Source organism: Cotesia typhae, unplaced genomic scaffold (assembly GCF_013202065.1).
Source record: "Cotesia typhae breed Kobodo isofemale line unplaced genomic scaffold, CoteBio_Ctyphae scaffold_152, whole genome shotgun sequence".
Classification (NCBI taxonomy): Eukaryota; Metazoa; Arthropoda; class Insecta; order Hymenoptera; family Braconidae; genus Cotesia; species Cotesia typhae.
In genome coordinates, this window is record NW_027423776.1 from 1,923,522 (window position 1) to 1,995,610 (window position 72,089).

The window sequence follows — 72,089 nt, forward strand, 5'->3', positions numbered from 1 at the left end:
ATATTCAGATTTATTTGCTAGAACATTCGCTAGCTAAGTTTTACTTGACCTTGGGTATTGGAATTTACTGCGACACAAAAATGTATTGATGCTCGACCAAAATTCCACGAACAAAAGTTTGTCAATTATTTTCAAGTAACAAAAATTAATCAATTTTACTCAGTTAATTATTATAAAAATTATAACAATAAATTTAACGAATTCTTCGGATGTTAATTAATTAATTGATAATTTTTTAGTTGTTAAAATTTTCCCGCAAGGTCGATTGAGTGATTCTCGGGTATAAGCCCCCATGAAAATCACTAAATCCAAACTAGCAAATGTTCAACTATTAATGATTAATAAAATAATCGTCGATTAAACGATCCAATTGATAATTAATTAGAAGTAACTGGGTATTGGGTAAACCGCGGTCCACTTCTTTCCCACAGAGTAATAATTCATACCTTGATGATCTAACTCTCGTATTGAGGATGAAGTCCTAGTTGTAGTTGGCTTCCTTCGTCTCGTCACTACTCCGGGGATCGGTCCTTCTCGATTTCCGTGGCACTCAGTCTGGCGGTCACACTACTTCTCCCTTTTCCACTGCACGGCTGACCTATTTTAACCCAAAACTACCCCCTCCTATTCTCCCCTTAGGCCCGAAGATCGAGACGCGCCAGTGCTATGTCGAATAATTATCGATATCCGGTGACTTATCGATTTAGGGTAATTTTACCTTGTCACAAATTAAAAATAAATAAATTAATATTAATTTTTAAAAGCAGATTTAATTGGGCACTTCCGGCCAAATTTTGAGTTTTTACCGGAAATGTCCAAACTAAGCTTCTGCTAAAAAATTCTATGAAAATAGAATAAATCCTCTCCCCTCAAAATATCGCAGAAAATGCCCAAACACAGCCTCTGTTAAAAGCGGAACTCAAAATTCCAATTTTAAAAGGTCATCCACGGAAGTTACATTTTGGCACACCCTATATATATATATATATATATATATATATATATATATATATATATATATATATATATATATATATATATATATATATATATATATATCATATGAAACATATATCAAAATGCATGTGAGTACTCAAATAAAAGCTTTTGATGAGTGTAACATCAGGATGAGCTTATATCTTTAAGAATGTCAATCATTAAGAAATGACCTTGTATTTTGAGAACTATTGTCATTTTTAAAGATATAAGCTCATCCCGATGTTACACACATCGAGACCTTTCATTTGAGTACCCACCTTAAGTTTTCATATATTTCATATACACTAGTCACAAAAATTAAGGGATATAAAAAAAATTCCAAATTTTTTGGTGATTTTCAGCGAGCTGTAACTCCGAGGAAAATGATCGCACAGAAAAAAAAAAAAAGCAAATTGTAGCTCCAAGTGTCTAGTTTTTAGATATGACCATGAAAATTTTTTGTCATCGTCAGGTCTGGAGAAATCCTAAGTAAACTACTGAAAAAAAATTTTTCGAAATTTTTTTTCGTCTTAAAAAAGGTCTACGGGCTTCAAAAAAATTCTTTCGATTGTTTTGTTTAAAAGCTCTTTTAGTAAATTTAATATCCTTTAATTTGACGTAATCAAAAAGCCTGTACGATAATTTGCCGCGGAGTTATCGTCAATCAAAGCAAAAAAGGTTTTTTTGACTTTGGAAATCAATAACTCTGGAAATAATGACCGTATAGGAAATCGAAGGAGGGTTTTGAAAACTACACAATATTCTCTATAAGAGAACGTAAACCGCTTTTGAAGAAAAAATTTTTTTGAATTGAAAACTCGGACTGAAAAAAGACAAAAATTCGCATAATTAAGGATATTTGGATAACTTGGTATAACTTTGGATAAAATGGATGAACGAAGGATATCGTTGGTAATTTTTTAACTTCAAAGTGTCCCCTAAAATCCCTAAGAAATTCAAAGCGCTGCGATTTTTTGTTCATAGTGCCCAGAAGCTTCAAATTCTGTGTTTTCGCAAAAATCACCATTATGAGCAATTTTGTGATTTTTATTCATTTTTCCATTGAAAAAAATTTTTTTTTCAAAATTCTTTATTTTTTCGATCAAAGAGATTGATTTTTCAAGAAATTTGAAAAAAAAAAAAAAAAATTTTCAATTTTTTCGAAAATTTTTTTCGAAATTTTTTTATCAAATTTTTTTTTTTATCGTCTTCAGAATGCTTCACTATTGTCAAAAAAATTAACTCAATTTTTTCTGTCCGCTACAACTGCCTTAGTTTTAAATCTCATTTTAAAAATTCAATAAAAACAAATTGATATACCCCCGCGGAGTTCGGCTTTTCCTCACACAAAACTTGAATTTTACGTTTTCTTTTTAGCCTAAATTCCTTACGTGAATTTTATGTAAGCTTTTCTTTGATAAGCACCTTTTGATATGCCTCGTCGACATTTAGCTGCCACAGATGTGGCTCGCATTGTTACCCTCCTTCAAGAGGGCTACAGTCAGGTGGAAGTAGCAGCTTCTATGGGAGTGAGCCAGTCCGTTATCAGTCGGGCCTATGCCCGATTTAACGCGACTCAAAGTTACGATCGTCGTCCGGGTCAAGGTAGACTACGAATCACTACCGAGCGTGATGATCGAGCTATCATTCGAGAAGCTCGTCGAAACCCTACTGCGCATGCCCACACGATCGCTCATCAATTTCGCAATCGTCGACAACGTCCTCCCCAACAACACATATCGACATCGACGGTTCGAAATCGCTTTCGAGAGCAAGGACTACGCGCTAGACGCGCAAATCGCGTGCCTATGCTCACTCCACGACATCGCCGAGCCCGATTGGCCTATGCTCATGATCATCACCATTGGGGTCGTAGACAGTGAACCAGTGTATTATGGACTGACGAATCTCGATTTTGTCTTCATGGCAGCGATAGACGATCTCTCGTTTGGCGCCGTCGTGGAGAACGAGATCGGGATGGTTTTACGAGACCAGTTACAGCTTTCAATGGTGGATCAGTCATGGTGTGGGCAGGCGTGTCCTTCAATACCAGAACCCCGTTGGTCATCTTTCGTGGGACGTTGACTGCCGATAGGTACGTCGACGAAATTCTGGAGCCACACGTCCTGCCTATGCGCACACGCATGAGGGCAAGACGGTTCATTTTGATGCAGGATAATGCTCGTCCTCACACTGCAGTTCGTACGCGATCTTTTCTCCGCGCCAACAACGTAACAACGCTTAATCATCCAGCGATGAATCCTGATTTGAACCCAATTGAGCATGTTTGGGACATGCTTGGGCGTCGATTGCGGCGAGACTATCCGCAACTGCACAATCTTCATCAGTTGACTCAAGCGTTGTTACGTTGTTGGCAAGGAATTTCGCAACGTGATATTCGACGATGCATCAACATGCAAGAGCGTTTACGAGCTGTGATTCGGAACAGAGGTGGCAATACACGGTACTGAGCAGTTACTGCCGTGCGTACAGAGGTCATTCGGCAGCTGCAAACAGACAAACACGCAGACAAAGACACACACACACACACACACACACACACACACACACACACACACACACACACACACACACACACACACACACACACACACACACACACACACACGTGTGTGTGTGTGTGTGAGAAGCGTAAATCCGACCGAGCAACCTCCACGTGGTACGCTTTGGGTAACGCTAATGCCGGCGGTAAAACAACAGTCGAAAAAAATTGAGAAAATTTCGAAAAAAATTTTCGAAAAAAATTGAAATTTTTTTTTTTTCAAATTTCTTGAAAAATCAATCTCTTTGATCGAAAAAATGAAGAATTTTGAAAAAAAAAATTTTTTTCAATGGAAAAATGAATAAAAATCACAAAATTGCTCATAATGGTGATTTTTGCGAAAACACAGAATTTGAAACTTCTGGGCACTATGAACAAAAAATCGCAGCGCTTTGAATTTCTTAGGGATTTTAGGGGACACTGAAGTTAAAAAATTACCAACGATATCCTTCGTTCATCCATTTTATCCAAAGTTATACCAAGTTATCCAAATATCCTTAATTATGCGAATTTTTGTCTTTTTTTCAGTCCGAGTTTTCAATTCAAAAAAAATTTTTTCTTCAAAAGCGGTTTACGTTTTCTTATAGAGAATATTGTGTAGTTTTCAAACCCCTCCTTCGATTTCCTATACGGTCATTATTTCCAGAGTTATTGATTTCCAAAGTCAAAAAAAACCTTTTTGCTTTGATTGACGATAACTCCGCGGCAAATTATCGTACAGGCTTTTTGATTACGTCAAATTAAAGGGTATTAAATTTACTAAAAGAGCTTTTAAACGAAACAATCGAAAAAATTTTTTTGAAGCCCGTAGACCTTTTTTAAGACGAAAAAAAATTTCGAAAAATTTTTTTTCAGTAGTTTTCTTAGGATTTCTCCAGACCTGACGATGACAAAAAAATTTTCATGGTCATATCTAAAAACTAGACACTTGGAGCTACAATTTGCTTTTTTTTTTTTTTTTTTCTGTGCGATCATTTTCCTCGGAGTTACAGCTCGCTGAAAATCACCAAAAAATTTGGAATTTTTTTTATATCCCTTAATTTTTGTGACTAGTGTATTTATTATCTATTATTCCTATAAATATAGGAACCACTCCATTAATTCGTATCGGAACTATTTCCATAGTTATTGGAAACGATCTTATAAATTCTAGGAGCACTTTCTAATATTATGGGCGTCATTCCCATAATTATAGTAATCATTTCTACAATCAGTATAGGAAATAATCCCATAAATTTATAGGAATAATACCTATATTGTTCTCTCAGTGTATATTTACGTCTTTGACCGAAGTTTTTAAATGCTGATGTTTAAATTCTACTTACTACCTTTGATAGTAGCTGCTATAATTTCTGATGGTAACTGTTACCATCAGAAATTATAAATCTAACGATTTAGTATGATAATAGTAATTAACTTTAGTTAGCATACAGGATTGTAACAGTTATTATAAATATGGTGAATGCTACCATCTAGATGATTTTTACAATCAATTTTTACTATCATCTAGATAGTATTTACTACTATCGGGTTGATAGTAAAAATTTTTACCATAACTAGATAGTAACTGCAATCATTTAATTTTTTCCGTGTACTGAAAAATTCCCACTGAATAAGATCTCTCTTTTTCCTTTATCCATTACTTCCCCAGTTCCTAAATTTGTTTTTAATGACAAATGTAGCCATGAATTATGGTTCATATTCTTTTCCCGTTTAACCTGTTCTATTTTCATGAATATCTTCTTTTCAATTGCAGCCAATAATTAAAGATGCTGCATTAAGTTGTATTGAAGACAGCATGAAAGTGTAAATATTAATATTAATGTAACTATTTAATTTAATTATGAAAATTATTTTTAAAATTTATGATAAATTTTTGTTAATTGGGTATAAAAATTGTTCTCGTTAATTTAACAGCAATTATCTATATTTTATTTTACTTACAAATATCGGTTAAGATTATTTTTAGGCTTTATAATGTTTGTTGGAAGTTTATATTTATTTTCTCGTAAAAAAACTAATGAAAATTATGATAAACAATCTGGACTAATGATCTGAATTAATCTCGTACAATCAATTTTGTATTCAAAATCCAACGATTTTTCTCAAAATTCAAAAAAGAAAGTTGGGAATAATTTTATTATGAAAACTGTAACTCCAGTTTATGAGTAAAATCTGATACAATTGTTCCAACGATATCCGTATTAGATCTGATAGACATGGTTTTTTATGTTATGTCCACCCGCAATTTTTTTGTTCTTTTAATTTAAATCACTCGCGCAGATGGAAAACTTCTCCATGTGCGAAAGCCACAATAAAATAAATGCTACGTGACTGCTGGTAGACTAGCGGGGACTTCTGCAAACTCAGCACCACGAGCTTTTAAAAAAGCGATCATCAGTCATTCCTTGTCTTTGTTAGTTAATTCGACTTTCACGTTTAACTTGACGGGCCCGTGTCTTGTAAAAGTCCCTTGTCTTAATTTGCTCTGCGCTTAAGACGAGTTCAGACACGGTTTAACCGGCAGGCCACGTTTTAGTTATTAGTTATTAATCATAATCATAGGGAACCGGTATCTCACAGTTCTAATTTGCTCTGTACTTAGGCGAGAATTCGGTCAATAAGTAAATTAAAATCTCTTAAAAGCTAATTTTGCGCACTTTGCCCTACGGGAGACTAGATGACGTTAACTCAAATAAATAAAATTCATCAATATAAATTATGTTAAATAAAATTTGTGAAAGTGTAAAGTTTTGGTTTATATAAAAATAAATCTTAAAAAAAGAGAAATATTGTTCGAGTTAGTTCATTTAATAAATTAAGAAGCCCTTAAAATAAGCAGCCCAAATCCATCCAATTCCATCCGCTGCAAGGACCAACCAAAAGGCCCATTGAAGGAAATAGCGCTACGATTAGCCCCGGAATCACGGATCCGATAATAATTAATAATCCTGCAAGAAGTAAGTACATCTACTCTCATTAAAGATCCGTGCTCAGTCTCAAACGAAGGCGTTGTAATTTCGTCCATCGCAAACGTCCCACATAAATAATTACAACGACGGAATTAAAAACTCCGTTGCGTATTCTTTAAACCGTTAGTCCAAACCTCTACCGTTTACGCTACTACTTAAACGCCCTTGGACATAACATTTATAAATATTTATATCTGCCTAACTTTAATTATAACTATTTCAATACTCTGATAAATTTTATGAGAATTTTGAGAGCAAAATTTTTTTGACGAATTCGTTTTCAAAAAATAATTTTATCAGTTATTACAAGGTTTTTCGAGGACAAATGCAGACCATTATCTGATAGATCTTTTTTTTATAAGAATTTATCAGATCTATTCCCCAGGAACGTCCATAGAAAAACAGAATCTCTTGAATAAAAGTTGTTTGGTTCAAATTAAATTATTGTATTATAATAATAGATGGTCAATATTAGTTAAAACTACTTCAAGCATTCGGAATAAGTCGAAAATTTTAATATTATTGACATAATTTAACTAAAATGACTTAATTAAAAGCATAAGAAGTCTTATTTTTATCACTACATTCATTAAGTAATTTCAAAAAGAGTCTTACACAGCAGAATAGTGTGATATATCTGATGGAATACCACAACACAACAAAAGCATCAATAGTACAAGGAGTTGATGTATTTAAAATTTTAACTACTAATCTGAATATTTCTAGTCTAAACGGGTAGGGTGAGAAAAGTAGATGGTATCTTCAACTGGTCGAGTGTTAATATTATTGATATCAACAAAAATCTCAAACTTACTCTATAAAAATCTAAAGGGAGAAGTCCTGATGGTCTGGACCTAAAACTGCTTAAAGACCATTTACCACAGATATCAATCTTTCTGATGAATATCCTAAATCGCTCACTAGATGCTGGGATTTTTCCTGATGCCTGGAAATCAGTTTTCACAATATTTCTAAACAAAATAAATTTTCTAAAATCCATTTTAGACACCATACCCATTGCCAATATATCCCATCTTGCCAAGGTATTTGAGCGTATTGTTGCAAATCAAATTATGGACTATCTTGAAACAAATAGCATTCTGGATGCTGATCAGGCTGGCTTCAGGAAACATAACAGTACCCACGCGGATGTGCTCTTACTAACTGATGATATTCGTAAAGCAATTGATCGTGATAAGATCACTTATCTGATATTATTTGATTTCTCAAAAGCTTTTGATCTTGTAAATCCTACAGTTTTATATAACACAATGTACGAAATAAGCTTATCGATTGAAGTAATCGTTTAGTTTCATCCATATCTTACTGGCAAATCACAGGCAGTGCTTGACCCAGAGTACTCTCCATCTAACTTCTTCAACGATACATCTGGTGTTCGACAGGGTTTCATCCTTGACCCTATTTTCTTTCTAATTGTTGTAAACGAAGTTGCTAAACGGTTCAAGTATGCTAAATATAGTCTTTATGCTGATGATATCTATGTACATTATCATTTTAAATCATCTCACATAAGCGAGGCAGCAAATAGAATAACTATGAAGGTTGAAGTGGTGGTGGATTGGGCGAAAGAGGTTGGCTTAGTAATAAATTTTGAAAAAACGAAGGTAATGATACTGGGAAACAGCAGGGAATTGAAGGTCTTTGAACACAGTGGATTACAACAAATAGTAATTGATGGTTATATAATTCCATATGTCACCTCAACTAAACATCTAGGTGTTCAGTTATCGAACAATCTCACCTGGGATGTTTATGTTGCTCACATTACTAGAAAGGTCTATGCCACCTTAAATAACCTGAAACACAGGAAAAGTTTACTACCTTCCTCAACAAGAAAAATTCTTGTCACTGCTACTATCATTCCTATTATCGAATACTGCTCTCTAATCATGATTGATTCATCTAAAAGATTGGGTTATAAATTACAACGTCTAATGAACAATGTAGATTCATTTTCAACTTAAAACGTGATAAGCATAGTACACCTTATAGACGCTCGCTAAATTGGTTGACAATCAAATCCAAAAGGTCTTATTGGCTTGCATGTTTCTTTTATAAACTCATAAATTCTGGTGAACTAAAGTTCTTAAGAGATCTTTTTATTAATGAATCTCCTGACATCAGACGATCTGATAGACTGGCTGCAAAGTACAATAATATAAACTTTAAAATCCCGAATTCCTCAACAATCTCATTTGAGAGTTCATTCATCATAACTGCGATTCGTCTTTGGCGCGATCTACCAGCTGACATCATAAATGCATTGAGTCTTGAGACTTTCAAAATTAAAGCTTTTGAATTCTTCCAAAATCTGGAGTCAAAAAATTCAACGTTTTAGGCAGCTATTGATTCATTAAAATTAATCAACTGTCATAAAGATTAGTTTCATAACCTAACTGATTAGAAAGTACTTGTAATTAAATTGATTCATTAATTGCTACTATGTAAGACCATTAATATTGCTTAGTTTTCATAACTTTTTTCTTTTTGTTTTTTTGTATTTTCTTATATTTATATCATTTTTGTACTATTATGTATACACTGTTAAAAATTTCTATTGTAATTTTACAAAAAATGTATTGGAAGCTAATAGGCAAAACATTCATTTAAAATTACAATCGGGTATAGTAATATTACAAAACATATGTACCTCTGTGAGGTTACTAATTTTACAAAACGGTGTTGTAATTTCACAAATATTTTGAAAATTAGCAAAGTTTGCAAAATTACAATACTTTCCTTGAATTTTACTTGAATTGAAATAATAAAAAAGAAAATTTTGACTAAATATTTGTTGTGGTTGATTTTTATGAAGCGCTGACTAGATTTTGTACCTCACGTAGACCTAATTTTTACAACTCAGATGATGTAATGTGAAAATAATATTTACCCTAACTAAGAATCGAACGCGAACCGCGCGCTTGCCAGACCAATACCTAAAGCCAGTTCCATGTCAGACTTGAACGTGTGCGCATCGTGAATTTCTGTGCTGTGTAAAACCTGTGGATTATTAGTCCCAAAACTGCAAATATTAATCTGTCACGGGGCTCCTTCATTACCCGTTGAAGGTCCTCACCCTAGCCGCGGTTAGTTATCAACGGATCACGAGGCGCTGTGGTCTAAGATGCTCGCGCAGTAGAAATGAAATTTACATAAGTTCCGGGGCCTAGGAAATAAGCGTTCCGCGGGTGGGGATAATCCCACACGAGGGACAAGTGAAGTTGCCACATGGAAAAACGTTATTGTGAAGCCGGAACCCGAGCAATCAGCACGAGATTTTGGAAATACCAGGTAAATATTAATATTCCTCGGAGATTCCTGTGGAACCTTCAGAGCAATTATTTGAATATATAAACTTGATAATTACTGCTAGGCATTTAGCCAGTCTAATTATCTAATAACAACCATTCTAACTATCCTGAAATTCCAGATAAATTATTGCTAAATATCCCGAGCTGCGACGCAAGTGAACCCAAGTACCGAGGAAGTCGTGAGATTTGGCTGACAAAGTTGCCTCTATTAGAAGTCCACGAGAACGACAAGAGACCCGAATAGAGAAAAGAAGTCGTCAAAAAATTCTCAGGTACAAAAGTTTAACCTCGGTCAATTATTGCGTCGTCCCCGGAAACTCTAGGCACAAGCCAGGTTCCATCTTCCAATCGCCCTACTTGATTAATTAATTAATTATTCGAATTTAAATAAAATATCTAAAATTATAAGTCGAAGTTAAAATTAGTTAAAATAAAAATTGAACAAATAGAAATTTAATAAGGTGAAAAATTTCAAATTTAAGAATAAAAGAGGTTAAAGTAAGAATTGATATTTCTATAAAATTGGTCAATTAATTTTAAATTAAAATTTACAAATTAAAAAATTCGATGTCGACAAATTTAAGTCAAACTGCATCATTTACCTAAGCAAAATTCTGCCGATTAAATTTATCATAAATTAGAAATTAAAATAAAACTAAAGGAAATAGAAATTAGAAAATTGTCCGAGTTAGATTAAAATTGACCAATAAAATCAACAAGCAAAAATAAATTAAAATTTAAAATTAAAATTAATAATTAAAATTTACTTTTGGGAAAATATCGAAAATTTTAAAATAAAATTACAATAGACACAATTTCCTTAAATTAGAATATTAAAATTGTTAAGTAGTAAATTGATTTATAAAACAAAATTTATAAGAGTAAAATTATCAATAAAACAAAATTTGTTCAATAAACTTCGATAAATAAATTTGTCAAATTCCAGTACGATGATTTCAAAATAACTGACATAAAATTTAGCCTTGGGTAATTTTTACCAAGTTGAAGACTAAGTCTCAAATCTTGACTGAAATTCAAAAGAGACATAAGCCGATTATTCAGGCAGTTTGGATTCGAGTAAATTTTAATTAATTAAAAATTTTGGTTGAATAAACGCTACTGTGGTATTAATTTGTTATGTCCAAAATATGGACTTTAGATTAATTTATTTGTTTCGGCCCAAGTCACTTAAGACCTATAGACCGGGGACGTAAATGAGGATTTCGACTAGGGTTTTTATTCTAGAAATAATTACTCAAATGAACTTTTTAAATATACATTAACAATGAATCAAACTTACTCTAATAGTTATACAAATTTAGTCGCTTAAAATTTATTACACAATTGGATGAATTAAAATTTGTTTAGTTACAAAAAAATAAGGATCTCAAACCAAAATTATGTATGATCACTAAGTACAATTGGATGTGATATAACTTTTACAGAATATAGTCTTAAAAATACCTGAATCGCTGTGATAGTTTCTCAAACTGTAAAATGGTTCACGATCTGGGATTCCGTGTTGAAATGGGTACACCAACACTATAAACTGGCCAACTGTGGAGATATTTGGAGCTGAATATTCGGCGCGAATATATCACGAGGGTGATACGAGTTCGGCACGATTTTGATCCTTAGGAAAACTACTAGGCGCGAATATATCACGAGGGTGATACGAGTTCGGCACTATTAAACTGAGCAAAACTGAATAACAACTGTACAACAACTGCCCAACAACTGCAATGCCTTCGTGGGTGATACGTTTCTTTTTTTATAGTTTCGGTGAGTCCCTTTTCGTGAACGCGGAAGGGAAAAGGTCCGTCCAATCAAGAACGCTTTTCCGGGTCCTGTTCCCTCCCCATAGGAAAAGCGGCCCAGGTTACGCCCTATGCAAGCCTGTGTGTATGCGCACTTACACACACGCATGCAAACTTTCCAATTTTCTTTCTTATTTGCAACTATTTTTAGTTAATGTTATTGTTTATAATTTTTATGTTCTAGACCTATCTAAGAATAATCAGCGATGTTTAATATTAGTACTGGAACTTTGTTTGAAGTTCTAGTTACATTTCAACGCTTCGTAGTCTTATTTCCATCCAATATTATTTATCTTATTTAAATTTCTATGTAAAAATTAGTTTATTAATTTAAATTTAACATTTATTTAGGTATTATTAACTTAATTCAATCGTTTTAGTTGAGACCACGAATTTTGTTCGATTCTAAAATTTATTTAATTTTAGAGAATGTAAAATTTGTTTCTTAAAGAATTCACTTAGTTTCTAATATTAATTTAACAACTTACTTTAAGTAAGGTTTTAGTTGTTTAATTTGTAGAGTAATTGGTTTTTTAATATTATTTAATATTTCTAACAACTTAAATATTATTATCAAGCCTCTGCATTTCGTTAATAGTTTAAAAAGAGAAAAAGATGATACCATCTAATTGCAATGTCGTTAAAATTTTTTTTTAAATATTGTTACCAAATGTCTGTTGAAAATTACTGAAAATGTAACCTTGGTAGATTTGAAGCTTAAGTGAATTGAGTTGTTTGTGAGAGGACAGATTTTATCGTTGTAAATTTTTACTGAAATTATTCCTATATTTTACTGCCTATTGCAACTAAATTACTCTAGCCTAAACAAACATCCCGCATAGATATTTTTCCTTTTATCACTACTTACCTTAGCCCTAAAGTTATATACTGAATTTTATTGCCCTCTTATCCTCGGGTCCGTTCGATTTTAGGCTTAGGATTTTCATTTTAGTTTCGAGGAAAGATATCCACGGACTCGGTCTGACGTTGCGTTTATGACCCTGGTGTCATTAGTGCAACCTTTTTTTACTACGGTCTTGGTTTTATCGTAGTCGTACGTATATAAAAAATTAATTATTTGAAATTTACATTTAATGTTCGGTTATAATACCGGCACCTTCTCTCAAACTTGGGTAGGTTTCTTACAACTGCAATTATTTGGTGGTCTTGAAAAAGACCGATTGGTTTTGGACTACGTAGTAGTTCTGAGATGACTTGTTAGTCACACGCTCTTAAATAAGAGCCTTGAGTAGTCTTGAGAAGACTTAGTTGGTTAGTTCTGAAAAGAACTGTTTAAGTTTTAGGTCTAAAAAGAACTAATTTAACAATACCAGTCAGCGTTTGGTGTAGTTGAGATGATCCGAGTTGGTCCGATTATTGAGTAGTGGATATACAAGCTTTGCTCGCTTGATATCCAAAGATACTGCACTGTATTGTAAGCCTTGCTCGCTTACTGTAGATTCTTGATTGGCTTCTTCTTCTTGTTCTTCTTCTTCGCTCAGTGGATGGAAGTGGACTTTTTGGCAGCTCTCCTCGCTGCCTCTTTTAAACAGTCTTGTGATTTGGGAGGGGATTTGGTTGGGTTAATTCATTGGCTCGCTAGCTCCGATGGACTGCGTGGGGGTTTCGGGGGTAGCGGCCCAATAATGGCTCAGAATAATTTCCCACTATGATTGGGATTATTTTCTACTAGCTCTCTCGTTATGGTCCGTGCTTTTGTTAGTACCTGATAAAGTTCTTAGCTACGATTGGCTTTTTTGTCATAATCAGTACGATTGTTAGTACTTAATGAGAACCTTGACTATGGCTAGCTCCTTAGTCATGGTTGTTGCGATTGTTAATGATTCATGAAGATCTTAACCATGACTGGCTCTCTAGTCATGGTCCGCACGATTGTCGGTACCATGACTAGCTGTCTAGGCATGGTCCGTGCGATCGTTGATGCCAATTGATGAATTTCAGGGTTTTTTCAACATTTAATTTTTATACTATTTCAGCGAACGAGATTTATGATCCCCTCGACTTATTTAATTATTTTAATTTTTATTAATCAAATTGTCTGGACATAACAAATTATTAAGCAACCAGAATTTAAATAAAATTATTTATCGAAGTCAAGTTAGGGACCGGGAGATTTGATTCCCAGGAAGTTATGTTGTAAAGAGTATTAGAGAATTTTAAAATAATTGTAAATTGGAGTCAAGTATGTGGTTGGAGGAATTGTTTTATTGAGAATTGAGAACCGTGTGTGTGTGTGTGTGTGTGGGGGGGGGGGATATAATTTACAGTATATACTCCTCGTTCACGGGCTGTCGAGGAGGTTAGTATTAGCAGGTTGTCGACTAGTGTCATGGTATCCTCCTCTGTCCTAGTCGACTTCAGGTTCCTTAGTCCCGTAGTGAGGGTCCTGTGGACAGCGAAAGGGCTAAGGACAGTATGAACCTTGGGCAGGGGTTCGGGCGACCACCCAGGGTCATATCTAGAGTCATAGAGCGTGAGGGTCCCGTGGACAGCGCGATTTAGTTAGAAACTGCGGTATAGACGCTCCTTATGAGGGTACCGTCAGGAATAGGCAACTATGATAGAAACTGCGATATAGACGCTCCATATGAGGATATCGTAGGAATAAGTAACTTTTATAAGTATGAGTGTGTGTGTGAGTATTGGATTAAGATTTAATTATTGTCAAATTGTTAAAATAAATTGATAATTGATGCAAAATTGAATTGTTCTTATTTATGTCAAATTTTATAATTTCTCTCGACCCTGTGATATCTCTCTTGCTTGGACCGGTTCTGGAAACCGTGATAAAAATTCCAGTGGCGCCCTTAATTATTATATTCAAATAAAGGGGTGACCAAGGGACGGTTCAAACCCGTTACAAATCTTAACTCAATATTTATTGAGTGAGCCTTTTTTCTAATGTAAAATTAATAACATAATTTATATTCTCGGGACATTGTTTATAACTTTTAATTAGCGTGGACTGGGATAAATCCCATAACCACTACTAACCACAAAAACCATGAGTGACTTAACTAACAATAAAAGACGCTATGAAAGTAGATCCACTGAAGATCTGCCTCAATTACTTAATAATAAAAAATTGAAAGAGTTAGAAAGACTGACTAATACTAATAATTTTGAAAAATTTTTCGAAAAAAGTGTGAAAAATAAAAAAGTAACACCTAACCTAAATGCTTCGAGGTCACGCTCAAACTCTAGAGACAGACCTTTAGATGTCGACACTGGTGATCAGACCAAGACGACAGAAACTGATGACGGATTCAAAACCCCAAGAAGATTTATAAAGCGACGAAGTACAATGAAGGCATCACAAGATGGAGCTACTGCTAGTACTTCCAATGATTTTGATGCACTGTCAGACAACATGAGCATTGAAGATGGCGAGACTAACATAAATCAACGACCTCTACACCTGAAAAATAATTCTTCAAATTCAAAACAAACACAACCAAATAATAGTAATACAAATCATGAAGCGAGAGACCCCCACTCAATGCTAAATCTAAACCTCCTCCAATACATGTTTACTCCAAAAGTATTAAGGAGCTTATAAAAGTGTTCACTACAGGAAAAATCCCTGAAGGTGAATTCTGGGTCAAAGATTCCGACAAAGATTATATTACAGTCAGAGCGCTAAGTATTGAAATTTATAGACTGATCAAAGAAATACTAGATTCAAATAAAATTCAGTATTACACATATACTCCAAAGAAGGAAAAGAAAATTACTTTAATTCTGAAAGGCTTCAAATCTGAGTATGATGAAAATGATGTAAAAGAATATATCACCAACAGAATTCTGCCAAATATTAAAGTGGAAAAGATATCAAAACTCAAATTTCGTAAAGGAGATGAAGATAAATTTTTCTCAATAGTTCAATTGGCAAACGACAGTAAGGCAGCTGAACTTACAAGAATCAAACACATGCTTCATCAGCCCATACGATGGGAAAAGCTGAGGAAAAAAATGGTGTTCCAGTGTAGAAGATGCCAATGAGTGGGACATTCTAGTAATAACTGCCATCTTGAATAGCGCAGTGTTAAGTGTGGCAAGAATCATGGGCCCATCAAGGACGGAGGTAAATGTGAAATTGACACCTTGACTGACAAGAAAAATTTAAAATGCATCAACTGCGGGGAAAACGGACATACAGTGTCATACCTAGGCTGTAAATACTTAACACTAGCTCAAGGTATCAAGAAACAGACCTTGGAAATTAAAAAATACCAAAAAATTAATAAATTGAACAGGATTACTAGAGAGGTAAATGCTGGACAATCCTTTGCTAATATAGCAAAAGACAACAAAACATTCCCACCATTCCCAGGGAGAAACAACTACAGTGAGCGTATAGATGAACCTTCATGGCCATATCAACAACCAGAAATGAATAATGCACAATATTACCAGCCCAATCAGCAAAATAACGGCAACTTTGCTCCAATTGAGGAAATGTTTAGACAATTCAAATGCAACATACTCGATATGCTGAAACAACAATTCTCTGAGATCAATAAAAAAATTACAGATAATTCAAGAAACATTGAGTTTTTAATGTCACAATTCGATTATGAATAATTCACCAAATACATCATATCGAACACACAATAACCGACAGGAAGAACATAATCCTTCAAATAATGTAATCAACTTCTGTGTAATAAATGTAAACTCAATAGGCTCAAACAAAAAGAGACACGATCTAGAAATATTTGTCAAAAATCACCAAATCGACGTTGCGCTGATCTCAGAAACTAAGCTCAACAACAAGCACAAGTTAGCGTTCCAAGATTATTCTTTGATAAAAACTGACCGACTCAACTCTGAATTGGGTGGGGGAACTGCGATATTAATTTCCAAAAGGATCAATTTTACCGTAATTTCTTACCCAAATTCCGAAACAAACAAAATAATTGAGTATACGGCCATCAAAATACACGGCAATTCCAACAATTCACTAACTATCTTCAGTATCTATGCCACATGCAGCAGAAGAGAGACCTTTCTGAATGAGTTGAATAAAATATATCATGATTTCAAACTTTACGCTGATAACAACTATTTCATCTTAGCGGGTGACCTAAACGCTAGAAACACCCTCTGGGGAGACAGTACAATTAATGAAAGAGGAGCCTTACTCAACAGCTGGATCTTGGATAAGAACATATAAAACAAAACCACACACTACACAGCTGACAAATCAACCTTCCCAAGCGCAGGATCATACCTTCCCCTTAAAACAACGAAAAGCTGGTTACTCTCCCATACGACAGTGACCATAATGCCATCAGCTTCTTCATTGACTGCCAGGATATACTTCTCGGATTAACAGATCCTATAACACCAATGATTAGATACAATTATAAGAAAACAAACTGGACCAAATTTGCAGAACATCTCGACAACACGGTCACAGAATATCTTCCATATGACAGAAATCTAACAATTAAAGAAATTGATGACAACATATTAAAATTAGAAGAGCAAATATTAGAAGCCATCGAATCCACAGTCCCAAGAATTAAGAAAGACACTAAAAGAGGTTGCCAAAAATACGTAAATTCTAAAATCAAAAAACTACATAAACATAAATCTATCCTAGTTGTTGAACTTTTTAAGTGCAATAATAATACAGAACACATCAAGACTCTCATAAAAAACATCAATAAAAAATTATCTTCCGAATTTAAAAAGTCTGAAACTGCTTATTGGGAAGCCTTGGCTAAAAATATCAATTATAAAGATTCATCAAAGTTCTTTCCTAATATTAATAGACATTTCCGTTACAAAGAACCACCTAGAATCGATACACTGAAAGTTTGTAAAAAAGATAACATACTCATCAACTCTGAGATTTTAAACAATACTTCTCCAGCAGGAAACACTGACACAATATTTATAACTGAACCTACAGTGAAATTAAATGTAGTCGGGAAATACTTTGAGTTAATTAATTCACCTAGGCACACGAACCAGGGAACTCATATAAAACAACTAGCAGATAATGCAGCTGATAATATAAAATCAAGATTGCAGAGCTACCGAACATACAACTTCTCACATACAAACTTCGCCAAAAACAATCCAGCATACTATCCTACTCAAAAGCAGGATACTCCAAAATACCTCTACTCTTACATTCAAGTAGCTGTATTATTGAAAAAGGCAAAAAACAAAACATCATCTGGACTGGATAACATCCCAATGATTGTCTTAAAACATCTACCTACTGCGCTCATGAAAGACTACACAGTAATTATCAATAACTCGTTCAATCTCTCCTATTATCCAACCAGATGGAAAAGAACAAAAGTTATACCGATAAAAAAGAAGAACAAAGATCATTCAGTGCCAGCTAGCAACAGACCCATCAGCCTAACAAACAACTTAAGTAAAATTTATGAAAAACTCATCAAAGATCAACTCATGTCACATGCTGATGAAAACAAAATCATACCGGACACCAATTTGGTTTTAGAGCGCGACACTCCACCGTCCACACTATCAATAAATTTTCTTCCTACATCAACAGGCATCTGTTAAATGGGAAGCTAGTTGGAACTGTTTTAATCGATCTCGAAAAGGCCTTCGATTCGGTCTGGTTGAACGGACTTATCTACGTTCTAATTACACTGAATTTTCCATTCAAGCTGATCTTACTTATTTATGATATGGTCCACGGAAAATCTTTTATAACCTGGGGTGGAATCAACTTTTCAACTTTGGTATTTAACATACTAGAAGGGTTTCAGCAAGGGACGGTAACTTCCCCTGCATTATTTATCATATTCAACAGTACCATCCTGAATAAATTCGGACTGAACTCTGGGAATAACACTTATTCTGGAGCTTACGCAGATGACGAGACCGAGTATGTAGCTGATAGCAAAATTCAAATCATTCAAGAGAAACTAACAACAATCGTAAATGAAAAATACCATTGTTTTAAACAATGGAATTTAAAAATGAATCCAGACAAAAGCGAAGCTATATTGTTCAGAAAAACAGTGAATGAAATTACACCACCCACCGTCAAATTAATTAAAACATTTCAAATTACTGTAACCGACAGAGATACCGGCGAAGAATTTCTAATTCCAAATAAGAATGTAGTGAAATACCTTGGAGTCTACTTCGATTATCTATTACGATTGAATAAACACCACGCAATTCGGCTTCAAAAAGCCAAAAAAAGCCTTTAGAGCCAACTCAAGAATTTTCTACAATAGAAATATTGATCCTAAGGCAAAACTGATTTGTTACCAACTCCTGATGAGACCAATCATCTCGTACGCAGCACCCATTTGGTGGAACGTAGGCCCTTCTGTCATGGAAAAGTACAGAAAATTCGAACGCTCATGTCTAAAAGCCTGTCTGGGTAGATATCGCTCAGCCCACTCAAACTACCTTAAACTCATAAGCAATAGTGAAATTTACAATCTAGCTAATATCCTAAGATTCGATACCTTCTGTTTAACACTAACCCGTAACTACTTCAGCTCTTTGTATGACATTAATAACGACATGATAAAAAACCTCAAAGTCGACAATAATAATTCGGTGAAAAGAATAGCGAAGAGTAACTACTCACCACCTGAAATATTCACAAATTTGGACAGAATGCGCTGCATCCAAGACGAGAACAACGTGCCGATCATTTATCATCTGCGAAGACATTGCGCGAGAAAAAACATATATATTGATTTAGAAAACATCCCTGCCAGTTCAGTAGTATATTCAACTACACTACCTGAACGGGACCAAAACAGTGTAGAACGATTGAACGAAAAGTACTGGTGGCATCAAGGAGACGCCAGATACTTGGACGAGCTAAGAAAAATAGCAAGATATAAACAACAGCTCCAGCACCTACAACAACGATCAAGTCGCCCAAGACCAAAAAGAGTCCAAAGACCTCGACAATAGTACATGCTGCTTCAAGAAAAGTATCTGTGATTTTTGTACATATGTAAATAGTCAACAGTACCCATCACTTCCTTATCCTTTGTCCTTCCCATCCTCTCCCCAGTCTCATAAGGCACGTTAAAGTATGCATTTGATTTTTTCTATTTATTTTTTTAATTTTTCCAAAGCAATTTGATAATATTTAATAATAGTTCAAGACAAAATATTAATTATGTTAAATGATATTTAATAATATAAAAAACTATAATATAGTTAATTAAATATTTTTGATTAGAGCATCATGTGATGACAGTTCAAAATAAAGCATATTAGTGATTAAGTTGTTTATAAGGATATTGTCACTTATATATGTATAATGAAAATGTCAAAAATAAAATACTTTTTCAAAACCAAAAAAAAAACCGATACCTAAAGCCCTACGCCGCACGACCGATAGGTGGTTTAACATCTTATTATTCTTATAAGCTAATCCTATGTGGTGATTAAAGATTACGGCTTAGTATTTATTATTTACATTATTTGTTTTATTTAATGCTGTTTATTGATGGAAAATAATTAACTTTTACATTATTTATAATTCATTGAACATTATAAAAATTAAAGTCTAACATATACTCATTCAAATATATAGATTTCGAAATTATCGTTTTAGCGTAATATTAAAATTTATAAAATATAAATGATGCCTCGAATTTATTATTAAAAATAAACAACCATAGACTAAAAATTAGTAAAAATAAATATGAAGGACAGTGTTGTTTTTTGATACATCAGTCTCATTTTTGTAAAACTGAAAATTATTGTTTTTAAAATTGGAAAAGAGTGAAGTAGAATTACAATTCGTGTAATATAATTAAAATAGTCTGGTAACATTACAATGCACTGTGTAATTTTAAAATGAAAATTGGAAAAATAAAAAAAAGCTTTTAAAATTTTTTATGAGATTATTGCAATATAAATTACAATAATTTTTTTTGATTTTACATACAATTATGATGAATCAAATCACAAATAATGTTTGCAAAATTAAAAAGCTTTTTCTTAAAAATTGACGAACGGTTCTGTAATATTACAATGCGTGTTAGGTTTATACATAAAAATTGTAAAATTACAATACAAATTGAGAACCATTAAAAGAAATTAAATTTTTTTAAGCTCTATTGATGGCAAGAAGTATAGTTTATATCGATTCTTTACATTCTTCAACTTTTTGTCGCTCGCGTTTATCATATTTCCTTACTTTCCTTAGGACAAAAGCCCTAAAGATGAAAAATATCAATGCGACATCCCATTTAACACGAATGACAAAAGATTAATATTTTTTAATCTAATTGATCCATTGATAATTAACAACTCACTTGGAGAATTTTTGGTAAGATTTCGATAAAAATTTCAACCAGTTTACTAAAAATCGAATACTCATTATATCTAGGTAATGAACAATCTTCGTGTTAAAATCTTAAATGGAAGAAAGCAAAAAACATAAGTACATGACAAAGTAACTTAGAGCGTTCTAAACTTACGTGCAGCTAGAAGTAAAAAAAAAAAAAAAATCTGGAAAACGGTTGACCTAAAGGCCATCCCTGCAACTTCCCGCTAATTTCTAATACCAAGCGTTTATATATGATGTTTTTGAGCTCATCGAGTTCAAAAATGTATTGTTTCTGTTGTTTTTGAGCTCTTCGAGCTAAAAAAATCAGTTTTCCAATAGATTAAGTTCACCGAGCTCATAGAAATAGCTGTTCTATGCTTTTAAGCTCTTCGAGCTCAAAAGTTTGATGGAAATTTAATAACACACAATTTTTTAATTTTCATACTGTCATAACTTTTGAATGAGTCAACCGATTTTCACGCGGTTGGCAGTAATCACTGTACTTTTTTAAGTCCTATAAACATTTTGTGAACACAAATTAATCGGATATGAAATTTTGGATTTTTTCTTAAAAAATCAATTTTTTCGAATTTTCTTCGTCAACGATATCTCACGAACGAATCAACTGATTTTGATGCCGTTTGCGGCGATCGACGCGGTATTTCAAGGTTAACAAGATAATTCATTACACAAAAATCGATCTCACATGAATTTTACTAGTTATTTGAAAAAATACACTTTTTTGCCTTTTTCGTCAACGGTATCTCGCGAACGAATGAATCGATTTTGACTGGCCCGATGGCAATCGACGTGATTTTTTTATGTTAAGAGCTGATTAGTTGTTGGAATTGATCGATGAAGCCGTTTAAAAGTTATTACAAAAAAACCACTTTTAAAAAAAAATTTTTTCTTAGTTTTATTGATATTTCTTGGAATCTACTGGTCCAAATCGGTTCTAGTCTATAGGAAATCTAAGTTCAGTGAAGCTCTTTCGAATGTCACCAGTTTCGATGGAATCGGTTTAGCCAATCAAAAGTTATAAGAGGTTTACATCCACACACACACACACACACACACACACACACACACACACACACACACACACACACACACACACACACACACACACACACACACACACACACCGTGTCGGGCTTGCTGGGTCCCGCATCGGGCGCCTCCCCAGGTGGCGGATAGGGGAATACTCGTCATACCTGCGCGCCAGATACGTCGGGTACTGAGAAAATAAAATACTCGGGGTGGACCAAAACCTAGCAAAAAGATGATATGAAATGTCAGAAAACATTCAAACATTGACTACGGTGCAGAGGGGGGATACCTCAGTACCGGCGAGGGAAGGCGTACAAGCGGGCCTGAACTCGTCGTTAACAAGCGACCGTTTGAACAGCAGAGTGGACCCCATGGCTCTGCCGTCTAGCAATGCTAGCAATGCTACAGGGAGTACTGAAACAGCCCAGATGGAAGTAGACGCACAGCAAACAGGCGTTCCTCCAAGAAATGGACGACCTGTTGCTCCCGTCAACACTAACACCTATCGAGGGAGGATCAACTCTCTACCGACTATCACCGGCCAACCACCGCCAATGGAACGGCTCGGCAGCAAGATCGAAGAGTTGACAAAGTTCATAAAGGACAAGAGAAATCTCCATCATGAACTTAGAAAATTAGTAGCGTCCATTGCCCTGGCATATAAGTTGGCCAACAAACCAGCATCGATGTCGGCGACAACCACGCAAACATCTCCGGAGACGACCACCAAACCACAAGCGTTTTTGGTCACTCCTGAGAAACCACAGCAAGAAAAAGAGAACAAAAAGAAGAGGCCACTGTCTACACCCAGCCCTTCAGGGACAAACCCTGGTTGTCCAACCAGCTGAAGGGCGAACGTACGCCGATCTCCTCAAGAAAATCAAGGCCAAGGTTAGCCCGACAGAGACTGGAGTAGACATAAGGTCTATTAAAAGGACGAGGCACGGAGGCGTTCTCCTCGAAATGGCTCGAAAGACCGAGGACAACAAGGCTTTCACCGATGCAGTAAGGTCAGCCAGTGCAAACATCGGCACGGTCAAAATGCTAACACCAACAACAACGATTGAGATCCTCGACTTGGATGAAATCTCTACCGAGAGCGAAGTCCGCGAAGCACTTAAACGTGAATTCAAAGACAGCCTAGAAATCAAACGGGTGAATTTGACAAAACTCACACCACGAGGTAATCGGGCAGCCTTCTGCGAGATCGACGAAGCTAATGCGACTAAAGTCCTCAACAAGGCCCGTACAAAGATTGGCTGGGTTAACTGCCGCATACGCCCAGTTGCGAAAGTTACCCGATGCTTTAAATGCCTAGGGTTTGGTCACCGAACAGAGAATTGTACGGGCCCTGACAGAAGCAAATGCTGCTATAAATGTGGCGAAGATAACCACAAATCTACAAACTGCGTAGAAAAGCCAAAGTGCTTCCTTTGTACGGCAGACAAAGACGCTCAAGATGGCTTAGGTCATATAGCCGGTTCCGGAGCGTGTAAGGCATTTCGCACCGCACTTGCCGCAGCCACGAAAGAACAAAAATGACGCGCTTATTACATGATAACCTGAATAGGTGCGCCTTAGCGCAAAATCTTCTGCGCCAGCGTATCTTTGAAGACAAGATCGACATCTGCCTTATCTGCGAGCAATATTTAAATATTCATGGTAATACATGGTTCGCCGATAAATCTGGCACAGCAGCAATCTGGATCATAAACTCAAAAAAAGTCACCGTGAACGACAGCGGAGGCGGAGAAGGCTTCGTCTGGATCAAAACCCCCAAGACCTACTTTATAAGCGTCTACCGTATCCGAAGAATATAGTGGCAACGACCATCAGTATGTGACATTCAGCATTCAAACTGCTTCCGTTCCGATAACACGACACGATTATCAACCGCGAAAATGGAATGTCAGGAAGCTCGATTTAGAGAAGCTGCGAACTTCTCTGACAGGAAGTTCGTCTACTTTTCAGGACAGCCCGACTCCGAATAGCCGTAATGAAACGACAAATTTAGTGTCAAGAGTGATGGGACTGATCGCCGCCTCATGCGATGCTTCCATGCCACGGATGAAGAGGCGAGGCTTCTATAGGCCGGTGTATTGGTGGACTCAACATAGCAGATCTTCGGAAAAAATGCCATGGACTACGTAGGAGAGCAACGAGAGCAGGAAAACGTTCCCCTGACCAAGACATATACTCGTTGGAGTACAAACAGGCCAAGAAGGCTTTGAATAAAGCTATCAAAGCAAGTAAAGTGGTGTTGTGGAAAGACATCTGCAACGACCTAAACAATGACCTCTGGGGTAAAGCCTACCAAATTGTCACTAAACGACTTGGGAAGGCGTCTCCAGAAGCGCCGAAGTCTCCTGCTTCAATAAACAGCAACGTGGCGGAATTGTTTCCCGAACACCCACCGCGAGAAAAGAGACGATATGCAAAAACCAGCAAAACAACACCCTTCACTATAAAGGAATTGCAAGACGCAGCAAAAACCATCAAGATTGGGAAAGCGCCAGGCCCCGATGGCATCCCAGCCTCGGTGATCAAGATTATAGCCCTGGAATATCCGCACATACTTATGAGCGCCTACAATGCATGTTTGGCAACCGGCACGTTTCCTACAGTCTGGAAGCGGCAGAGATTGGTCCTGTTAGACAAAGGGAAGGGAACCCCTATAACACCATCGTCATTTAGACCACTCTGCATGCTTGATATAGCTGGGAAACTGCTCGAGAAGCTCATTCAGGGCAGGCTACGAAACGACATTGACCGTGCCGGAGGCTTTGCTAGTAACCAACATGGCTTCTGAAAAGGACGATCAACAATTGGTGCGATCCAGAAAGTCATAGAGACAGCTAGAGAAGCATGGTCTGGCAGCCTCAAAGCTCGCAAAGTGTGTCTTGTTCTTACACTGGTCATCAAGAACGCCTTCAACAGTGCGAGCTGGGGTAACATCCTAGATCAGGGTAGGCGAACCAATGGCACGCGTGCCATTGATGGTACGCGACACAATATTTTGGGCACGTCGCCGATCATAAAACATGTGTAAAGTAGGTATTTTATGACGATCGAACGCGACGCGAGTGATCCTACGCTACGGGGAGTGTTCAGTGCGCGGGGTGGGGGCGGTGCGGCGGCAGGCAGGAAGAGCTGCGCGGCGCTCGTTTGTTTTGTTTTTATTAGGTCGTGGGTTTCAATTGCGTATGACGCATTGTTTGCTTACGCATAAATAAAGTAATAGTGAGTTTTGTTGACATAATTGTATTTAAAAGTTTATTCGAGTGATTTTTATGATTTTAAACTAATATTTAATATGGCCAGTTCCGCAAAAAAACAAAAAGTGCAAGATAGTAAGTGTATCAGAGAATTTCAAACTTGGTGGAGTGAGAAATATGGCATGATTAGTAAAGGTGACAAAGCAGTGTGTGTTTTATTTTCTGGAACAGTGGTATGTAGAACATCGTCTGTTAAACGGCATTTTGAAACAAATCACAAATCTGTTAGTCAAAAAAGCGAAGCAGAGCAAAAAGAATTAATTGCAAGTGCATTGAATGACAGAAACAAACAGTCAACATCTATGATTAAATTTGTTTGCAAAAATTGTCATATGAGCGCGGCAAGTTATGCGGCTGCAAATGTCATTGCTCGGCATAGTAAACCTTTTAAAGAAGGCGAGTTTTTGAAGGAAGCCTGGTTAGCATGCGCGCCCTCTCTTTTTGATGATTTCGATAATAAAGATAAGATAATTCAGCGCATCAAAGATACTCCTCTATCAAGAAACACAATAAAAGAAAGAATCTTAAAACTGGCCGAAAATATAACAGATCAACAAAAAATTGACATTAACCATGCTTCTTTTATATCGCTATGTCTTGACGAAAGCACTGACGTCACTAAATCTGCACGTTTAGCTGTTTTTGCTCGGTATTGCGTAGGAAACGTCATCAAGGAAGAATTAATTGCGATAAAATCGTTGCTAATAACTACAAAGGGAACAGATATTTGCACGGTAGTTAAAAAGTCGCTTGCTGAAAAAGAAATTGATATAAAATTGTTTTATAAAATTATAAAATAATATTGTTTCTGTAACAACTGATGGTGCTCCAAGTATGGTGGGTAAAAAAAATGGTTTCATAAGTTTATTTCAAACAGACGTAGGACATCCGATTCTTGAATTCCACTGCATCATTCACCAACAAGCCTTGTGTGCTAAGAGTGGTTTAATATCCCTTGATAATATAATGGCGGTAGTTATAAAAATAGTCAACCTCATCTCGTCACAGGCTTTAAACAAGCGAAAATTTGATGCTTTGTTGGATGAAGTCAACTCGGTGTATAATGGCTTACTGATGTATAATAATGTTCGCTGGTTGAGTCGCGGGAATGTACTTGAAAGATTTATTGATTGCTTGGAAGAAATCAGACTGTTTTTGCAAAATGAGGGAAAAATTGAACAATACCCACAGTTGTTGGACGTTATATGGCTCTCAAAATTGATGTTTTTTGCAGACATATGCCAACATTTAAATACATTAAACGTAAAGCTTCAAGGGACAAACAAAACAATTATTGTCATGATAGATCTCATTCGCGCTTTTGAGGCTAAACTGCAAGTTTTCAGAAACGATATTATCACAAGAAACTACAAGTATTTTCCAAACTTCAAAAAATATATCAATGATTTTGATATTCACGAGACAGCAGACAAAGATAAATTTACTGAAGAATTTATTGCTGTGATCGATTCTTTAATCAAGGAATTTTCAGGGAGATTTTCTCAGTTCAAAGAATTGTCGGAAATACTCAAGTTTATTATGTACCCTGATGTGACGTCATTTCATAAACTGAACTTCTCTCAATTAGATTGGTTGAATATTGAAGAATTTGAAATGCAGCTAATTGATTTCCAATCTAGTTCAATATGGATTCAAAAATTTATTGAAACAAGGAAAGAGTTGGAATTAATTGAAACTGAAAGATTGACAAGTAATTTAAGTAAAAATGCTTATAACAAAATTCTGGAAACATGGAATGCGTTACCAGACACATTTAACTGTTTGAAGAAGCTGGCTCATGCTATTTTAACAATGTTTTCATCTACCTATGCCTGCGAGTCATTGTTTTCAGAGATGAATAACATTAAAAACTCATTTAGAAATCGGTTGACAGATGAATCCAGTTCAGCATGCATTTTGCTAAAAGTAACATCTTATAACCCTGACATAAATTATCTGTCATCTAACCTGCAGCAACAGAAGTCACACTAATTTTACAATAATTTAATTTATGCGTGTAATAAAAACATTCCAAAATGTACCTCTTTTGTTTACTTTATTTCATAAAGAGTTTTGATAGTATTTATTATTGTTATTCTCCAAATAATCAGAAAGTCAAAATTATTTGATGGCACGCCAATGACCCCATTAAACATTTTTTAGAAAAAATGGCACGTTGATGCATAAAGGTTCGCCTACCCTGTCCTAGATGCTTTAGAACACAAATTTGATGTGGAGCCAGAAAGTCTGAGAATAGTAGACGACTATCTCGACGAAAGAACGTTGATAGCGGAAACGACGGAAGGCCCACAAGAACATAACATAACGGCTGACGTGCCGCAAGGTTCAATTATGGGGCCCGACCTTTGGAACGCAGACTATGATAAGCTTCTGGAAATCCCGTTACCGAAACAGGTGAAACTCACGGGCTTTGCAGACGACGTCGCGGCTACGATAGTCCTTGACAGTGCAGAGGAGGCAGAACTACTAGTCCGGGAAACCATCGATGTCGTCGAAAATTGGCTGGAGGAACATCACCTGCAACTCGCCAAGCAAAAATCTGAGATCGTCGTTCTGACCCGACAAAAGTGGTTCCCAAAACCGTTCGTCGTAGACATGGGCGGGACAACACTGACATCCACGAGGGCACTGCGTTATTTAGGTGTAGTTATCGACGAGAAGCTGTCCTTCCGAGAAGTTCTTGAAAACGCCTGCACAAAAGCCAACACGGTAGTTTCCAACCTGTCGAGAATCATGACCAACACTATAGGACCACGAACCAAAAAAAGGAGGGTGCTCTTGAAAGTAGTCCACTCAATACTGCTATACGGAGCGGAGATATGGGCGGACATACTTAGACAGAGGACTTATCGGTGCAAAATAGCGGCGGTGCAACGACGATGAGCGCGGAGAGTTACTTGTGCCTATCGCACGGTTTCAGAGGCAGCGGTACTGGTAATAGCAGGAGCCACACCGATTGACTTGTTAGCATTTGAGAGAGTGAAACTCTACAACGCGAAAAGGAATGGTGACAACTCCAAGGACGCAAAGACGAGAATAAAAAAGGAAACGCAACAGGAGAGGCAAGACCGATGGACGTCAGGGGAAACGGGCAGATGGACGGCGCGCCTGATCCCGAACATAAACGTCTGGCTCTCTCGCCAACACGGGGACACGGATTTTTTTCTGACCCAGCTCTTGACAGGCCATGGCCAATTCAATAACTACCTCTACAGGATGAAACTACAGGACAAGCTGACATGCAAATATTGCCCGGACAAAATTGACAATGCCGAACACACATTCTTCGAGTGTGCTCGGTGGAGGGACTACATAAGCAGCACCGAAGAGATCATAGGCGCCAGGCTCTCCCCCTCCAGCTTGGCGACCTATATGATCGAACAAGAGAAAAACTGATCAGCTGTTGCAGTTTACGCACAGCACCTTCTGAAAGAAAAAATCGCAGAAAGAGACCAGTAGCCAAGAGTAGGCGTCGTGAGACGCAGCACGGACTGGATTGAAGTAATGCTAATGCGGTTCCAATCCAGTCCTCCCCGTACCATCTATGGGGAGAGGGGAAGAGGAATGTTTTTTTTTAGTTCGTAAAAATCTCCACACTACCGACCATCGATATCTGCCGTAAGATGGGCGGTGGAGTTAACGATAGCGGTGTCTTTTGAAGATCTTTTTTTCGTACCTCTTTGGAAAAAAAAAACACACACACACACATACATACATAGAGACATACAGACACCATCGCGGGAAGGGTCAGGAAAGATTTTTAAGGCCTCAAAACGTCGAGATCTGTTGAAAACTCGATTTTTGCAAAACGGGGTAAAAACAATAACTTCCCGATTTTTCGAAAATCTTCGATTTTCTTAGGGGGAAGTTAAAAAGAAAATTAGGAAAACGGTTGACCCTCATGGCCATCCCTGTCACTTCCCGTTAATTTCATACGCGGGCGCTTACCATTGCACTTATGACATTTTTGAGCTCGAAAAGCTCGAAAAAAGCAATTTTTGTATTATTTTGAGCTCTCCAAGCTCAGAGAGATAGCTATCCTAGCATTAGGCGACAGTTACCATAATGAAAGAAAGCTCGTAGCAGATACTACGAAAGGCTTACAAGAATATATCATAATAGCTGGCGTGCCGCATCGTTCAATCATGGGGCCCGATCTATGGAACGCGGACTACGACGAACTTCTTGAAATCCCGTTTCCAAAGCAAGTAGACCTAATGGGCTTTGCAGATGACGTTGCGGTCACAATAGTAGTAGACAGGGTAAAAGAAGCCGAACTACTGGTTGAGAGAGCAAAACTCTGACGCTAAAAATAGTGACGAAAACATGAAGGACGCAAGAGCGAGGATAAAGGCAGAAACGCAACAAAAGTGGCAGGACAGATAAACATCGGGAAAGACAGGCAGATGGACGGCGAGACTGATCCCGAACATCAGCATCTGACTTTCTCGGAAGCACGGGGACACGGACTTCTTCCTCACACGGCTATTGACAGGACACGGACAGTTAAACGCCTACCGCACGCTGATGTGCAAATACTGCCCGGACGAAATCGACGACGCCGAACACACTTCCTTCGAGTGTGTACGATGGAATGACTACAGAAGCAGCACCGGAGAAATTATAAGCACCACACTCTTCCCCGTGAGCCTGATAGCCTGCATGCTAAGAAAGGAAGATAACTGGTCAGCTGTCGCAGCCTACGCACAGCACCTTCTGAAAGAAAAAAACCACAGAAAGAGATCAGTAACCAGGAGTGGCGTCCTGAGACGCAACATGGACTGGATTGAAGTAATGCTAACGCGGTTCGAATCCAGTCATTTCCGTACTATCTACGGGGATGGGGAGAGGAGTTTTTTTTTAGTGGGAAAGAATCCCACACTACCGACCATCATCTTTCAATGATAACGGTGTCTTTGGAAGATTTTTTTCGCTTCTCTATAATTAAAAAAAAAACACACACACACACATACACACACACACATAGCGTCACCCTCGCGGGGGTAATCAGGGAAGCTTTCTGTGACCATAAAACGTCGAAATCTGATGAAAACTCGATTTTCGCAAAACGGGGTAAAACCGTTATCTTCCCAAATTAAAAAAAATTTTTAATTTTTCTTAGTGGGAAGTTAAACAAATCGTTGAAACTTACGACAGTTCATGAATTGTAGAAAAATTAATGTAACTATCATTTTAGGGTCACGGTTACCTTAAAAGTTTTCTAAGGAAAAAAAAAACATTGAGATTAAGAATCATTATCTTCCTTTCATTTCTAAATCATTAAACGACGGTAGAAATAGAAAAAGTGTAAAATTGATTTAAACTTTTTTGACCTTGGATAGTTTCTTTGACATAAGCTCTTTAAAGATACAAAAGGCGCTTTTTTTTACAGTGGAACTTTTTTTTTCGGATTTTAATATTTTTTGTAATTATAATAAAAATTGATGTAACGTTCTCGCAAAATTTAAAAATATTTCAATTTATTCATGTCTTAAAAATTGTAAGTTTAAAATATAGTTCATTCGTTATTAACCCTGGGTGTTAATTCATTACTGATAAAACCATTCCTAAAGTCATATAATTTTGAGAGAGGGTCTAGTGACAACCCGGAAAAAAATGATCAGACCTGATCAAACGTGAACAGGCATGAATCGACCTGAGCAGGCCTGATCGACATGGTCAGGTCTGAAAGCCCATTGTTACTTTTAATTAATTATTTTGCTATATTTTATGTATATAGTACTTGATAGAGTCATACGCAATTCTGTATAATGAATTGAAATAAAAAAAAATGATTACATATAATAATTAAACGACTGTAACACCAGCAGTCACCCATCCAACTACTAATCACGCTCAATGCTGCTTAACTTTGGTGATATCCGTGTGCCTTGAAGTTCCCGCCTGCGGTGTTGCTATCTTATGTGACAACAATTTTATGAAGTACATAACGTATCAAATAAGTTTACCGAAAATATAAGATGAAAATTGATTTTATAATATATTTTGATAGTCCTAATTTATTTATTTAACCGAATCTTATTATAACATCACATTAATTCAAATAATAAAATAAGTAATGATTTTAATATTAGGCACGAGCAGAGCAGACTAAGACATTCCATAGGAAAAGTAACAAATTTTCTATTCCAAAATTATTTAAACTTAATGATAAAAATAATTTTTTCCACATTTTGTCATGACCAAAAAAGTTTTTTTCGTCAAAGAAAAAATTTTCATCACATTTCTGACTATACAGAGGCTATTATAGGCCTGATTAGACATGGACAGGCCTGATCAGACCTGAGTCTATTTAATGCTTCAGAGATTAAAGACATGAATATGCCTGGTCAGACCTGAGGTATTTGACGCTTCAGGCATGAATAGGCATGGGCAGGCATGGACAGGTCTGATCAGGGCTGGTCCGGCTTGAACGAATTTAATACTTCAGACATGAACAGACATGGACAATTCTGATCAGACATGGATAGGCCTGCTCAGGCTTGAGAGTATTTAACACTTCAGACATGAACAGGCATGGACAGGCCTGGTTAGGCCTGAGCGTATTTAACACTTCAGACATGAACAGACATGAACAGGCATGGACAGGTCTAATCAGGCATGGGCAGGCCTGCTCAGACTGGAGGATATTTAACACTTCAGACATGAATAGGCATGAACAGACCTGATCAGGCACGATCATGTCTAATTTCAGGCCTGATCATACATGAACAGGCATGGTGAGGTCTGATCATTTTTTCCCGGGAAGGCCCACTTGGAGTCTGTCGTCTAACTAACGCGGCCAAACCTAGAAAACAATTAAAATTAAATATCTCAAATTTTTAGAACGTAACAATTGACAATTTTAATTTAATAATTTTTCACCGAACATTAAAAATAAATAAATATGAGAATAATTGCCGGCAAAATACTAAAATCCATCAACATGTGTGTGTGTGTGTGTGTGTGTGTGTGTGTGTGTGTGTGTGTGTGTGTGTGTGTGTGTGTGTGTGTGTGTGTGTGTGTGTGTGTGTGTGTGTGTGTGTGTGTATGAACTCTTTTAAGACATTAGTTAATTTTTCTCTGGTACCCACTGAAATCTCGCGTTGGCTGCAACTTTCTTGGCAATCTATCCCTTTGAAGCTACAGTTAATGTAAAAATAATTTCAGCGCACCCTGGAGGGTATAGATTGTAACGGGTTTGAACCGTTCCCTGGTCACCCCTTTATTTAAAATTTATAATTAAGGGCGCCACTGGAATTTTTATCACGATTTCCAGAACCGGTCCAAGCAAGAGAGATATCACAGGGTCGAGAGAAATTATAAAATTTGACATAAATAAAAACAATTAAAGTTGCCATCAATTATAAATTTATTTTGACAGTCTGACAATAATTAAATCTTAATTCAATACTCACACACACACTCATACTTATAAAAGTTACTTATTCCTACGATACCCTCATATGGAGCGTCTATATCGTAGTTTCTATCATAGTTCCTATTCCTGACGGTACCGTCATAAGGAGCGTCTATACCGCAGTTTCTATCGAAATTTCCTATTCCTACGATACCCTCATATGGAGCGTCTATATCGCAGTTTCTATCATAGTTCCTATTCCTGACGGTACCGTCATAAGGAGCGTCTATACCGCAGTTTCTAACTAAATCGCGCTGTCCACAGGACCCTCACGCTCTAAGACTCTAGATATGACTCTGGGTGGTCGCCCGAACCCCTGCCCAAGGTTCATACTGTCCTTAGCCCTTTCGCTGTCCATAGGACCCTCACTACGGGACTAAGGAACCTGAAGTCGACTACGACAGAGGAGGATACCATGACACTAGTCGACAACCTGCTAATACTAACCTCCTCGACAGCCCATGAACGAGGAGTATATACTGTAAAATATTTTCCACACACACACGCACACAATTCTCAATAAAACAATTTATCTAATACACACTTGACTCTAATTTACAATTATTTTAAAATTCTCTAATACTCTTTACAACATAACTTCCTGGGAATCAAATCTCCCGGTCCCTAACTTGACTTCGATAAATAATTTTATTTAAATTCTGGTTGCTTAATTAATAATATCACAGTAGCGTTTTATTCAATCAAAATGTTAGATTAATTAAAATTTACTCGAATTCAAACTGCCTGAATAATCGGCTTATGTCCATTTTGAATCCCAGTAAGAATTTGAGACTTAGTCTTCAACTTGGTAAAAATTTCCCAAGGCTAAATTTTTTATGTTAATTAATTTTGAAATCATCGTACTGGAATTTGACAAATTTATTTATCGAAGTTTATTGAACAAATTTTCCTTTGTTGATAATTTTACTCTTGTAATTTTGTTCTATAAATTAATTTACTGCTTAACAATTTTAATATTCTAATTTAAAGAATTTGTATCTATGGTAATTTTATTTTTTAATTTTTGGTAATTTTTCACAAGTAAATTTCAATTATTAATTTTAATTTTAAATTTTAACTTAAATTTTAATTCATTTTTACTTGTTGATTTCATTGGTCAATTTTAATCTAACTTGGACAAATTTCTAATTTTAATTTCCTTTAGTTTTATTTTAATTTCTAATTCGTAATAAATTTAATCGACAGAATATCGCTTATATAAATGACGCAGTTTGACTTAAATTTGTCACTATCAAATTTTCGGATTTATACATTTTAATTTTAAATTAATTGACCAATCTTATAGAAATATCAATTCTAAATTTAACCTCTTTTATTTTTAATTTCGCAATTTTTTAACTTATTAAATTTTCTATTTGTTCGAATTTTATTTTAACTAATTTTGACTTCGACTTATAATTTAGATATTTTAATTAAATTCGAATAATTAATTAATTAATCAAGTAGGGTGATTGAAAATCGGAACCTGGCCTGTGCCTAGAGTTTCCGGGGATGACGCAATAATTTACCGAGGTTAAACTTTTGTACCTGAGAATTTTTTGACGACTTCTTTTCTTTATTCGAGTCTCTTGTCGTTCTCGTGGACTTCTAATAGAGGCAACTTTGTCAGCCAAATCTCACGACTTCCTCGGTACTCGGGTTCACTTGCGTCGCAGCTCGGGATATTTAGCAATAATTTATCTGGAATTTCAGGATAGTTAGAATTGTAATTATTGGATAATTAGGCTGGCTAAATGCCTAGCAGTAATTATCAAATTTATAAGTTAAAATAATCGCTCTAAAGGTTCCACAGGAATCTCGGAGGAATATTAATATTCACCTGGTATTTCCAAAATCTCGTGTTGGTTGCTCGGGCTCCGGCTTCACAATGTCGTTTTTCCGTTCGGCAACTTCACTTATCCCTCGTGTGGGATTATCCCCACCCGCGGAACACTTATTTCCTAGGCCCCGGAACTTATGTAAATTTTATTTCTACTGCGCGAGCATCCTAGACCACAGCGACCTGTGATCTGTCGATAACTAACCACGGCCAGGGTGAGGACCTTCAACGGGTAATGAAGGAGCCCCGTGACAAGATGCAAGCGGTGGAATATTTTTTTTCAACTGTAGTTTCCAAACTAGTACTTGTAACCCAACGGTTAACGTGCTTGACTTCGAACTATAGATACTGGCCAGGCATAGGTTCGACTCCCACTATAGTCGAATAATTTTCGCTATGCGCTAGATTAATTTTCGATTAACTTCAACTGTGAGGACTCGGCTCATTGCCGAACAAACATTGGCTGTACATGATATTCATAGAGGCCAGCTGGACTACACCAAGAGAAAAAAAAACTATAGTTTCCTATCTACTGTTTGATTACGATGAATTCTTAAATTATTTAGTCTGTGGCAGATCACTTTGCCCCTCGAAAAAAAGTCAGGATCGAAATTTTTACGTTGCTATAGTTTGTGCTGATAAAATTTAATCATTTTAAGTAGATTAATTGTTATAATTGAATATAATTAATTAATATCAGTAAAATAAAGTATGAATTACTGTTATAATATGAAATTTAGGAACAAAAAGTAACGTAGAATTAAATAAAATTTTGCAACCTTGAAAAACCGTTCTGCTTATAGTAGACACACTCGATAGTCTGGCACTCCGTTAACAACGGATTTAAACAAAATTTGGCGCCAGATTCTACCGAATCTGTGGATGAAATCTACTTTTTATTTTGGGTGAGGCCGAATGGTATTTTGTTTCTACCTTTATAAATATTTAAATTGGTGATTAGTGATCAAATACACAAATTAATAAAAAAATCAATAATTCCACCACCCTTTTAATTTTGTTTGTCACGGAAATTTGATTTGAATTCCTACGTCATCTTCTCCCGGGCTGGTCGCTGGCACAAGCGTTACCAGGGTCCGCCACTTGCTAGGCACCAGCCCAGCTGGTCCCAGCACGTGGGATTTAATTGTATTGGAATAAGAATTTTGGTGTGCAATGAGAATAGATTAAGTACCGTGAGCTAGAATCTCACTCATTATTCAGGTCTTGTGATAAAAATAAAGTTTAATTATCAGGTCATTGGACGTTGACGGAGAGGGGGTCCCGAGAATATCATGAAGAAATAATATTGGGATAATTTGACAGGCGCGGAGCTAGAAAAGGAAAATTGTTGTCGTTAATTATGACGGGGTTTATTTTGTATGGAGTCGGAAATTCAAGTGAGCCAGAATTTATGATTTGGCCATGTAAATTCATATTATCAATTTAAAGATAATTCCGTCGTCAGTGGGTCCACCCGGGGGAGAAATTGTAACATGAAATCAACAATAGTTGATGGATTGACTAGCCTCGTGGCGTAAGAACATGAGTAAAAAGTAGGGCCGCGGAGGAGGCATTCTGGCGGTAGCTACTGATGTGCACGTGGTGTTATTTTTCATTATGATTATAAATCTATAATAATTATTCGTTTGAATAAAGTTATCACCTGTTGTCTTTTGGTGATTTGAAAAATTAAGTACACGAAAGCCAGTGATCCAGCATACCTCCGTGAGAGCTGATTTGGGTGAATCCCAGCATTAATTTGGTTGCATTGTCGCGGTGGTTGTACCGGCACCGGCGACGGCGGTGAGATTGTGTTGTTTATTTATTTATCACGTCAACACCGTCAGCGGCGTTGACGTGATAAATAAATAAAAAGTAATTGCAAATAATTTGCTAAGTATTGTTTACATACACTAGTCACAAAAATTAAGGGATATAAAAAAAATTCCAAATTTTTTTGGTGATTTTCAGCGAGCTGTAACTCCGAGGAAAATGATCGCACAGAAAAAAAAAAAAAGCAAATTGTAGCTCCAAGTGTCTAGTTTTTAGATATGACCATGAAAATTTTTTGTCATCGTCAGGTCTGGAGAAATCCTAAGAAAACTACTGAAAAAAAATTTTTCGAAATTTTTTTCGTCTTAAAAAAAAGTCTACGGGCTTCAAAAAAATTTTTTCGATTGTTTCGTTTAAAAACTCTTTTAGTAAATTTAATACCCTTTAATTTGACGTAATCAAAAAGCCTGTACGATAATTTGCCGCGGAGTTATCGTCAATCAAAGCAAAAAAGTGTTTTTTTGACTTTGGAAATCAATAACTCTGGAAATAATGACCGTCTAGGAAATCGAAGGAGGGTTTTGAAAACTACACAATATTCTCTATAAGAAAACGTAAACCGCTTTTGAAGAAAAAATTTTTTTTGAATTGAAAACTCGGACTGAAAAAAAGACAAAAATTCGCATAATTAAGGATATTTGGATAACTTGGTATAACTTTGGATAAAATGGATGAACGAAGGATATCGTTGGTAATTTTTAACTTCAAAGTGTCCCCTAAAATCCCTAAGAAATTCAAAGCGCTGCGATTTTTTTTTCATAGTGCCCAGAAGCTTCAAATTCTGTGTTTTCGCAAAAATCACCATTATGAGCAATTTTGTGATTTTTATTCATTTTTCCATTGAAAAAAAATTTTTTTTTCAAAATTCTTTATTTTTTCCATCAAAGAGATTGATTTTTCAAGAAATTTGATAAAAAAAAAATTTCAATTTTTTTCGAAAATTTTTTTCGAAATTTTCTCAATTTTTTTCGACTGTTGTTTTACCGCCGGCATTAGCGTTACCCAAAGCGTACCACGTGGAGGTTGCTCGGTCGGATTTACGCTTCTCACACACGTGTGTGTGTGTGTGTGTGTGTGTGTGTGTGTGTGTGTGTGTGTGTGTGTGTGTGTGTGTGTGTGTCTTTGTCTGCGTGTTTGTCTGTTTGCAGCTGCCGAATGACCTCTGTACGCACGGCAGTAACTGCTCAGTACCGTGTATTGCCACCTCTGTTCCGAATCACAGCTCGTAAACGCTCTTGCATGTTGATGCATCGTCGAATATCACGTTGCGAAATTCCTTGCCAACAACGTAACAACGCTTGAGTCAACTGATGAAGATTGTGCAGTTGCGGATAGTCTCGCCGCAATCGACGCCCAAGCATGTCCCAAACATGCTCAATTGGGTTCAAATCAGGATTCATCGCTGGATGATTAAGCGTTGTTACGTTGTTGGCGCGGAGAAAAGTTCGCGTACGAACTGCAGTGTGAGGACGAGCATTATCCTGCATCAAAATGAACCGTCTTGCCCCCATGCGTGTGCGCATAGGCAGGACGTGTGGCTCCAGAATTTCGTCGACGTACCTATCGGCAGTCAACGTCCCACGAACGATGACCAACGGGGTTCTGGTATTGAAGGACACGCCTGCCCACACCATGACTGATCCACCATTGAAAGCTGTAACTGGTCTCGTAAAACCATCCCGATCTCGTTCTCCACGACGGCGCCAAACGAGAGATCGTCTATCGCTGCCATGAAGACAAAATCGAGATTCGTCAGTCCATAATACACTGGTCCACTGTCTACGACCCCAATGGTGATGATCATGAGCATAGGCCAATCGGGCTCGGCGATGTCGTGGAGTGAGCATAGGCACGCGATTTGCGCGTCTAGCGCGTAGTCCTTGCTCTCGAAAGCGATTTCGAACCGTCGATGCCGATATGTGTTGTTGGGGAGGACGTTGTCGACGATTGCGAAATTGATGAGCGATCGTGTGGGCATGCGCAGTAGGGTTTCGAAGAGCTTCTCGAATGATAGCTCGATCATCACGCTCGGTAGTGATTCGTAGTCTACCTTGACCCGGACGACGATCGTAACTTTGAGTCGCGTTAAATCGGGCATAAGCCCGACTGATAACGGACTGGCTCACTCCCATAGAAGCTGCTACTTCCACCTGACTGTAGCCCTCTTGAAGGAGGGTAACAATGCGAGCCACATCTGTGGCAGCTAAATGTCGACGAGGCATATCAAAAGGTGCTTATCAAAGAAAAGCTTACATAAAATTCACGTAAGGAATTTAGGCTAAAAAGAAAACGTAAAATTCAAGTTTTGTGTGAGGAAAAGCCGAACTCCGCGGGGGTATATCAATTTGTTTTTATTGAATTTTTAAAATGAGATTTAAAACTAAGGCAGTTGTAGCGGACAGAAAAAATTGAGTTAATTTTTTTGACAATAGTGAAGCATTCTGAAGACGATAAAAAAAAAAATTAAAAAAAAATTTTTGATAAAAAAATTTCGAAAAAATTTTCGAAAAAATTGAAAATTTTTTTTTTTTTTTTTTTCAAATTTCTTGAAAAATCAATCTCTTTGATGGAAAAATAAAGAATTTTGAAAAAAAAATTTTTTTCAATGGAAAAATGAATAAAAATCACAAAATTGCTCATAATGGTGATTTTTGCGAAAACACAGAATTTGAAGCTTCTGGGCACTATGAACAGAAAATCGCAGCGCTTTGAATTTCTTAGGGATTTTAGGGGACACTTTGAAGTTAAAAATTACCAACGATATCCTTCGTTCATCCATTTTATCCAAAGTTATACCAAGTTATCCAAATATCCTTAACTATGCGAATTTTTGTCTTTTTTCAGTCCGAGTTTTCAATTCAAAAAAATTTTTTCTTCAAAAGCGGTTTACGTTTTCTTATAGAGAATATTGTGTAGTTTTCAAAACCCTCCTTCGATTTCCTATACGGTCATTATTTCCAGAGTTATTGATTTCCAAAGTCAAAAAAACTTTTTTGCTTTGATTGACGATAACTCCGCGGCAAATTATCGTACAGGCTTTTTGATTACGTCAAATTAAAGGGTATTAAATTTACTAAAAGAGCTTTTAAACGAAACAATCGAAAAATTTTTGAAGCCCGTAGACCTTTTTAAGACGAAAAAAATTTCGAAAATTTTTTTCAGTAGTTTTCTTAGGATTTCTCCAGACCTGACGATGACAAAAAATTTTCATGGTCATATCTAAAAACTAGACACTTGGAGCTACAATTTGCTTTTTTTTTTTTTTCTGTGCGATCATTTTCCTCGGAGTTACAGCTCGCTGAAAATCACCAAAAAATTTGGAATTTTTTTTATATCCCTTAATTTTTGTGACTAGTGTACTTCATAATATCTCTGAAAAAATCTGATTCTTTCACATTTGGAATTTTGTAAACAGCATTAAATAAGTCTGATTCAGTCTTCTTGCAGAGTCCAAAATTTATGTCAAATAATAACCTAAAACAACAACATCTGCTTTTATCTAACTTACCGATTCTTATTACAACATTTTCAGAGAGATTCAGACTGGTAGCATACTGATTCAGAGTCCCACAATAATAATTCAGACTACTGACAGAATCTTATTTCCACCAGGGCGGTTCTTTGTGAGAGTATTTTTTTTGCGATATGCTGCCTTGACAATTTTGCTACACAAGATCGTTTTCATACTTCTTTATAGTAACTAAACTAATATAAATAAAAACTTTTCAACAGTTAGACATAATGTTACAAAACCTTTTTAACTCTTCATTTATTTTAGTCGATCTCAAAAAAGTGTTAATGGAAAATTATACTTATCGACTACAAGCATTCCGTACAAAATCAATAGAGTAAAAAATTTGGAATTTTCTAACTGATTTTCTATAAGCTATAACTTTTTTAAAATCGTCCTATGCAAAAAGCAGAACAATAAAACATTTCAAAGTCTGAAGATATCTATTAGCTTTAAAACTTGAGACAAAAATTGGGCGAAAAGGGGAAAGGTGAGAAAGACAAAGACAATTCAAAGATGTTATGGACCGAATGGGTGAAAATATTTATTGAACAAATTTTGCTGAATTTGTTACATTTGGTGACTGAGCAATTAGAAAAATGGGATTTAAATAGGAAAACTATGAAAGTTATCTTAATTTGTCCACCAGGCTATATGGAACAAGTAGTTAATCCAGAATTAGCAAGAGTAAGAAATAAGAAAATTTGCATAGTATGCATGGTATGCAATGCATACCATATCTTATCTGACAGATAATTTTCTTCGGGAAAAAAGCCTCACCCATAATTTTCATTACTATTATTTTATAGTAATTCAAATAAGTAGGAGTCAACTGTTGATAATGTCGATAAATGAAGATGCTATAACTGATGATAACCCTGATAGCCAGCGCTTTCTCAGTAAGTAGTTGGCTTCTAGCAGTTACGGTTAACTTGACATCGAGTTAGCGGTAATTTTTTACATGACAACAGTTGTAAGCAAATTGACGGAAATCTACGGCCGAAACTTGAATACAAGTTAACAATCAAACTTGTAGTTAAATTTCCTTTCAACTTTATTACAATTTGACAGAAATACTTGTACAGCAAGTCTTGACGTCTGTTTGCAGAGTAAGTTATAGGTAACTAATAGTTAATCGCTTGCTTTACCAACTCTTTCCGTCAAGTTAGCTTCAAATTGCGGACGTAGTTTGACAGTAAGTTACAGGTAAGGTGGCTATCAGGGTAAAATTGTAACTTACAAAATTTAATCCATCCCTGATAGCCTTCTCGCCCTGACAGCCACACTTTGAGTCAAAAAACCTACACTGACGGGATTTTAGCCAAGTTGTGTCAAAGTTCACTCAAAATCTTTCACTGCAACTAGGAATCTGTATTGAATCTGTACTGAAGTTGCTTAAGAAATTCAAATAAATCTACACCGACATCTGAACTAAAGTTATTCACAAGAATTTATTTGTAGAAGGCTGGCCTAAAGTTGTAATAAGATTGCTGTGAAAGTTGAGTTCAAGCTTGACTATAAATTATTTAAATTATTTTGAAAAATTTTTCATTTACAAATATAAAGAAATGAATAACCACATTTTTAACTAACATATATATATATGGGGTATTCGATGCCAAATCGACCACTTTTGACCCCGACCCTTTTCGATTTGGCCGAAAGTTTTCCATCCTTTTCTACCCTATAAAAAACGGTTCTCAGAATTTTTTTGAATTTTTTTACCTAACTCCAAAAAAGTTATGAATTTTTCAAAAAAATGGCTTTTTTATTTTCAAATAGCCATAACTTTTTCAAAACTAAACATTTAGGTACCTTTTTTTTTTTTAAATTTTTGTTTTTAGATGTACTTTCCGATAAAAAATATTAAAAAATTTTTGTAAGTCAATACATATGGAATTTTTCAGTTTTTTTGACAAAAATCAATGATTTTTGAAGTTCGACATTTTTTTTTTTAATTTTTTTCTAAAATAAACTTTAATCAATTCCACAGTTATCCCTGTAGAACCCAGATTGGGCCGATTTCTCTTTCTATTTTTTTATTCAATTGAAAAAATATTGTTAAATTTTCAAAAATGGAAAAAAATTTTTTTCATAAATTTTATTTATATAATGAGATAAATACAATTCAACGATTTCACGGCATTATATTTACAATTTAGAGGCTTCATCGATGACTGTATTTAGTAAGATTCAAATTTTAATATATCAATTAGATCGATAAACTAGGGATAACAATTATCGACTTACCTATAGCCAGTAAACTAGATGCTATAAGCTAGTATGTTTTGATTAAAAGTGCGGCTTTTTCATTTTGAGATCTAAAACATAACCTATAAATCTTTTGTGCAATCTAGTGTTTTATAAAAGATTGTCATTACATTTGTTGTATAAATAAATAATTTCTCTAGTTTATAAGCGCTTTTTTAATTTGTCTTTATGGCGTCAAAAAAGGTATTTGATCGGTGTTGTAATCCTTTTGAGTTGGAATCTCATTTTAAAAAAATTGGTTTACGTCCGGCGACTGATATTATGAAAGTAACGTTAGGATTAGATGATAATTATTTATTATGCAGTTCATGTCGAAAAAAAGCTTCAGAGTTAGTGAAGCAACAAACAAATGCTCGTAATGATCCTAGTGCTGATGTAAGTGACCGTGAAGACAACTATAGTGACAATAATAGGGTGATTCAAAAAAAAAGAATATTTTTTTTTTCGTTTGGTACTCTGAAAAATAGGTTCCTAGAGACCTCTAAGAAAGCCTCTCCAAGCATGAGTTCTTAATTGTAACGGGAAGGTCCTCCTTCTTACAGTTTTCTATTTTTTCTTATTATCAGATAGAAAAATTTATATCTCGCTTCCAACTACTTGAAAAAATATCGTGTTCCTTAGATTTTGTAGGAAATTGAATGCTCTACAAAAAAGGCCTCTTACGATTTTTTCGTAAACCCAACCGTTTAAAAGATATTAACGGTTAAAGTTTGATTATTTTTGGGAAAATTTTTTTATTTCTTATGAATTTTATAACTCAATGAAAAAAATCATTATGAATGATGAAACTCATAGTTTTGTAGGAAATTTACTGCTCTATAAAAATGGTCTCTTATGATTTTTCGATCAAGTTGAGCGTTTACGAGATATTCATCGTCAAACATCAATGCATATCAATTTTTCTAGTTTTTGATCAATAATTCGAAAAATTTCAATTTATTTTGTGAGTTTCAAGGAAATTTAGACAAATTTGAGTTTTTATTATAAAAGCAACTCCTATAGATGTTTTCTATTCAAAAATTCATTTGAAAGTTTTTATTCTAATAATATTTTTTTAATTTTATCTTTAATAATTTAAAATCTTAATCGCGTTGTCATTTATTATTATGAAATTTGTTCAGTGCGTATTTTTAAATTGTTTTTCACAAAATATACATAAAATTTTCGTTCGAGGGGATTTTTGTTTTGAATTCCATTTCTTCTTCTGTTTGTCTTCTGAAACTAACGCCATCTATGTTTTTTACTCTCAACTATCTTCAGTATCTACCCATTTAATACCGTATTTTCAGTGTTCCTAAAACTGATCATCTTGAATACGTAATAAAATAATTCATTTTAAATAAGTCTTATAATCATCACATAAATTTATTTATCATCAATTAACCTACAATGAATAAAGAAATACGTTTTATCGGAATACCTCTACAAAGAATTTCGGAACGTAAGTTACCAAAAGTGAAAGAGGTTATGCGTGTGTTTTTCTACCAACTTAAAATTTTAAAGTATTCAATCAAACAAAGTGCTAAAAATTCAGTTGACCAAGTTATTGAACTGTGGAGAAAAATTAGATTCCAACTAGTGGAGCTCCTAATGCAGTCAAAAAATTTCTTCGCTATCACAGTCAATGGTTAAAATTACAAAAAAATTTCGATAAAAAGAATTCAGCGCAAAACCAAAAGGAAATGAAATTTCAGACTGATCTTGAACAATTATTCGACATTGTGAGCGAAAAATCCTTAAAAGTGCTTGATGATAATATTAGAAAGTTGTATTTGGATTAAAAATTCGGTACCCATAAAGAGATTCTTTCTAATAATGTACTTGTATCAAACTTAACCACAACTATGATGGGAATAGATGAGAGTAGTAAGTATCTGAGATATTTAATTATTATAAAGTCAGGTAGTAGTGTAACTTTTCATAGATGACTAGATGACATTTGACTAGACAATTTTTGGAGTCCTTTCTTAATTATTTGTCATCAAAATGAATAAATTCTATACATTTTCTTCGTTTAATTTATAAAACAGATCTTATTCCAGACTTAGATCAACCGTCTACCAGTCATGCGATTGTTCCAAGTGAAAAATCAGAGTCGTTCTCTACGTATACATTAAGTGGAGTTACAAATTTTGGATCTGATTCAGAGTATGAACCTCCAATTCCGACAAAACGAGCAAAACTTGATGTCTTAACTCCTGAAGTCATTTTTGGACTCGACCGAGCTAATGTCAGCAGTAGAAATACGATGTTTATTATTGCTCCGGTTTTACTAGCAGTAGGTATTAAAATTGAAGATACAACGCTCAGTTATAGTTCAATTCAACGAGCTCGTATGCTTCAAAGAGAAGACATTGCTAAAGGACTTAATGACAACTTTAAGACACACGATAAATACGTTGTGCATTGGGACGGAAAAAGCTGAATGACCTTGTTGGATCAAAATCTGTGGAACGGCTACCAGTTATTTTAACTGCATTTGGTACCGAACAATTACTTGGGGTTCCAAAAATGAATTCTGGGACGGCAGACAATCAAACATCAGCCATTTTATCGACATTGAGTGAATGGGGTATTACTAATTATGTTAAGGCGATGTGTTTTGACACGACGGCAGTTAATACAGGTAACTTATCAATGATAATTTAATCTAAAAATATTTAATTATTAACGTTCTAGTTTAATTTTTATTGCTTACTGAATTTCACTTTTGAAATTATTGAGAATTATTTACTCATTTGGATTTTAAATATAATCTACAATTTGTTGAAAATATTAAATTTAACGATAGTTATCTATTTTCTTTATACAGGAATTCATAACGGTACATGTAAGGCAATTGAAAAGACTTTGGGAAGAGAGTTAATCTGGTTACCATGTCGTCACCACATTTTTGAGATCATATTGAGAAGTGCATTTGAAGTATATTGGCCTGTGTCATCTGGGCCAAACGTACCAATGTTCGGAAGATTTAAAAATCATGGGATGAAATAAATAAAACTAATTATAAATCTGGAATTGAAGATACTGTTGTTGCTGATATCATTTTGGATAAAAAAATGAAATATCTAGTTTAATTGCACAATCCTTACAGGTATGATTTAACTGCGATTTTAAGAAAAAAATTTTCTTGTTTCTGACAAATTTTTAATTGTTTTTGATAGTTACTACAACCCCGAGATGACTATAAAGAATTGTTGGAATTGTCGTTGATTTTCCTTGGAGAAATGCCTCAAGAAGAAATTTTTTTCAAACGTCCTGGTGCAATTCATCATGCTAGGTGGATGGCGAAGGCAATTTACAGTTTAAAAATGTTTCTATTCAGAAATGAATTTAAACTTTCTAATAAAGAATTGGACGGTCTTCGGCAAATTTGTATATTTATAGTTACACTGTATTTAAAAGCTTGGTTTTCATCAACTTCTGCAACAACTGCTGCTAATCATGACTTGCAGTTTTTGAAAAATTTATTCGAGTACAAAAATATCAATTCATTGATTTCTTCAGCAACTTGTGAAAAATGATTTTGCATTTATAGTATTTAAGTGATGAACTTGCCATTTTATCATTATTTGACGATACCGTTTCATTGGAAGTAAAAAAATATTGTTGGAGCTGTTAATACTCGTAACGGTACAGATTCTAAAGCTAAAAATTTATAATTGATAAAAACGATTTGAATTCATTAACGCAAAAAGTCTGAGTGACTTTGTTTCTAAAAAGTCTTTAAATCTCTTTAAAATCTTTGATTTACCATAAGACTTCCTTGATAAAGATATTGAATCGTGGCCTACTAATGACAGTTACATTGAAAATAAAGAATACTTTAACCAATTGAAAGTTGTTAATGATTCAGCAGAACGAGCTGTTGCATTAGTTAGTGAGTATAATCAATGCTTGACAAAAATGAAGAGCAATTCCAATACTTATTGCAAATTATCAAAGAACATCGAAAAAACTACCCAAACTGCAATAGAGGAAATTATTTACAGTAAAAGTGTACCGTTATGTTGAAAATATTGAAAATTATATGGCAGTTGATAATTAAATAAATAAATTCTTCGATAAAAAAGTGAAACACATGTGAAACACACTAAATTGAATTATATATTTAAAAAAATGCACTAATTTTTTGTTTTAATGTAATCAAACATGTCCAAGACTAAAAACTAATTAGAAAAATAGTTCATAACATATTTCTATTCATAGAAACTCAAATTTGTCTAAATTTCCTTGAAACTCACAAAATAAATTGAAATTTTTCGAATTATTGATCAAAAACTAGAAAAATTGATATGCATTGATGTTTGACGATGAATATCTCGTAAACGCTCAACTTGATCGAAAAATCGTAAGAGACCATTTTTATAGAGCAGTAAATTTCCTACAAAACTATGAGTTTCATCATTCATAATGATTTTTTTCATTGAGTTATAAAATTCATAAGAAATAAAAAATTTTCCCAAAAATAACCAAACTTTAACCGTTAATATCTTTTAAACGGTTGGGTTTACGAAAAAATCGTAAGAGACCTTTTTGTAGAGCATTCAATTTCCTACAAAATCTAAGGAACAAGATATTTTTTCAAGTAGTTGGAAGCGAGATATAAATTTTTCTATCTGATAATAAGAAAAAATAGAAAACTGTAAGAAGGAGGACCTTCCCGTTACAATTAAGAACTCATGCTTGGAGAGGCTTTCTTAGAGGTGTCTAGGAACCTATTTTTCAGAGTACCAAACGAAAAAAAAAATATTCTTTTTTTTTGAATCACCCTAGACAATAATGACAACAATGATCAGGCTGATAATGATAGTAATACAACTGCCATGGATCTCCCATTATCCTTATCATTCCGTAAGTTTTTTTAATTATTTATAAGTTACTTGAATACATTTCTAGTAGCTATATGATTCACTATTATTTTTTAAGGTTCCATGTCATTTGATAGCGAACCCAAAGCATCACAATCAAGCTCAGGATCCCAAGTTAGCGCTGCAACTCAATTACCCGTAATAAACCATGCATTAGAATTGTTAAATCAATCACCGATTCCATCGAAGAAATTGAATGATAATCAATTTTTGAACAATAAAATAAATCGGGTATCCGACAGCTTGAAAAAAGTTTTGCTTTCTTCTTCAGATGAAGAATCGATTGATGACGATGGTGAAAATTTTCGCTCTCTAATTAAAATGTTGTATGATAAATTCAACGATAAAGAAACTGATAAGTCTTTGAAAATACAAATTTTAACATTATTACCTGTAAAATGGAGTGAGAGACGTATTTGTGAAACTATGAATACATCAAGACATTTGTCAAGAGTAGCAAAAATTTGGTTGAAGAAACGGGTTTACTTTCTACACCTGAATCGAAATTAGGTATGGGTAGCGTAAAATCGATGTTTTAAATACACTTGAAAACTAAATTACTCAACATTTTTGTATAGGGAGGACAATTACTGATCAGGTAAAATTAAAAGTTGAAAATTTTTACAACGATGATGAGTATAGTGCTCAAATGCCCGGTATGAAAGACTTTGTATCAATTCGAAGTGATGATGGTAATCGGATACACGTCCAAAAAAGACTTATCCTGTCTAACTTAAAAGAATTATACCAATGTTTCTGTGAAATAAATCCTACTGAGAGAATTGGATTTTCAAAATTCGCTTCTTTGCGACCAAAACATTGTGTGTTAGCAGGGGCAAGTGGAACACACACCATCTGCGTGTGTACGATTCATCAAAACGTGAAGTTAATGATGCTTGGTAATTATCGAATTAATTAATAATTATAAATGCGAGAATTTTAAGTTTACTAAATTACTGTTATTTTAGGTGCAAATATTTATTCTTTGACAAGGAACACAGAAAAGCCCATTAAACACTACAGCGATTACTTGAGCATGATTATATGTGAAAATCCATCTTTTCAGTGTTATTTAGGTGGATGTAAAAACTGTCCTGGGGTCGATGAGTTGAGTAAAATTTTACTAAAATGTTTTGAGGACCGGGAAATCGAGAATATTACATATAAATATTGGATATCAAAACCGAGAAGTAGTTTAGAAACTATTATTAAGCCTACAGAAGAATTTGTGGAAAAATTTTGTAGTGAGTTAGAAATTCTTCTACCTCATTCGTTCATTGCTAAGGAGCAAGCCCAATTCTTGAAGACATTGAAAGAAACATTGAAACCAAACGAATACGTTATTATTTGTGATTTTGCAGAAAATTATGCCTTCGTAGTACAAAATGCGGCAGCTGGTTTTCACTGGAATAATAATCAGGCAACAGTTTTTCCAGTCGTTATTTATTATACAGTAAATAACAAACTTGAACACAAAAGTTTAGTAATTATCTCAGATTCTAACAAACATGATGCCGTTGCTGTTCATGTTTTCATCGAAATAATAACTGATTACGTGAAAAGTCTTCCTGAACGTTGTAACAAGATTTATTATTTTTCTGATGGAGCTCCTCAACAATTTAAAAACTTTAAAAACTTTGTAAATTTATATTACCACGAAGATGATTTTGATATTCCTGCTGAATGGCATTTTTTTGCGACTGCCCATGGGAAAGGTCCGTGTGATGGAATCGGTGGTATTCTCAAACGACTTGCAGCGAGAGCAAGTCTCCAACTCGCGGTAGACAAACAAATAACGACACCAGAAAAACTTTTTGAATGGGCTTCTGCACCGGATAACTTGCCAAATATTATAGTGAAGTTTTCCCCAGAAGAAGATTATGACACAGCAGTAAATGATTTAAATGATCGATTTTTGAAAACGAAACCGATTACAGGAACTTAACAACTACATTGTATAATTCCGGACAAAAATGGTTGTTTACTAGTTAAAAACTTTTCGAATTCGAATGAACACAGAATTTGTAAAATATTTAAACGACAGAGAGAAAAGTAATTAATTTTAGCTGCATCAATTATTGATCTTACTAATTACAGTCATCGATGAAGCCTCTAAATTGTGAATGTAATGCCGTAAAATCGTTGAATTGTATTTATCTCATTATATAAATAAAATTTATGAAAAAAAATTTTTTTTCCATTTTTGAAAATTTAACAATATTTTTTCAATTGAATAAAAAAATAGAAAGAGAAATCGGCCCAATCTGGGTTCTACAGGGATAACTGTGGAATTGATTAAAGTTTATTTTAGAAAAAAATTTAAAAAAATGTCGAACTTCGAAAAATCATTGATTTTTGTCAAAAACTGAAAAATTCCATATGTATTGACTTACAAAAATTTTTTAATATTTTTTATCGGAAAGTACATCTAAAAACAAAAATTTAAAAAAAAAAAAAAGGTACCTAAATGTTTAGTTTTGAAAAAGTTATGGCTATTTGAAAATAAAAAAGCCATTTTTTTGAAAAATTCATAACTTTTTGGAGTTAGGTAAAAAAATTCAAAAAAATTCTGAGAACCGTTTTTTATAGGGTAGAAAAGGATGGAAAACTTTCGGCCAAATCGAAAAGGGTCGGGGTCAAAAGTGGTCGATTTGGAATGAAATACATATATATATATATATATATATATATATATATATATATATATATATATATATATATATATATATATATATATATATATATATATATATATATATATATATATATATATATATATATATATATATTAGGTGTCCCTTATATGGCAAAAAAAAAAATTTTTTTAGAATTTCGAAACGCATACCCTCCAATTTTTTTATAAATGCTAAAATGTACTTAAATATGAAATTTCGTATCTGTAGCATGATTGCAACCCGTGCCGACCGAGCTCTAAAGTTTAATAAAAAACGGTGTTTTTGTCTGACATTTTGGTTTGATCCAAAACTAATTAAAATGCAACAAATAAAGTAAATATGAGTAAAACTAAAAAAATATCAATACAAACTTTTATTTAAATACAAATTATAATAATAATTAATTAGGGTAACTTCTCTTTAGTGTAGTTTTTTTACAGTCTGGATACAGATTTCTATGTTCCTGAACACAACGCAACAAAAACTGTTTTTGCTCTTCTTCAGCCGTGATAAGACCATTAAAATCTTGCATTAATTTAACAGCTCTTTCAGCAGTGTCATTTACGACCTTCAAACGACTTAATCGCCTTCTAGCTTCTAAAAAAGCAAGATTGTCACCCCACGAAGATACGTCTTCCCGAAGAAAACTGTCGTCGATCTGTAGTCGAGATAGAAATCGTTTGCTTCTTTGAGTCACAAAATCATCCAGCGTCATATCTGAAATAAAGAAAAACTATTAAAATAAGCAAAAACTAAACCACAAAACTTTGAAAAAGAAACATGAAAATATTAAGTACTTACCAAACAAATTTTGCGTAATATCTTCCTTCGATGGGACATAGCGTTTAGAGGAATCTGAACTTTCGTCTCTGTTTAAATTATTAATCATTTTTGTCTTGGTTTTGGTATCAACTTTTTCATCAAAGAGTGATAACATGACTGTTTCTTCACACAAATACCATAAATGATGAATAAACTTGCTTATGGATGCCTTGGAACTTGTCGCGTCTACTTTTTCATATTCTTTTAGAGCTTTCAAAAAGGACAAGTCTTGGTTAGGTGCTTTAACTGCCATTGTACATTCGAGCCAAGGTTTGGTATACAAGGTGACGATAAATAAACAAACATCTTGTAGAGCATTTTTGTCCTTTGCAGTAATTTTAAGTTGCGATTGAAGCAAACATATTTTTTATAGAATAGATTGCTCTCGCCATCCATCGCGCTTGATGCAAAGCTCCGGGGGGCCTGAGTGTTAGTTTATTCTCTGTGTCTCCTCCTAAGAACACAACGCATAGTTCAACCAATTCGCGGTAATCGTCTCTAACAAAAGATTTTTCCAGTTCAGTCTTATAAAAAGTTAACAAAGATGTAATGTTTGTCTTAGCAATATGTGCTTCAACGAAATTTAGAAGTGACTCAATGTTATCAGTGTTAATATTTTTCCAATTATCTCTTAACTTTTTGAAAATTGGAATATCTGGGCTACTTGTAATATGTTTTACCTTTGTTTCAAAAACAGCTTTAAGGACCAACTCATAAACATGATGACGACAAGCAAAAAGCAGCAATTCCCTTTCTAAAGTCTGCTCCAAAATAGCACAAGCTCCACTGAAACGGCCAGTATTGGAAGCTGTTGTATCGCAGCACATTATCTGTACTTTGTCATGGAGGGTCCAGTCAAAGAGAGCAGTTGAAATGGCTTTAGCTTGATGTTTTCCAGAAGAACTCTCTAATTTCGGTACTGCAAGAAGCGTTCTTCTTTTGAACTTCGTACATCCAATCCAGGTAATAGTTTTCCATCCCAATGAATTGTGACTACGTCAAGCAAATTATTCTGGAAGTCAGTTTTTATTGCTTCTGCCCTGGATTTTCTCGCTTGAGTACGAACTCGCTGAATCGAGGATTTGTTTATAGGGAAATCATCGCTGTTCAGACCAAGCGCTTCTACAACCGCATGGAGAATGTAAACTGAGTCCCTTATGCTTAATTGGCATCGATCTAAAGCTGCTACCAGTTTTGGAGTTATTAAACTTTTGTGCCTCTTTTAAAACTTTCTTCAGGGCAAGGAATCTGAGTACTAAGTTCAGAGTTCGAAATCTGTTCCTCATCCGAATTCTCAAGACATTCCAAGTTATCTATCGAAGAAGTAGATGCAACAGCCAATAACTCTCTTTGTTTTACCTTTCTTTCCTCTTCTTCCAATCGTCTTTGCCTAACTCGTTCTTCTTTCTCCGCCAAATTTTTGTCGATTCCACCTAAGCATCCCGGTCGACCGGGCTCTCTCTGTTTCCTTAAGAAATCTTTGTCTTCCTCTATCTTCATTCTGTCAAAGGCATCTGCATGTGCAATATCAAATAAGTTATCAAGGTCTTTTACAAAATTATTTTCACGATTCTTGAAAGTCAACTGAGTTTTCTTACAGTTTTTTTGCAGGTCCCTCCAAACATGATATAAATCAACAAGTTTCTTCACGCAGTTAGGGATTGCCTTCGTAGGAATTCTAGCTTTTTCCCAAAATATAATGGACTCTCTTATAACAAGATTCGCACTTTCACTAACAGTCAGCTTGACTTCACGAATATTGTAAAATAAAACGGTAAGAACTTGTCGATTAGATGGTAATTTTGCACCATTTATCTGGTGGCTTGGCAGTCCGATAAGGAAAATATTTTGTTTATCACTTCGTAATTCCACAGACATTTTCACAAAATAAACAACAACGCACTAAAAATGTTAGAAATCACTTATAAAATGACAATTGAAACTCGCAGTAACAGGTCGCCGCGCTACTCCCGCGCAACTTGTATGGACAAGTTAAAAACTCAAGTCGGCACGGGTTATCGTTTATAAATCGGGCTAATATTTATTTCTAGACTATATTATGTCCATACGAAACTTTTTAGAAGGTATGCGTAAAAATATATTGAAGTTGAATTTTAAGGGACACCTAATATATATATATATATATATATATATATATATATATATATATATATACTTACATTTTTAACTCACATATATATATAAACAAAATATATACAAACATAGTGACACCCTCGCGGGAATAGTCAGGGAAGCTTCCTAGGACCTCAAAACGTCAAGATCTGATGAGAACTCGATTTTTGAAAAACGGGGTGAAACCAGTAACTTCTCGATTTTTGAAAATTTTCAATTTTCTTAGCGGGAAGTTAAAAATTTTCAAAAATGTTCAACTCGTTTATTTGTTTAATTAACGTTAACAATTTTCGAGCCAAGCTACCAAACGTAATATATTAATATAAAATGAATCAAGATTAAAGATTTAGGAAAAAAAATTTTTTTTTAACATTAGTCGCCGGATATTTCAATTTTTGATAAGATTGAAAAATCGTTATAAAATTATTATAATGAAGAAACTTTTATTTATATAACATTGCTTATATAACAAGAACTTCCAAAAGGAAAAAAATTCATAGACTGTTACGTTTTCGCAAATTTTAAATATAATCTAAAATCAATTAATTAATATTTCAGTTAATTAATTATTAATCGAGGTATTTCGTAACGGAAATACCTCAAGATAAGAGGTTTCTGGAACGTCAACGCAGCCCAGTAGACTAAACAGTCTACGTTGTGAGATTTGGACTGCGTTGATGTTTTCATCGAGTAACCTGGGATGCAATGTTGCTAAAATTCTGTATAAAAACCCATTGTAATTATTATTCATAGAGCATTCTGTCCCCAGACTTCTCCTGGAGCAGTCAGTCCGAGGACTTAGCTCTCTGCTGGTCCGAGGCTGAACCTGTCAATTCCTTTTGAATAAACCTATTTAATTGTTAATCAATAAAAATGGATACTTATTAAAACCTTCACCCAGGGTTGAGAGCGCTTATCAGCGTTTCACCCTGGTTCCCTTACCTAGAGCCCTAGCCAGTGTTCAAATATCCTATCCTGTAAATATCCTTATTATTACCCCCAGGGTGTGAGTGCTTATTAGCTGTTCCACCCTGGTGAAATCGCCAAGAGCGCTAGCCAGCGTCCAGGCACTTTATCCATCACCTACCTGAAGGCAGGTAAATTAAAAGTAAATATTGAATAATTTTATAAATTAAATTTTAAAAAGCGCTTCGCGGATAAATCAGTGACACGACCCACCTGGAGTCTATTAACATCCTAATGAGGTCAAAATCTGGACTTAAATTATTTAAAATTAATTACCCCAAAATTTGGGAACGTAACATAGACACATTTTTTAAACTTTTATAAGAGATTTTATGAAAACTCAAGTCGACGAAAAATTATTTAATAAACAATTAAATAACCTAAACAAAAATCAAGTTAAAAATTTTTTAGCAGCACTATTTTTCTTCAAATGTCTAGACGACACTATAATTTATTGAGATTTTGAAATTAATATTGAATGTTACAAACAAATCATTTTGTGTTGCATACTTTGCTTGGCGGCGATGCCTAGTTGGCGGCGATGCCCAATTTTCAACGTTTGATTAAAATTATAAATAATGAAACTACAACCCCGGGAGTCAAGACTTACTAAAATTTTCTCCTCTTTTAGGATTTTTTTTCAAATTTGAGATATATTTATTAAGTTATGGCTATACAATGGAGATTCTCTTTTTATCTTCGCTTTTTGTTTACAACAAATGAAATTTTTAAAGGTGTATAAATTGAAAAATTCCTCTAACTCAGAATTAAATTCTGAATCTAATGCACCAATCGCTATATTTTTAAGAGAATTGTAACTTTTATTCGCAGAAAATTCATTTCTTAACTAGACTAAGACTTGAGTAAGTCAAATTATTACAAATTTTAATTGGCATACAATTTATTAATTTAATTATTATTAATTTAATTTATTTTTTGATTTATTAATTTAATTATTAATTTATTTATTTAATTCCATTGCCACTGAAGTCCCCTGAGACTCTTGACGACCAGCGTTATTTTAATACTATGACTAGAAAAAATTCACCGTCTTAAACTAATTTCAATTGTATAAATTACTGGTAAAATCAAGAAAATGAAATTTTTATATCAAGTTTGTAACGGGTACATTTTTCACGTTTTCTAATTTAAACAACTAATTAATCTAAATCCCCGGCTCTAAATTTACTCGCCGGAGTCCAGGGTCATAAACGGGGATTGAATCAAAAATAACTAAATATAAACAATACACTTCATTTTAATTAATAAATCAAAGAAAGAAAATCTGTTTATTGACCTGATCATGTTAATCAACAATATAAATAATATAATCAAATTAAACAATATAAATAATACATAAGAACACTCTTTATACACATATTCGCGGTTCAAAATCAATAAACAATATAAACAATGTAAGCAATATAACCTAATACAGTATAACCTTCTATGCTAGACATATACGACGTTATTCACGGTTCAAAACTCAAAAACGCGGTCTATAAACACATACTACTCCCCAAATAACACCCCACCCCCCGGTGACTAGCCGTCCGCCCTGGGGGCCCTAAATTCTACCCCGAAAGCAAGTGGAGAGTATCCTCCTCGCCCTCACCTACACGGCTCTGATTACCTACCGTACCTCAGCGGAAGATCTCGCGGCACGGGGACTCGCATTTTCATCCGGTCAGTCTACGATACTTACCTGGGTCTTGGTCAGACTCCAGGTAGAGAATCATCCTCTTGAATTACTTAGTAAAGAGTATTCAGCCAAGTAATTCTCCCGAGAAAGAATTGCTTATCAAAATTATTTCCAAAACCGAACTTAACATATTTTTGAACTATCACTACGAACGAGAAATCTTCGCCCTCTGTCGAGGCTTGAGCAAGCTCACCGATTGTCGAAAATTTCGAAGTTTTTATTTTCCGCAAAATAATTTAGTCGAAAGACTCATAATTATTTTCTATTTTAATCTTCGATCTTTCATTATCTATCCATTCCATCAACCAAATTTTTAAGTATTTATGCGTTAAAATAATTTCTTTCAAAATTATTTCTTTTCCATACTAAATCGGCTTGGTACTTAATATATTTTCCTATTCTTTTAAATTCTTTTACAATTATATTCTTTTGTTTGATAAACTCGCTTGGCTAATAATAATCATTTTATTATTAAACGGTAGCAGGGCAAACCAAGAGATCCTATAGGAAGTGCAATAAATTTTTTATTTTATAACTATTTAAGCGTATTGTTAAACATTATTTTGCAGTTTAAGTGAAATCCAAAAAGATGTTTGCTTAGGTCTGACTATACATGAACCTATGTATAATTATATATTAACTCATATATAATTTAATAATACATGATAATCTATAAAAGGCTAATTATGTTAGCCAAGTTTGATCACATCCAATTATATATGGACCCGTATATTATCAGATCTGATTATATACAGATTCATATTAGTCAAGTATGAGTAGGTATAATTATATAGAAGTCTACATATAGTTATATATAATTAGATATAACTACATATGATTAGGCAAAATCATTTTCTTCGGGAGTATGGTCAGATCTAATTTAACAAAGTATACTCTATTAAAATACTAATAAATATATTATGTAAAATTTAGGAAATATTATACATAATCTATAATAAATGTATTACTTCAATATATTATAACGAGAATTTTTGAAGTCGATCCAGGTGTTCGATCGTTACAGTGTTCCATGCTTCCAGACCTTGGCGTGAATCGCCAATTTATAATCGGAATTTTCTTGGGGTTTTACGGAACTTACTTCTTGCTAAAATTCTAAATTATACTTCGGTATCTTTCCGATTTTCGGTTTCTGGTCTCAATAAAAATAGGGCGCCAGGTAATTTTTAATCACTGGAATTTTTAATTTCACTCGAATTTTTAATCACTGAAGCCAAAAATAAAATGCAAAAGACTGAAACCTTAACCTGGAACTGAAACTCTACGTATGTCCAATCACCTGAAGTGACCAGCGGAAACTCTCAGACACGACTGTACCCTACGAAGTCCAAAACTCGACTGTTAAACGTGACTCACTCACAACTGAAAGCTCTATAATCAATTAATTCCCAAATATTTTAAATCTTTAATCAAACAATTGAGGTTCTGAGTACGGATATTCCTTTGGTGGATGCTCTCCAGGAACTGACTACGGCTGGGATCGAAACTCAAAAACTCAAAACGTAACCGTAAACAAAAGTAGATAATTTTTTATTCGCTAGAAATTATCAAAACTAGCTAAAACGTAAACTAAAACTTAAATTGATCCCATATGCTTTCGTCATATTCCTTTACGTCGGAGCGCTGGCATCTCAACCAGACTTAGGCATTCCACCCGAAAGTCTCAAAGGGTTAGACTGGTGTCTAACGTCAAACGAAACCGGGTGACTTATAGTCCCGCTCCACGGTAACGCTGACCTACCCACGTCCTCTGCAACCTCAAAACCCAAAACTAAAAATTCAGAACTCAAAACTCAAAACTCAAAATCCGAAACACAAAACTCAAATCTCAAAATTCGAAACTTAAAACTCAAAACTCAAAATAACTCAATAAAACCTTAAATGACTTGACCTTAATATTTTTCAAAACTTGACTTTAAACTGACTCTATTCTTAAAAATTTCTAAAATCTTAACTGCATCATTAATTCTCTAAATTCACTCTAAAACTATAAACTTCGTTACTCGGCATCAACACTCACTTAATTCACAAAACAATTTTCTTTAATCTTTAAAATTATATTTTCTATGGTATTTGGCCTTGAAATATCGGCTTAAAACTACAAAAATCCGTTGGCGCTAGTGACGTTCATTTTAAATAGACCCCGGTCGTTAAAATAACGTCACAATATATAAGCAAAATGTATTATTAATTTAGTATTGATTTATAAATAATAATAATGAAAAAATAAAATAAAACATAACTTAGCTCTTCATCTGCAATTATTAATAAAAATATTCAGATCTTATATTTATGTTAAAATCACTAAAGAACATAAAATCAATAATTATAGATAAATTTATAATTTACATTTGATTAGATATAATTATGTACATAGCTTTACGTTTCATTATATGTTAGGGTGGGTCAAAAAAATCAACTATTTTTTTTTTACAATTAATACGGAAAAATGGGTTACTAGGCACCTTAAAAAAATTCTCACCAAATATGAACTCTTAATTTTAATAGGAAGATCCGCCGCGTCACAGTTTTCCATTTTTTTCCCAGTCCAATAGAAAAAAATTAATTCCTCATCATTAATTGGTCGTACAGAAAAAATTTTTTCAAGAATTTTGTAGGAAATTTAATGCTCTACAAAAAAGGTATCTTATGTTTTTTCCGTAAACCTCACCATTTCACTAATATTGAAGATTTAAGATTGATTATTTTAAGTCAAATGTCACTTTTGTTTATGAATTTTATAACTCGACAAGAAATGGCTATTATTGAATGGGCAATAGAAATTTTTGTAGCAAATTCACTGCTCCATAAAAATGGTATCTTATGTTTTGGCGATTAAATTAATCGTTCAAAAGATATTCATCATCAAACTTTCATGTATATCGATTTTAAGAGTTTTTGATTAAATAATCGAAAAATTTCAATTTAATCTATCAGTTTTGAGAAAATTTCATTTTTTGTCTTTAATGTAAGTATTATTTGAATTTTGTTTTCAAAATTTTTATTCAATAATTCCAAACTTTTTATTTTTCATCATTAGAAATCACGATAATGTTGTTTTTTTATAACGTCTTCAAAACGTCTTAAAAAATTTTTCCACTACAGCTGTATATTGTCCTTGGGAAAATTTCTTCTGTAGAGAATTTTTGTTTTGTATTCTATTTACTCTGTTTCCCTTGTGAACTAGCGCCACCTACATTTTTCTTTATAGTTATATTGTTTTTATTTGTTTACATTTTCTACAGCATTTCTAGTGTTTCCACAAGTTATGATCTTGTATATGTGTTAAAACGATTAAATATTTACAAATTTTGCGGTCACTACATGTTTTTTTTTATCAGCTCAAAGTGTTAAAATGTTCTTTCAAAGAAAGTGCTAACAATGCAACTGATCAAGTTATTGAACTATGGAAAAACAACCAGATTCCGACTAGTGGATCAACTAATGTAATACAAAAAATTCTTCGCTATCATAACCGATGGTTGAAATTGCAAAAATCTTTTGTGCGAAAAAAATCATCAGCCCAAAACAAAAATGTAATAATATTTCAGAATGAAATCAAAGCATTATTTGATATTGTAGATAATAAATCAATAAAACTGCTTGATAATGATATTCGTGAACTATATTCAAATCAAAAAAGTGATACCCGGAAAGAAATTCTTTCAAATAACCCAAATAAATTAAACAGTACTATGAATACGATGGAAGTAGATGAAAGTCGTGAGTATTTACAACATTTAATTATTATAAATTTTAATCAGAATTGAAAATAAATTAAATTAATTATAAATTATAAATAATAAAGTATATTATTGTTTTTCTAATTAATTATATCATAAATGTCAATATGTTCGTAGATGACCCTTGCGACTTTCAAATCATTCTGAAATCAGTCTGAAAAAATTCTGGAAACGTTATGGAATCATGATGGTTCCAGAGTGGTTTTGTGCCTATTTTCCAGCATGAAACCAGAGTGAATCCAGACTAAAGCCAGAGTGGAATCAAAGTGAACTCAGAATTAAATTAAAGTGGAACCAGAGTGAACCCAGACTAAAGTCAGAGTGGAATCAAATAAAAAACAACCGTTACGCTCGGGAATCGAATCTGGGACCTGACGCTTGAAAGACTAATTCTTTACCAGTTTACCGATCAGAATTACTTGAATATCAGGGTTTTTAACAACTACAAGTAATGCAAATCGTATACATGATCAATGCGTAATGAACAAAATTTTTTATTTCGTTTGTAAATTATTAATTATCAATATACACTGATAGAAAGATTTATTAACTATTAATAAATTAATTTATTCGAAGACAATTATTTAATTGGTTAAATTTTAATAATTTAAAATTAAAATAATTTAAAATTTAGCTCGATCAAATATTAAAAACAAATACATGTAATGACATATAGTTATATATAAATTATATGTAATTATATGTAGTTATATAAAAATTATATATAGACTTGTTATGTCCAAGGGCGTTTTTAGAGCGGTAGCGTAAACGGTGGAGGTTTGGACTAACAATTTAAAGAATACACAACGGAGGTTTTAATTCCGTTGTTTTAATTATTTATGTGGGACGTTTTCGAAGTACGAATTTACCACGCCTTCGTTTGAGACTGTTCACGGATTTATTGAGAGTAGATGTACTTACTGTTACGGGAACTTTATTGATGGTCAGATCCGTGATTTTAGGGCAGCTGTTAGTGCCTGTTCCTTGATTGGGCCCTTTGGTTGGTTCTCGCAGCGGATGGAGTAGGGTGGATTTGGGCTGCTTATATTTCGGGCTTCTTATTTTATGAAATGACTTGTTGGAAACTGATTTCACTTTAATTGAGATTTATTTTTATAAACATTAAAACTTACACTTTCACAATTTGAATTTTAAAGAATTTAACTTAATGAATTTTAGTAATTTAATTGAGCTAACGTCCTCCAGTCCCCCGTAGGGTAAAGTGCGCAAATTTAGCTTTTTAGTGGTATTTTATTTAAACTTACTGCCCGGATTCTCGCCTAAGTGCAGAGCAAATTAGAATTCTGAGATTCCGGTTCTCTAGATATTTAGAACTAATAGCTAATACGTGGCCTGCTGGTTGAACCGAATCTGAACTCGTCTAAAGTGCAGCGCAAATTAAGATGAGTGACTTTTACAAGGCACGGGTCCGTCAATTAAACGCGGAAGTCGAATTAATTGCTCAAAGACCAATACGTGGCCTGCCAGTTGAACCAAGTCTGAACTCGTCCTAAGTGCAGAGCAAATTAAGATAAGTGACTTTTACAAGGCACGGGTCCGTCAACTAAACGCGGAAGTCGAATTACTTGATCAAAGACAAGGCGTTGGCTGTTGATCGCCTTTTTAAATACTCGCGGTGCTGAGATTGCAGAAGTCCCCGCTAGTCAACCAGCAGTCGCGTAGCTTATATTTTATTGTGGCTTTCGCGCATGGAGAAGTCTTCCATCTGCGCGGGTGATTTAAATTTAAAGAAAAATTTTGGGGTGGACATAACAGACTTAAAAATGAATATATGTAGTGACGTACAGTTATATATAAATTATTTGCAATTATATATGGGGTATTCCATGCCAAATCGACCACTTTTGACCCCGACCCTTTTCGATTTGGCCGAAAGTTTTCCATCCTTTTCTACCCTATAAAAAACGGTTCTCAAAATTTTTTTTAATTTTTTTACCTAACTCCAAAAAAGTTATGAATTTTTCAAAAAAATGGCTTTTTTATTTTCAAATAGCCATAACTTTTTCAAAACTAAACATTTAGGTACCTTTTTTTTTTTTTAATTTTTGTTTTTAGATGTACTTTCCGATAAAAAATATTAAAAAATTTTTGTAAGTCAATACATATGGAATTTTTCAGTTTTTTGACAAAAATCAATGATTTTTCGAAGTTCGACATTTTTTTTTTTAAATTTTTTTTTTCTAAAATAAACTTTAATCAATTCCACAGTTATCCCTGTAGAACCCAGATTGGGCCGATTTCTCTTTCTATTTTTTTTATTCAATTGAAATAATATTGTTAAATTTTCAAAAATGGAAAAAAAATTTTTTTTCATAAATTTTATTTATATAATGAGATAAATTACAATATATAATGAGATAAAATACAATTCAACGATTTTACGGCATTACATTCACAATTTAGAGGCTTCATCGATGACTGTAAGTAGTAAGATCAATAATTGATGCAGCTAAAATTAATTACTTTTCTCTCTGTCGTTTAAATATTTTACAAATTCTGTGTTCATTCGAATTCGAAAAGTTTTTAACTAGTAAACAACCATTTTTGTCCGGAATTATACAATGTAGTTGTTGAGTTCCTGTAATCGGTTTCGTTTTCAAAAATCGATCATTTAAATCATTTACTGCTGTGTCATAATCTTCTTCTGGGGAAAACTTCACTATAATATTTGGCAAGTTATCCGGTGCAGAAGCCCATTCAAAAAGTTTTTCTGGTGTCGTTATTTGTTTGTCTACCGCGAGTTGGAGACTTGCTCTCGCTGCAAGTCGTTTGAGAATACCACCGATTCCATCACACGGACCTTTCCATGGGCAGTCGCAAAAAAATGCCATTCAGCAGGAATATCAAAATCATCTTCGTGGTAATATAAATTTACAAAGTTTTTAAAGTTTTTAAATTGTTGAGGAGCTCCATCAGAAAAATAATAAATCTTGTTACAACGTTCAGGAAGACTTTTCACGTAATCAGTTATTATTTCGATGAAAACATGAACAGCAACGGCATCATGTTTGTTAGAATCTGAGATAATTACTAAACTTTTGTGTTCAAGTTTGTTATTTACTGTATAATAAATAACGACTGGAAAAACTGTTGCCTGATTATTATTCCAGTGAAAACCAGCTGCCGCATTTTGTACTACGAAGGCATAATTTTCTGCAAAATCACAAATAATAACGTATTCGTTTGGTTTCAATGTTTCTTTCAATGTCTTCAAGAATTGGGCTTGCTCCTTAGCAATGAACGAATGAGGTAGAAGAATTTCTAACTCACTACAAAATTTTTCCACAAATTCTTCTGTAGGCTTAATAATAGTTTCTAAACTACTTCTCGGTTTTGATATCCAATATTTATATGTAATATTCTCGATTTCCCGGTCCTCAAAACATTTTAGTAAAATTTTACTCAACTCATCGACCCCAGGACAGTTTTTACATCCACCTAAATAACACTGAAAAGATGGATTTTCACATATAATCATGCTCAAGTAATCGCTGTAGTGTTTAATGGGCTTTTCTGTGTTCCTTGTCAAAGAATAAATATTTGCACCTAAAATAACAGTAATTTAGTAAACTTAAATTTCTCGCATTTATAATTATTAATTATTAATTCTTCTGAAGAAGAAAGCAAAACTTTTTTCAAGCTGTCGGATACCCGATTTATTTTATTGTTCAAAAATTGATTATCATTCAATTTCTTCGATGGAATCGGTGATTGATTTAACAATTCTAATGCATGGTTTATTACGGGTAATTGAGTTGCAGCGCTAACTTGGGATCCTGAGCTTGATTGTGATGCTTTGGGTTCGCTATCAAATGACATGGAACCTTAAAAAATAATAGTGAATCATATAGCTACTAGAAATGTATTCAAGTAACGTATAAATAATTAAAAAAACTTACGGAATGATAAGGATAATGGGAGATCCATGGCAGTTGTATTACTATCATTATCAGCCTGATCATTGTTGTCATTATTGTCACTATAGTTGTCTTCACGGTCACTTACATCAGCACTAGGATCATTACGAGCATTTGTTTGTTGCTTCACTAACTCTGAAGCTTTTTTTCGACATGAACTGCATAATAAATAATTATCATCTAATCCTAACGTTACTTTCATAATATCAGTCGCCGGACGTAAACCAATTTTTTTAAAATGAGATTCCAACTCAAAAGGATTACAACACCGATCAAATACCTTTTTGACGCCATAAAGACAAATTATTAAAAAAGCGCTTATAAACTAGAGAAATTATTTATTTATACAACAAATGTAATGACAATCTTTTATAAAACACTAGATTGCACAAAAGATTTATAGGTTATGTTTTAGATCTCAAAATGAAAAAGCCGCACTTTTAATCAAAACATACTAGCTTATAGCATCTAGTTTACTGGCTATAGGTAAGTCGATAATTGTTATCCCTAGTTTATCGATCTAATTGATATATTAAAATTTGAATCTTACTAAATACAGTCATCGATGAAGCCTCTAAATTGTAAATATAATGCCGTGAAATCGTTGAATTGTATTTATCTCATTATATAAATAAAATTTATGAAAAAAAATTTTTTTTCCATTTTTGAAAATTTAACAATATTTTTTCAATTGAATAAAAAAAATAGAAAGAGAAATCGGCCCAATCTGGGTTCTACAGGGATAACTGTGGAATTGATTAAAGTTTATTTTAGAAAAAAAAAATTAAAAAAAAAAAATGTCGAACTTCAAAAAATCATTGATTTTTGTCAAAAAAACTGAAAAATTCCATATGTATTGACTTACAAAAATTTTTTAATATTTTTTATCGGAAAGTACATCTAAAAACAAAAATTAAATAAAAAAAAAAAAGGTACCTAAATGTTTAGTTTTGAAAAAGTTATGGCTATTTGAAAATAAAAAAGCCATTTTTTTGAAAAATTCATAACTTTTTTGGAGTTAGGTAAAAAAATTCAAAAAAATTCTGAGAACCGTTTTTTATAGGGTAGAAAAGGATGGAAAACTTTCGGCCAAATCGAAAAGGGTCGGGGTCAAAAGTGGTCGATTTGGCATCGAATACCCCATATAGCTTTATATAATTACATATAATCTTAAAAACAAACATATGTAAAGACATATAGTTTGTAACAGTTTTACCTGCTCAGGTTGGCCCCTAATCAATTTTAAATTTAACTAAACAAAACTAACAACAATAAAAATTACCAGGGCGCCACCAGGATTATTAATCACGGTTCCTGGAACCGGTCCAGAGCTGAGAAAACTTATCGTAGGGTAGAGAGAGTGGAGGAAGGTGCTGTTAAATAATAAAAATTTAATTAACAATCTGATCAGTTTTATTAACAATAAAAATTTAACAAACTTAACAAATTTAAGCGCTCACATACACACTTATAATCTAACGAAGCGGAGAATAACTGCGAAATAAACGATATTTACAAACGAACCTCCAATTGACGATACGATGACTAGACGGGCTTTTTCGAACAAACGGTCTCCCACACCTGTCTTAAAACTAATTGGGCTTTTTCGAACAAACGGTCTCCCACACCTGTCTTAGAACTAAACTTAAAACTATAAGTCCACCGGACTAACAACAAACTAACTCCACACTTAAAATTAAGTCCACAGGACTACCGAACTTAACACTATTAGCACTCTCTATCACGCATAACCCGTTCAATTCTTCACACACATAACCCACACTTCGCTTAAATAATTATATTTTTTTTTTTTAATTTAAAAAATGATTTTAAATTAATTACAATTTATTTTTATTTTACTCAATCATTGGCTATCGGTGAAACGAAAATTCCTATATAATGACCAATTTCTTACTAAACTTTTTTTTTCGTGTTGACCTTGACTCAATATCACAGATTACTTGGACTTAATATCCACGCTGACAATTATCAAGTGTCATTTATTTTAATTTGACTACTTCACGGACTTAATCCCAAAATTATTAAATTCATACTTGACGGAATAATTTTATAATATAATATTCTCCATAATTTTCCACTCTATATTATCCTCGATAATTAATTCTCAAATTAGAATTCTTAATAATTGACTCTTGATAAAAAATATTATCAATAATTTTCTACTCGTTTTATAACTTATAAAAATTCGACACGAGTCGAAATAGTCAATTTCAATTGCTAGAACATTCGCTAGTCAAGTCTTTGCTTGACCTTGGGTATGGGAATTTATGCGACACACAACTGACGCTTGACGAAAATTCCACGAATAAAAATTTGTCTATTTTTCTCAATGACAAAAATCAATCAATTTTACTCAGTTAATTATTGAAAAATTAATTTAATGAATTTTCTTAGATGTTAGTTAATTGATTGAAAACTTTTAGATATTAAAACTTCCCCCGCAAGGTCGATCGAGCGATCCCCGGGTATAAACCCCCATGAAAATCACTCAATCCAAAAACTAGCAAATGTTCTACAATTTACCCTTGCGACTGCGAGTCCACTCTGGAACCACTCTGTTTCCAGAGTCAGAGTGGAATCATACTAGATCCAGAGTGTTTCCAGAGTGGTTTTGTGCCTTTTTTTCAGAGTGAAACCAGATTGGATACAGATTGAAACCAGACTGTATTCAGAGTGAATACAGAGTGAATACATAGTGAATACAGAGTGAATACAAATTGAATACATAGTGGACCCATAGTGAACACATAGAAAATTCAAGATCGATACAGAATGGAATCAACGTGAAGCCAAAGCGGAGCCAGATTGGTTATTCAGTGAAACTATAGTGGAGCCAGAATGAAACCAAAGTGGATACACAGTGGATTCACGATCGATACAGAATGAATTCATAGTGGACCCGAAGCGGGTCCAGATTGGTTATCGAGTGAGACCAGAGTGGATGCGGAGTGGAGCCAGAATAAAACCAAAGTGGCGTCGGAGTTGAATCAGAATGCAACCTGAATAAAATTCGATTGGAATCAAAATGGAATGAGAGTAGATAAAGAATAAAACCAGAGTAGAACCAAAGTGAATACAAATTGTTGCAGAGTGAACTTCAATTATTTTCTTAGCAAATCCTTTATGAATTTTGAGTTACTCCAAAGTATTTTTAGATTAAATCCAAAGAATTTTTAGAACGGACCTGTCATGTTTACACTTCAGTATACCTACTGTGAATTTATATCGATCTTGTTTCGTCTGATCAAAATACATATGGTTCAAAACGTTCGTATTGCTACATAATTTTTAGTAGATTTCATAAAAATCTAACTATTCCCTTGTGGAAATAATTCTCTGAAAAAACTCTTGACAAGTCTTTATAACTCTGAATAAGACTTTTCGAAATTCTTCACATCCCTAACTAAGTGAAGGAAAGACTTAATAAGTATTCAAAACTCTGCAATACTCTTCAAAAGTCAAATTTTCCCTGCAATTTCGGAATTTCTCAAAGAGTTATTAAGACTTGATAAGACTTGTTCAGTTTTACAGGAAAAGAAGAAAATATTTCTTTTCAAAAAAATTACGTATCAGAATTAAATAAAACTATAAAAAAGAATTAATGCATGTTTTAAAAAAATTTTTTTTAAATAATATTTTCATCACGAAAATACTTTGATGGGCATCGAATCACTCATAGTTGAGCAAGTCAAAACATCAACAGCAAATGAAGTGCACTTGATGTTGGAAACAGATACTACTCAAAGAGTAAATCCAATCGGTATTTAATTTGGACTATCAAATATTAAAGTCAACTTTCTAGGTAGGAAAGAATTTTCTATCCACACGCTATCTGCTGGAATTAATTGATACCTAACATATTTTAGTTTACGAATTTACAGTTAGAATCTTTGAGTGTTCTTAGTTTCTAATAGGTGGCATGTGGTTAGAAAATTCTTTCCTACCTAGAAAGTTGACTTTAATATTTGATAGTCCAAATTAAATACCGATTGGATTTACTCTTTGAGTAGTATCTGTTTCAACATCAAGTGCACTTCATTTGCTGTTGATGTTTTGACTTGCTCAACTATGAGTGATTCGATGCCCATCAAAGTATTTTCGTGATGAAAATATTATTTTAAAAAAATTTTTTAAAACATGCATTAATTCTTTTTTATAGTTTTATTTAATTCTGATACGTAATTTTTTTGAAAAGAAATATTTTCTTCTTTTCCTGTAAAACTGAACAAGTCTTATCAAGTCTTAATAACTCTTTGAGAAATTCCGAAATTGCAGGGAAAACTTGACTTTTGAAGAGTATTGCAGAGTTTTGAAGACTTATTAAGTCTTTCCTTCACTTAGTTAGGGATGTGAAGACTTTCGAAAAGTCTTATTCATAGTTATAAAGACTTTTCAAGAGTTTTTTCAGAGAATTATTTCCACAAGGGTTGCAGCCGTCCTCATGGCGCAACTTTTAAAAAATTTAGCCATTTTCTGACTCAGTTTTTCGAGCTGATTCAGAAAATGTAGTTTGTTCAAAAGTTTATATATATATATATATATTGGCCACGTCTAATCATATATAATCAGATTTACTTATGCATTATTATATATGATCATATATAATTATTTTTACTCATATATGTCTGATAAAAAAATGCTTTCGAGAATAACAAATTCATTTCATAAGTACATAGAGAAATGGAATAGTACGGTAATGGTTCGTTACAATATTAGGATAATCAATTCATGACAATATTAAATAAAAAAATCGCAGGCGTATGGAGGGCTCGAACTCAAATCTTTTTAGCTGGAAGCCATCTGGAACGCTGCTCACTCGTCCAAGTCACCAGCATTAATATTGAAAGACATAAATTTATTAGACTTTTAACAACAGAAAGTACTGGTTTTTATAAAAATTTTTGCAATTTCATCAAATTCCGGAATTCAATAGATTTTTGTAAAGTTTAAGAACTTATTAAATTTGATAAAATTCGCAAAGTACTATAAAATTACAAAAAAATTATGTCATTATTAAAAAAAATTAGAAAATAGTCACTGTCCAATAAATTTTTCGGTAATTATTGACAGGCTGTATGTCAGTATCAAAACAATCGTATTTCCAGTCTAAAAAAAAAACTTTTTAAGGTCCCAAGAGTATTATCGCAAGATGTTTTGATCATATAGGTTTGATCATTCCAAACCTCATGTATAATCATATATGATCAGACAAAAATTTTTTTTCATCGTGTATACGATACTACTTGACGTACAAGTTCATAGAAATTGACGTGACGTGATAATTAATTTGGATATCTAAATCGAAACATTGTCAAGTTTGGAAACTAAATAAAATTGTGTAATATCGTTATAATATTCTGATCGTTTCATTTTGTTTATAATTATTGGACCTACTAATTCTTGAATTTCATTTTTTCACTGGAAACCGACGAACGAAATGCTACTACGTTGGTCATCATTAATTTTTGACTTCTTTAAACCATAAAATTTGAAAGTAAAGTAACAATGAAAGTGAACTTTGAAGTATTACGACAAATTTATTTTTTACTTTAAATAAAAGTCATTGGAAAATTAATTTTTTCAAGTTGTATATTTTTTTCCTGTGATTTTTAATGCACAATTATAGACTGTATACATATAGTGAATAGGTTCATGTACGAAAAGCATTTTAAAAAACAGCTGTAGTAAAAACTATGTCATGATTGATATGTAATTTTTTTAAGAGAATTTAGGAGAAAAATTGAAGCATACATTTTTACCGACATATATTACGCATGACTTTATTTTCTTCACCAGATATATTATATATAGACATTTACAATTTTCTGAAACTTACGTTCTATATGATAGGAATTTTATATTTTCTATTTTTGATTTTAAATACAATTTTCGATGCTGATCAACTCATAATTGATATAATAAAGTTTTTATTAAAATAGTTTTAGTGTACGTAAGATTAGGAGAAATCTTTAAATTTGTCAAAGATGAGATGAATAACAACTTTGATTATAAAAACTGATTGAGAAGAATTAATTTTTAATACTCTTTAATCAACATTTTTAAATAGAGATGTGACTAAATAAACAAACTGTTAATGTTGATTAATATATTAATATATATCATTGAAATTATAAAAGGATACGTTTTCCACTATGTAATATCTTATTATGTACATTTATATAATAAAGATGGAAAAAACTTTAAGAAGTATATTAATAATTGATTAATTTTTTTCCAATTAAGGTAATTTATTATTTATATTAAATTATTTACACATTCAGATCCCTATGAAGTTTTATCGGATCTGACTTTAGTTTTGCTGTAGTTTTATCTTAATTAATTTCGATTTTATCCGAACTTATTCTAAATTTACTGACAGTTTAATCTAATTTTTAATAACTCCATTGTGACTCATGCAAATTTCACGTTGACTTCACGCTAGTTTAAATCTGAATGAATTCTGATTTGATTATTATTTTACTCTGATTTCATTTTAATTTCATGTTGATTCCACTTTGAAGCCATCTTGATTTTATGTAAAATTCACTTTGATTCGAATCTGGTTCCATTCTGGTATCACTCTGGTTCCACTTCGGTTTCATTCTGGATTCACTTTGATTCCACTCTGGTTCCACTTTAATTACATTCTGAGTCCAATTTGATTCCACTCTAGTTCTAGTCTGGGTCCACTCTGGTTCCACTATAGTTTCATTCTGAGTCCAATCTGATTCCACTCTGGCTTTAGTCCGGGTTCACTTTGGTTTCACTTTAGTTTCATTCTGAGTTCAATTTGATTCTACTCTGGCTTTAGTCTGGGTTCACTCTGGTTCCACTTTAATTTTATTCTGAGTTCACTTTGATTCCACTCTGGCTTTAGTCTGGGTGCACTCTGGTTTCATGCTGGAAAATAGGCACAAAACCACTCTGGAAACACTCTGGAACCATCATGATTCCATAATGTTTCCAGAATTTTTTCAGACTGATTTCAGAATGATTTGAAAGTCGCAAGGGTATTTATTGAATTAAATTTTCGTCGATTAAGGGGGATAGCCACTGTGACGCTGGAAAAAATAGGCAATTTTCGGGAATTTTTTTTACTAGGATAATAAAGGAATTTGGGGATCGGGTTTTTTTTGTTTTATAAAGTATATGTTGAGGATAATTCTCCTAAATTTTTATTCAAAAATATTTTGTTATCACAAAGTTATAAACATTTTTGTAGAGCACCAAAAAAATTTCCCCCTCCATTGCCGGTACTGTAACTCAAAAACGGATTATCTGAAACAAAAAAACCAAACGGCATTTTAATCTATAGGAATGTCGCTATCGTCGCACGTAGGGGATTTTGAAAATTTTGATTTGAGAAAAAATGGCGCCATATTGAAAATTTTTTCGTCTTTTTTCCTCATTTTTTTGGACTCAAACAGCCTTAAAAATCTTAAAAATTAAAATTTTCAAAATCCCCTACGTGCGACGATAGCCACTAAGTAGACGAATACGGGGAAACAAAAAATTGAGAATCGGTTCATATTTACGAAAATTACAGTACCGGAAAGTTTGAAAAAGTCGTTTTGAGAAAAACGCGAGTAAAGTTTTAAGAAGATTCTCGCAACTTTAAAATCTAGTCTTTCACAAAATATTCATACTCACATCAAACTATCAAGTCCTGGGCCATATGAGGGTTCTTCCTCCTTATCTTTAGTATTGACCTTGACTTTTTTATTTTTTTACTGGCCGTTTCCATGCGGCTTTCAGCAGTTTTAACCCGAGTAGCGTCGCGCTCAGCGCAGTATGAGTAGAGTGTTGGTCCTACTTTAACATCGAGATTCTCTAATATCTTCAGAGTTGCTAGAGCCCCATCATTGAATGTTATTGTTGAAATATATAAAGCTATTTCAACAATAAGGGAATAAGAAGAATTTGTTTTTGGGGCGAGCTGCCACACTAATGCATTGAAGCTTTCATTATTATTTTGTGTAAACCCACCGACACATCGTTCCAATAACTCTGGATTCGATAGATCTTCATAAATCGGTATTAAAGCTTCCGCAATATCTGCAGGAAGTGGTGGTTTTTCAACTAATGAGTCCAAAGTATTTGTTGCCACAGCTTTTTGAAATTGACACCACGAATTTGCACCTTCAGGACAAAGAAAATGCTGCGGATCTTCGGGTGATGAAAACTTGTGATAAAATGTTTGCCAAATAGCATTATACATCTCATCAACATCATTAGAATGACGTCTGATTGCTAAACCATAATACTTTGTAAATTCATTAATTGCTTTGTCCGTTAATCGACCTTTCCCACCTAAACTTTTCTGTGTATTTTCTTCTTTTCCTGTTTTTGTCTTCTTGTTAGTTCGTTGCTTCTTCAAAGCCCTTAGTCGACTGCCCATTCGTTTTTGCACGTGATTAATACATTCCTTTTTTTTTTTTTCACCATGTCCCCATACGGTTTAGCATCACAAATATTTTTATACGTTTTAGTGTCACCATCACCTATATAGTTTACATACTTAACGTTATGTAATAACTCTGATCGCATAAACATCTCTTTTATTCCATCTACCTCCATTTGTCCAGAAGAATTTTCATGGTTTATTGGACAGTCTAGAGCATGGTCTTGCATAAATTGATCGTATTCAGCTGTTCCTTTTTTGAGCTCATTAGCGCACACATCTTACAATAACTGGATTTCATACTTACATCTACGATTTTGCCAGTGAAGTAACCAATTAGAGAAGATATACCAAATGAAGATTTAAACCCTCTTTTCTTCCAACTACCGTCACCGGAGACAGAAATTCCAGGAATGTCATTGGATTTTAAATGCTTGCAGGTTTCTTGGATTTCTTCTTTAGCAGCTTTTTCAACACTAAATCACAACAGTTTCTAGCTGCATTTCTGATTTGTGTGACCAGACGATCGTAAAAGCTATGGAACATTGGTCGTGGTAAATCCATGAAAGCACAAAATCTTTCAGCTCCAGA

General features: G+C 33.9%; 3 protein-coding genes across 3 annotated transcripts; 2 read left to right on the forward strand and 1 right to left on the reverse strand.

Moving 5' to 3' along the window:
• Positions 1-17,035: 17,035 nt before the first annotated feature.
• Positions 17,036-18,232, forward strand: LOC141535960 (uncharacterized). Its single transcript, XM_074256148.1, has one exon. The coding sequence runs from the start codon at positions 17,036-17,038 to the stop codon at positions 18,230-18,232; it is 1,197 nt and encodes a 398-aa protein (XP_074112249.1).
• A 29,311-nt stretch (positions 18,233-47,543) lies between these two features.
• On the forward strand, positions 47,544-49,024 carry LOC141535961 (uncharacterized). The gene is made up of 2 exons (XM_074256149.1): positions 47,544-47,978; positions 48,048-49,024. Exons 1-2 carry the CDS (start codon positions 47,729-47,731, stop codon positions 49,022-49,024), a joined length of 1,227 nt encoding a protein of 408 aa, XP_074112250.1. The 5' UTR covers positions 47,544-47,728.
• Positions 49,025-62,684: 13,660 nt separating this feature from the next.
• LOC141535966 (uncharacterized) lies at positions 62,685-63,351 on the reverse strand. Its single transcript, XM_074256155.1, has 3 exons — positions 63,059-63,351; positions 62,811-62,983; positions 62,685-62,705 (listed from the first exon to the last, which is right to left on the reverse strand). The coding sequence occupies exons 1-3, from the start codon at positions 63,276-63,278 to the stop codon at positions 62,685-62,687; spliced, it is 414 nt and encodes a 137-aa protein (XP_074112256.1). The 5' UTR covers positions 63,279-63,351.
• Between the last annotated feature and the right edge of the window lie 8,738 nt (positions 63,352-72,089).

What these genes read in the sequence shown, in the direction of transcription:
- LOC141535960 (XM_074256148.1), top strand. Translation starts at nt 17,036, where the DNA reads ATGATTAGATACAATTATAAGAAAACAAACTGGACCAAATTTGCAGAA.
- LOC141535961 (XM_074256149.1), top strand. Translation starts at nt 47,729, where the DNA reads ATGCCCGGTATGAAAGACTTTGTATCAATTCGAAGTGATGATGGTAAT. An exon ending in CGTGAAGTTAATGATGCTTG is followed by an intron (nt 47,979 to 48,047) that starts GTAATTATCGAA and finishes CTGTTATTTTAG; the next exon opens with GTGCAAATATTTATTCTTTG.
- LOC141535966 (XM_074256155.1), bottom strand. Translation starts at nt 63,278, where the DNA reads ATGAAAGTAACGTTAGGATTAGATGATAATTATTTATTATGCAGTTCA. An exon ending in CCCATTATCCTTATCATTCC is followed by an intron (nt 62,984 to 63,058) that starts GTAAGTTTTTTT and finishes TTATTTTTTAAG; the next exon opens with GTTCCATGTCATTTGATAGC. An exon ending in TGAACAATAAAATAAATCGG is followed by an intron (nt 62,706 to 62,810) that starts GTATCCGACAGC and finishes CTGTTATTTTAG; the next exon opens with GTGCAAATATTTATTCTTTG.